Source organism: Lissotriton helveticus, chromosome 11 (assembly GCF_964261635.1).
Source record: "Lissotriton helveticus chromosome 11, aLisHel1.1, whole genome shotgun sequence".
Classification (NCBI taxonomy): Eukaryota; Metazoa; Chordata; class Amphibia; order Caudata; family Salamandridae; genus Lissotriton; species Lissotriton helveticus.
Genome location: NC_136072.1, coordinates 295,602,364 through 295,674,452, shown reverse-complemented (window position 1 = coordinate 295,674,452; position 72,089 = coordinate 295,602,364).

Here is a 72,089-nt window from a genome sequence, read left to right as displayed (position 1 = left end):
ATTTGAACAGTCTAACCCAAACTGCCAAGCTAGGTCCTCCCTGGACTGGAAACAAGCATTCTGGGACTGGTTTCGGGGTATCACCCCTCATCAGCCAGACTAGCTTGAATCCAGTGGTATAGCAAGCAAGGGATGCATGTCTAGGCATACCCTTATACACTTAGGGCGCACATAGCAACTTCACAAAATAACATGATAGACAGAGTATTGGAATATTTTAAACACTCACCTACAGTCACAGACCTGGATTTAATCCATTGTTATTATCCCTGTTATGTCACTCTTGTTTGGACCCAGCCATATGCAAACCAGTTTTGAACCTTCTCCCATGGGAGCAGTCGAACCGAAACTGCCATGCTAGATCCTCCCTGGACTGGAAACAAACATTCTGGAACTGGGTTCAGGGTATCACCCCTCATCAGCCAGACTAGCTTGAATCCAGTGGTACAGCAAGCAAAGGATGCATGTCTAGGCATACCCTTATACACTTAGGGCGCACATAGCAACTTCACAAAATAATATGATAGACAAAGTGTTGGAACTTATCAAACACTCACATACAGTAACAGACCTGGGTTTAATCCATTGTTATTATCCATGGCACGTCACCCCAGTTTGGACCCAGCCATATGCAAATCAGTCTTGAACCTGCTCCCATGGGAACAGTCCAACCCAACCTGCCAAGCTAGGTCCTCCCTGGACTGGAAACAAACATTCTGGGACTGGTTTCTGGATATCATACCTCTTTGGCCAGACTAGCTTGAATCCAGTGGTACAGCAAGCAAGGGATGCATGTCTAGGCATACCCTTATACACTTAGGGCACACATAGCAACTTCACAAAATAACATGATAGACAAAGTGTTGGAATGTTTTAAACACTCACCTACAGTCACAGACCTGGGTTTAATCCATTGTTATCATCCCTGGTATGTCTCCCCAGTTTGGACCCAGCCATATGCAAGTCAGTATTGAACCTGCTGCCGTGGGAACAGTGTAACCCAAACTGCCAAGCTAGGTCCTCCCTGGACTGGAAACAAGCCTTATGGGACTGGTTTTGGGGTATCACCCCTCATCAGCCAGACTAGCTTGAATCCAGTGGTACAGCAAGAAAGGGATGCATGTCTAGGCATACCCTTATTCACTTAGGGCACTCATAGCAACTTCACAAAATAACATGGTAGACAGAGTGTTGGAACATTTTAAACACTCACCTACAGTCACAGACCTGGGTTTTATCCATTGTTATCATCCTTGGTATGTCACCCCAGTCATATGCAAGTCAGTGTTGCACCTGCTGCCCTGGGAACAGTCCAACCCAAACTGCCAAGCTAGGTCCTCCCTGGACTGGAAATAAGTATTCTGAGACTGGTTTCGGTGTATCACCCCATATCAGCCAGACTAGCTTGAATCCAGTGTTACAGCAAGAAATGGATGCATGACTAGGCATACCCTTATACACTTACGGAGCACATAGCAACTTCACAAAATAACATGATAGACAGAGTGTTGGAACATTTCAAACACTCACATACAGTCACAGACCTGGGTTTAATCCATTGTTATAATCCCTGGTACGTCACCCCTGTTTGGACCCAGACATATGCAAACCTGTTTTGAACCTTCTCCCATGCGAACAGTCCGTACCAAACTGTCATGGTAGATCCTCCCTGGACTTGAAACAACCATTCTGGGACTGGTTTTGGGGTATCACCCCTCATCAGCCAGACTAGCTTGAATCCAGTGGTACAGCAAGAAAGGGATGCATGTCTAGGCATACCTTTATACACTTAAGGCGCACATAGCAACTTCACAAAATAACATGATAGACAGAGTGTTGGAACATTTTAAACACTCACCTACAGTCACAGACCTGGATTTAATCCATTGTTATTATCCCTGTTACGTCACTCTTGTTTGGACCCAGCCATATGCAAACCAGTTTTGAACCTTCTCCCATGGGAGCAGTCGAACCGAAACTGCCATGCTAGATCCTCCCTGGACTGGAAACAAACATTCTGGAACTGGGTTCAGGGTATCACCCCTCATCAGCTAGACTAGCTTGAATCCAGTGGTACAGCAAGCAAGGGATGCATGTCTAGGCATACCCTTATACACTTAGGGCGCACATAGCAACTTCACAAAATAACATGATAGACAAAGTGTTGGAATTTATCAAACACTCACATACAGTAACAGACCAGGGTTTAATCCATTGTTATTATCCATGGTACGTCACCCCAGTTTGGACCCAGCCATATGCAAATCAGTCTTGAACCTGCTCCCATGGGAACAGTCCAACCCAAACTGCCAAGCTAGGTCCTCCCTGGACTGGAAACAAACATTCTGGGACTGGTTTCTGGATATCATACCTCTTCGGCCAGACTAGCTTGAATCCAGTGGTACAGCAAGCAAGGGATGCATGTCTAGGCATACCCTTATACACTTAGGGCACACAAAGCAACTTCACAAAATAACATGATAGACAAAGTGTTGGAACGTTTCAAACACTCACCGACAGTCACAGACCTGGGATTAATCCACTGTTATCTTACCTGGTACGTAACTCCAGTTTGGACCCTGCCAAATGCAAATCAGTCTTGAACCTGCTACCATGGGAAAAGTCCAACCCAAACTGCCAAGCTAGGTCCTCCCTGGACTGGAAACAAGCATTCTGGGACTGGTTTCTGGATATCACCCCTCTTCAGCCAGACTAGCTTGAATCCAATGGTACAGCAAGCAAGGGATGCATGTCTAGGCATACCCTTATACACTTAGGGCACACAAAGCAACTTCACAAAATAACATGATAGACAAAGTGTTGGAATGTTTTAAACACTCACCTACAGTCACAGACCTGGGTGTAATCCATTGTTATCATCCCTGGTATGTCACCCCAGTTTGGACCCAGCTATATGCAAGTCAGTATTGAACCTGCTGCCATGGGACCAGTCTAACGCAAACTGCCAAGATATGGTTCTCCCTGGACTGGAAACAAGCATTCTGGGACTAGTTTTGGGTTATCACCCATCATTAGCCAGACTAGCTTGAATCCAGTGGTACAGCAAGAAAGGGATGCATGTCTAGGCATACCCTTATTCACTTAGGGCACACATAGCAACTTCACAAAATAACATAATAGACAGAGTGTTGGAACATTTTAAACACTCACCTACAGTCACAGACCTGGGTTTTATCCATTGTTATCATCCTTGGGATATCACCCCAGTCATATGCAAGTCAGTCTTGCACCTGCTGCCCTGGGAACAGTCCAACCCAAACTGTCAAGCTAGGTCCTCCCTGGACTGGAAATAAGCATTCTGGGGCTGGTTTCGGGGTATCACCCCTCATCAGCCAGACTAGCTTGAATCCAGAGGTACAGCAAGCAAGGGATGCATGTCTAGGCATACCCTTATACACTTAGGGCGCACATAGCAACTTCACAAAATAACATGATAGATAGAGTGTTGGAACATTTCAAACACTCACCTACAGTCACAGACCTGGATTTAATCCATTGTTAATATCCCTGTTACGTCACCCCTGTTTGGACCCAGCCATATGCAAACCAGTTTTGAACCTTCTCCCATGGGAGCAGTCGAACCCAAACTGCCATGCTAGATCCTCCCTGGACTGGAAACAAACATACTGGGACTGGGTTCAGGGTATCACCCCTCATCAGCCAGACTAGCTTGAATCCAGTGGTACAGCAAGAAAGGGATGCATGTCTAGGCATACCCTTATTCACTTAGGGCGCACATAGCAACTTCACAAAATAACATAAAAGACAGAGTGTTGGAACGTTTCAAACACTCACCTACAGTCACAGACCTGGGATTAATCCATTGTTATTTTCCCTGGTAAGTCACTCCAGTTTGGACCCAGCCATATGCAAGTCAGTATTGAACCTGCCACCATTTGAACAGTCTAACCCAAACTGCCAAGCTAGGTCCTCCGTGGACAGGAAACAAGCATTCTGGGACTGGTTTTGGGGTATCACCCCTCATCAGCCAGACTAGCTTGAATCCAGTGGTACAGCAAGCAAGGGATGCATGTCTAGGCATACCCTTATACACTTAGGGCGCACATAGCAACTTCACAAAATAACATGATAGACAGAGTGTTGCAATATTTTAAACACTCACCTACAGTCACAGACCTGGGTTTAATCCATTGTTATCATCCCAGGTATGTCACCCCAGTTTGGACCAGGCAATATGCAAGTCAGTATTGAACCTACTACCATGGGAACAGTCTAACCCAAACTGCCAAGCTAGGTCCTCCCTGAACTGGGAACAAGCATTCTGGGACTGGTTTCGGGGTATCACCCCTCATCAGCCAGACTAGCTTGAATCCAGTTGTACAGCAAAGAAAGGGATGCATGTCTAGGCATACCCTTATTCATTTAGGGCACACATAGCAACTTCACAAAATAACATGATAGACAGAGTTTTGGAACGTTTTAAACACTCACCTACAGACACAGTCCTGGGTTCTATCCATTGTTATCATCCTTTGTATGTCACCCCAGTCATATGCAAGTCATTCTTGCACTGCTGCCCTGGGAACAGTCCAACCCAAACTGCCAAGCTAGGTCCTCCCTGGACTGGAAATAAGCATTCTGGGGATGGTTTCGGGGTATCACCCCTCATCATCCAGACTAGCTTGAATCCAGTGGTACAGCAAGCAAGGGATGCATGTCTAGGCATACCCTTATACACTTAGGGCGCACATAGCAACTTCACAAAATAACATGATAGACAGAGTGTTGGATCATTTGAAACACTCACCTACAGTCACAGACTTGGATTTAATCCATTGTTATTATCCCTGTTACGTCACCCGTGTTTGGACCCAGCCATAAACAAACCAGTTTTGAACCTTCTCCCATGGCAGCAGTCCAACCCAAACTGCCATGCTAGATCCTCCCTGGACTGGAAACAAGCATTCTGGGACTGGTTTCGGTGTATCACCCCATATCAGCCAGACTAGCTTGAATCCAGTGTTACAGCAAGAAATGTATGCATGACTAGGCATACCCTTATACACTTACGGCGCACATAGCAACTTCACAAAATAACATGATAGACAGAGTGTTGGAACATTTCAAACACTCACCTACAGTCACAGACCTGGATTTATTCCATTGTTATTATCCCTGTTACGTCACCCCTGTTTGGACCCAGCCATATGCAAACCAGTTTTGAACCTTCTCCCATGGCAGCAGTACAACCCAAACTGCCATGCTAGATCCTCCCTGGACTGGAAACAAACATTCTGGGACTGGTTTTGGGGTTTCACACCTCATCAGCCAGACTAGCTTGAATCCAGTGGTACAGCAAGCAAGGGATGCATGTCTAGGCAAACCCTTATACACTTAGGGCACACATAGCAACTTCACAAAATAACATGATAAACAGAGTGTTGGAATATTTTAAACACTCACCTACAGTCACAGACCTGGATTTTATCCATTGTTATCATCCCAGGTATGTCACCCCAGTTTGGACCAGGCAATATGCAAGTCAGTATTGAACCTACTACCATGGGAACAGTCTAACCCAATCTGCCAAGCTAGGTCCTCCCTGAACTGGGAACAAGCATTCTGGGACTGGTTTCGGGGTATCACCCCATATCAGCCAGACTAGCTTGAATCCAGTTGTACAGCAAAGAAAGGGATGCATGTCTAGGCATACCCTTATTCATTTAGGGCGCACATAGCAACTTCACAAAATAACATGATAGACAGAGTTTTGGAACGTTTTAAACACTCACCTACAGACACAGTCCTGGGTTCTATCCATTGTTATCATCCTTTGTATGTCACCCCAGTCATATGCAAGTCATTCTTGCACTGCTGCCCTGGGAACAGTCCAACCCAAACTGCCAAGCTAGGTCCTCCCTGGACTGGAAATAAGCATTCTGGGGATGGTTTCGGGGTATCACCCCTCATCATCCAGACTAGCTTGAATCCAGTGGTACAGCAAGCAAGGGATGCATGTCTAGGCATACCCTTATACACTTAGGGCGCACATAGCAACTTCACAAAATAACATGATAGACAGAGTGTTGGATCATTTGAAACACTCACCTACAGTCACAAACTTGGATTTAATCCATTGTTATTATCCCTGTTACGTCACCCGTGTTTGGACCCAGCCATAAACAAACCAGTTTTGAACCTTCTCCCATGACAGCAGTCCAACCCAAACTGCCATGCTAGATCCTCCCTGGACTGGAAACAAGCATTCTGGGACTGGTTTCGGTGTATCACCCCATATCAGCCAGAGTAGCTTGAATCCAGTGTTACAGCAAGAAATGTATGCATGACTAGGCATACCCTTATACACTTACGGCGCACATAGCAACTTCAAAAAATAACATGATAGACAGAGTGTTGGAACATTTCAAACACTCACCTACAGTCACAGACCTGGATTTATTCCATTGTTATTATCCCTGTTACGTCACCCCTGTTTGGACCCAGCCATATGCAAACCAGTTTTGAACCTTCTCCCATGGCAGCAGTACAACCCAAACTGCCATGCTAGATCCTCCCTGGACTGGAAACAAACATTCTGGGAGTGGTTTTGGGGTTTCACACCTCATCAGCCAGACTAGCTTGAATCCAGTGGTACAGCAAGCAAGGGATGCATGTCTAGGCAAACCCTTATACACTTAGGGCACACATAGCAACTTCACAAAATAACATGATAGACAGAGTGTTGGAATATTTTAAACACTCACCTACAGTCAAAGACCTGGGTTTAATACATTGTTATCATCCCTGGTATGTCACCCCAGTTGAGACCCAGACATATGCAAGTCAGTATTGAACCTGCTACCAGGGGAACAGTCTAACCCAAACTGCCAGGCTAGATCCTCCCTGGACTGGAAACAAGCATTCTGGGACTGGTTTCGAGGTATCACCCATCATCAGCCAGACTAGCTTGAATCCAGTGGTAGAGCAAGAAAGGGATGCATGCCTAGGCATGCCCTTATTCACGTAGGGCGCACATAGCAACTTCACAAAATAACATGATAGACAGAGTGTTGGAACATTTCAAACACTCACCTACAGACACAGTCCTGGGTTTTATCCATTGTGATCATCCTTGGGATATGACCCCAGTCATATGCAAGTCATTCTTGCACTTGCTGCCCTGGGAACAGTCCAACCCAAACTGCCAAGCTAGGTCCTCCCTGGACTGGAAATAAGCATTCTGGGGCTGGTTTCGGGGTATCACCCCTCATCAGCCAGACTAGCTTGAATCCAGAGGTACAGCAAGCAAGGGATGCATGTCTAGGCATACCCTTATACACTTAGGGCGCACATAGCAACTTCACAAAATAACATGATAGACAGAGTGTTGGAACATTTCAAACACTCACCTACAGTCACAGACCTGGATTTAATCCATTGTTAATATCCCTGTTACGTCACCCCTGTTTGGACCCAGCCATATGCAAACCAGTTTTGAACCTTCTCCCATGGGAGCAGTCAAACCCAAACTGCCATGCTAGATCCTCCCTGGACTGGAAACAAACATACTGGGACTGGGTTCAGGGTATCACCCCTCATCAGCCAGACTAGCTTGAATCCAGTGGTACAGCAAGCAAGGGATGCATGTCTAGGCATACCCTTATACACTTAGGGCGCACATGGCAACTTCACAAAATAACATGATAGACAGAGTGTTGGAACATTTTAAACACTCACCTACAGTCACAGACCTGGGTTTTATCCATTGTTATCATCCTTGCTATGTCACCCCAGTCATATGCAAGTCAGTCTTGCACCTGCTGCCCTGTGAACAGTCCAACCCAAACTGCCAAGCTAGGTCCTCCCTGGACTGGAAATAAGCATTCTGGGACTGGTTTTGGGGTATCACCCCTCATCAGCCAGACTAGCTTGAATCCAGTGGTACAGCAAGCAAGGGATGCATGTCTAGGAATACCCTTATACACATAGGGCGCACATAGCAACTTCACAAAATAACATGATAGACAGAGTGTTGGAACATTTCAAACACTCACATACAGTCACAGACTTGGATTTAATCCATTGTTATTATCCCTGTTACGTCACCCGTGTTTGGACCCAGCCATAAACAAACCAGTTTTGAACCTTCTCCCATGGCAGCAGTCCAACCCAAACTGCCATGCTAGATCCTCCCTGGACTGGAAACAAGCATTCTGGGAATGGTTTCGGTGTATCACCCCATATCAGCCAGACTAGCTTGAATCCAGTGTTACAGCAAGAAATGTATGCATGACTAGGCATACCCTTATACACTTACGGCGCACATAGCAACTTCACAAAATAACATGATAGACAGAGTGTTGGAACATTTCAAACACTCACCTACAGTCACAGACCTGGATTTATTCCATTGTTATTATCCCTGTTACGTCACCCCTGTTTGGACCCAGCCATATGCAAACCAGTTTTGAACCTTCTCCCATGGCAGCAGTACAACCCAAACTGCCATGCTAGATCCTCCCTGGACTGGAAACAAACATTCTGGGACTGGTTTTGGGGTTTCACACCTCATCAGCCAGACTAGCTTGAATCCAGTGGTACAGCAAGCAAGGGATGCATGTCTAGGCAAACCCTTATACACTTAGGGCACACATAGCAACTTCACAAAATAACATGATAAACAGAGTGTTGGAATATTTTAAACACTCACCTACAGTCACAGACCTGGATTTTATCCATTGTTATCATCCCAGGTATGTCACCCCAGTTTGGACCAGGCAATATGCAAGTCAGTATTGAACCTACTACCATGGGAACAGTCTAACCCAATCTGCCAAGCTAGGTCCTCCCTGAACTGGGAACAAGCATTCTGGGACTGGTTTCGGGGTATCACCCCATATCAGCCAGACTAGCTTGAATCCAGTTGTACAGCAAAGAAAGGGATGCATGTCTAGGCATACCCTTATTCATTTAGGGCGCACATAGCAACTTCACAAAATAACATGATAGACAGAGTTTTGGAACGTTTTAAACACTCACCTACAGACACAGTCCTGGGTTCTATCCATTGTTATCATCCTTTGTATGTCACCCCAGTCATATGCAAGTCATTCTTGCACTGCTGCCCTGGGAACAGTCCAACCCAAACTGCCAAGCTAGGTCCTCCCTGGACTGGAAATAAGCATTCTGGGGATGGTTTCGGGGTATCACCCCTCATCATCCAGACTAGCTTGAATCCAGTGGTACAGCAAGCAAGGGATGCATGTCTAGGCATACCCTTATACACTTAGGGCGCACATAGCAACTTCACAAAATAACATGATAGACAGAGTGTTGGATCATTTGAAACACTCACCTACAGTCACAAACTTGGATTTAATCCATTGTTATTATCCCTGTTACGTCACCCGTGTTTGGACCCAGCCATAAACAAACCAGTTTTGAACCTTCTCCCATGACAGCAGTCCAACCCAAACTGCCATGCTAGATCCTCCCTGGACTGGAAACAAGCATTCTGGGACTGGTTTCGGTGTATCACCCCATATCAGCCAGAGTAGCTTGAATCCAGTGTTACAGCAAGAAATGTATGCATGACTAGGCATACCCTTATACACTTACGGCGCACATAGCAACTTCAAAAAATAACATGATAGACAGAGTGTTGGAACATTTCAAACACTCACCTACAGTCACAGACCTGGATTTATTCCATTGTTATTATCCCTGTTACGTCACCCCTGTTTGGACCCAGCCATATGCAAACCAGTTTTGAACCTTCTCCCATGGCAGCAGTACAACCCAAACTGCCATGCTAGATCCTCCCTGGACTGGAAACAAACATTCTGGGACTGGTTTTGGGGTTTCACACCTCATCAGCCAGACTAGCTTGAATCCAGTGGTACAGCAAGCAAGGGATGCATGTCTAGGCAAACCCTTATACACTTAGGGCACACATAGCAACTTCACAAAATAACATGATAGACAGAGTGTTGGAATATTTTAAACACTCACCTACAGTCACAGACCTGGGTTTAATACATTGTTATCATCCCTGGTATGTCACCCCAGTTGAGACCCAGACATATGCAAGTCAGTATTGAACCTGCTACCAGGGGAACAGTCTAACCCAAACTGCCAGGCTAGATCCTCCCTGGACTGGAAACAAGCATTCTGGGACTGGTTTCGAGGTATCACCCATCATCAGCCAGACTAGCTTGAATCCAGTGGTAGAGCAAGAAAGGGATGCATGCCTAGGCATGCCCTTATTCACGTAGGGCGCACATAGCAACTTCACAAAATAACATGATAGACAGAGTGTTGGAACATTTCAAACACTCACCTACAGACAGAGTCCTGGGTTTTATCCATTGTGATCATCCTTGGGATATGACCCCAGTCATATGCAAGTCATTCTTGCACTTGCTGCCCTGGGAACAGTCCAACCCAAACTGCCAAGCTAGGTCCTCCCTGGACTGGAAATAAGCATTCTGGGGCTGGTTTCGGGGTATCACCCCTCATCAGCCAGACTAGCTTGAATCCAGAGGTACAGCAAGCAAGGGATGCATGTCTAGGCATACCCTTATACACTTAGGGCGCACATAGCAACTTCACAAAATAACATGATAGACAGAGTGTTGGAACATTTCAAACACTCACCTACAGTCACAGACCTGGATTTAATCCATTGTTAATATCCCTGTTACGTCACCCCTGTTTGGACCCAGCCATATGCAAACCAGTTTTGAACCTTCTCCCATGGGAGCAGTCAAACCCAAACTGCCATGCTAGATCCTCCCTGGACTGGAAACAAACATACTGGGACTGGGTTCAGGGTATCACCCCTCATCAGCCAGACTAGCTTGAATCCAGTGGTACAGCAAGCAAGGGATGCATGTCTAGGCATACCCTTATACACTTAGGGCGCACATGGCAACTTCACAAAATAACATGATAGACAGAGTGTTGGAACATTTTAAACACTCACCTACAGTCACAGACCTGGGTTTTATCCATTGTTATCATCCTTGCTATGTCACCCCAGTCATATGCAAGTCAGTCTTGCACCTGCTGCCCTGTGAACAGTCCAACCCAAACTGCCAAGCTAGGTCCTCCCTGGACTGGAAATAAGCATTCTGGGACTGGTTTTGGGGTATCACCCCTCATCAGCCAGACTAGCTTGAATCCAGTGGTACAGCAAGCAAGGGATGCATGTCTAGGAATACCCTTATACACATAGGGCGCACATAGCAACTTCACAAAATAACATGATAGACAGAGTGTTGGAACATTTCAAACACTCACATACTGTCACAGACCTGGGTTTAATCCATTGTTATAATCCCTGGTACGTCACCCCTGTTTGGACCCAGCCATATGCAAACCAGTTTTGAACCTTCTCCCATGCGAACAGTCCAAACCAAACTGCCAAGCTAGGTCCTCCGTGGACAGGAAACAAGCATTCTGGGACTGGTTTTGGGGTATCACCCCTCATCAGCCAGACTAGCTTGAATCCAGTGGTACAGCAAGCAAGGGATGCATGTCTAGGCATACCCTTATACACTTACGGCGCACATAGCAACTTCACAAAATAACATGATAGACAGAGTGTTGAAATATTTTAAACACTCACCTACAGTCACAGACCTGGGTTTAATCCATTGTTATCAACCCTTTTATGTCACCCCAGTTTGGACCCAGCAATATACAAGTCAGTATTGAACCGGCTACCATGGGAAAAGTCCAACCCAAACTGCCAAGCTAGGTCATCTGTGGACAGGAAACAAGCATTCTTGGACTGGTTTCGGGGTATCACCCCTCATCAGCCAGACTAGCTTGAATCCAGTGGTACAGCAAACAAGGGATGCATGTCTAGGCATACCCTTATACACTGAGGGCGCACATAGCAACTTCACGAAATAACATGATAGATAGAGTGTTGGATCATTTGAAACACTCACCTACAGTCACAAACTTGGATTTAATCCATTGTTATTATCCCTGTTACGTCACCCGTGTTTGGACCCAGCCATAAACAAACCAGTTTTGAACCTTCTCCCATGACAGCAGTCCAACCCAAACTGCCATGCTAGATCCTCCCTGGACTGGAAACAAGCATTCTGGGACTGGTTTCGGTGTATCACCCCATATCAGCCAGAGTAGCTTGAATCCAGTGTTACAGCAAGAAATGTATGCATGACTAGGCATACCCTTATACACTTACGGCGCACATAGCAACTTCAAAAAATAACATGATAGACAGAGTGTTGGAACATTTCAAACACTCACCTACAGTCACAGACCTGGATTTATTCCATTGTTATTATCCCTGTTACGTCACCCCTGTTTGGACCCAGCCATATGCAAACCAGTTTTGAACCTTCTCCCATGGCAGCAGTACAACCCAAACTGCCATGCTAGATCCTCCCTGGACTGGAAACAAACATTCTGGGACTGGTTTTGGGGTTTCACACCTCATCAGCCAGACTAGCTTGAATCCAGTGGTACAGCAAGCAAGGGATGCATGTCTAGGCAAACCCTTATACACTTAGGGCACACATAGCAACTTCACAAAATAACATGATAGACAGAGTGTTGGAATATTTTAAACACTCACCTACAGTCACAGACATGGGTTTAATACATTGTTATCATCCCTGGTATGTCACCCCAGTTGAGACCCAGACATATGCAAGTCAGTATTGAACCTGCTACCAGGGGAACAGTCTAACCCAAACTGCCAGGCTAGATCCTCCCTGGACTGGAAACAAGCATTCTGGGACTGGTTTCGAGGTATCACTCATCATCAGCCAGACTAGCTTGAATCCAGTGGTAGAGCAAGAAAGGGATGCATGCCTAGGCATGCCCTTATTCACGTAGGGCGCACATAGCAACTTCACAAAATAACATGATAGACAGAGTGTTGGAACATTTCAAACACTCACCTACAGACAGAGTCCTGGGTTTTATCCATTGTGATCATCCTTGGGATATGACCCCAGTCATATGCAAGTCATTCTTGCACTTGCTGCCCTGGGAACAGTCCAACCCAAACTGCCAAGCTAGGTCCTCCCTGGACTGGAAATAAGCATTCTGGGGCTGGTTTCGGGGTATCACCCCTCATCAGCCAGACTAGCTTGAATCCAGAGGTACAGCAAGCAAGGGATGCATGTCTAGGCATACCCTTATACACTTAGGGCGCACATAGCAACTTCACAAAATAACATGATAGACAGAGTGTTGGAACATTTCAAACACTCACCTACAGTCACAGACCTGGATTTAATCCATTGTTAATATCCCTGTTACGTCACCCCTGTTTGGACCCAGCCATATGCAAACCAGTTTTGAACCTTCTCCCATGGGAGCAGTCAAACCCAAACTGCCATGCTAGATCCTCCCTGGACTGGAAACAAACATACTGGGACTGGGTTCAGGGTATCACCCCTCATCAGCCAGACTAGCTTGAATCCAGTGGTACAGCAAGCAAGGGATGCATGTCTAGGCATACCCTTATACACTTAGGGCGCACATGGCAACTTCACAAAATAACATGATAGACAGAGTGTTGGAACATTTTAAACACTCACCTACAGTCACAGACCTGGGTTTTATCCATTGTTATCATCCTTGCTATGTCACCCCAGTCATATGCAAGTCAGTCTTGCACCTGCTGCCCTGTGAACAGTCCAACCCAAACTGCCAAGCTAGGTCCTCCCTGGACTGGAAATAAGCATTCTGGGACTGGTTTTGGGGTATCACCCCTCATCAGCCAGACTAGCTTGAATCCAGTGTTACAGCAAGCAAGGGATGCATGTCTAGGAATACCCTTATACACATAGGGCGCACATAGCAACTTCACAAAATAACATGATAGACAGAGTGTTGGAACATTTCAAACACTCACATACAGTCACAGACCTGGGTTTAATCCATTGTTATAATCCCTGGTACGTCACCCCTGTTTGGACCCAGCCATATGCAAACCAGTTTTGAACCTTCTCCCATGCGAACAGTCCAAACCAAACTGCCAAGCTAGGTCCTCCGTGGACAGGAAACAAGCATTCTGGGACTGGTTTTGGGGTATCACCCCTCATCAGCCAGACTAGCTTGAATCCAGTGGTACAGCAAGCAAGGGATGCATGTCTAGGCATACCCTTATACACTTACGGCGCACATAGCAACTTCACAAAATAACATGATAGACAGAGTGTTGAAATATTTTAAACACTCACCTACAGTCACAGACCTGGGTTTAATCCATTGTTATCAACCCTTTTATGTCACCCCAGTTTGGACCCAGCAATATACAAGTCAGTATTGAACCGGCTACCATGGGAAAAGTCCAACCCAAACTGCCAAGCTAGGTCATCTGTGGACAGGAAACAAGCATTCTTGGACTGGTTTCGGGGTATCACCCCTCATCAGCCAGACTAGCTTGAATCCAGTGGTACAGCAAACAAGGGATGCATGTCTAGGCATACCCTTATACACTGAGGGCGCACATAGCAACTTCACGAAATAACATGATAGATAGAGTGTTGGAACGTTTCAAACACTCACCTACAGTCACAGACCTGGGATTAATCCATTGTTATTTTCCGTGGTACGTCACTCCAGTTTGGACCCAGCCACTTGTAAATTAGTCTTGAACCTGCTACCATGGGAAAAGTCCAACCCAAACTCCCAAGCTAGGTCATCTGCGGGCAGGAAACAAGCAATCTTGGACTGGTTTCAGGGTATCACCCCTCATCAGCCAGACTAGCTTGACTCCAGTGGTACAGCAAACAAGGGATGCATGTCTAGGCATACCCTTATACACTTAGGGTGCACATAGCAACTTCACAAAATAACATGATAGACAGCGTTTTGGAATGTTTTAAACTCTCACCTACAGTCACAGACCTGGGTTTAATCCATTGTTATCATCCCTGGTATGTCACCCCAGTTTGGACCCAGCCATATGGAAGTCAGTATTGAACCTGCTGCCATGGGAACAGTCTAAATAAAACTGCCAAGCTAGGTAATCCCTGGACTGTAAACAAGCATTCTGGGACTGGTTTCGGGGTACCAGCCCTCATCAGCCAGACTAGCTTGAATCCAGTGGTACAGCAAGAAAGGGATGCATGTCTAGGCATACCCTTATTCACTTAGGGCGCACATAGCAACTTCACAAAATAACATGATAGACAGAGTGTTGGAACGTTTTAAACACTCACCTACAGACACAGTCCTGGGTTTTATCCATTGTTATCATCCTTTGTATGTCACCCCAGTCATATGCAAGTCATTCTTGTACCTGCTGCCCTGGGAACAGTCCAACCCAAACTGCCAAGCTAGGTCCTCCCTGGACTGGAAATAAGCATTATGGGGATGGTTTCGGGGTATCACCCCTCATCAGCCAGACTAGCTTGAATCCAGTGGTACAGCAAGCAAGGGATGCATGTCTAGGCATACCCTTATACTCTTAGGGCGCACATAGCAACTTCACAAAATAACATGATAGACAGAGTGTTTGATCATTTCAAACACTCACCTACAGTCACAGACTTGGATTTAATCCATTGTTATTATCCCTGTTACGTCAACCCTGTTTGGACCCAGCCATATGCAAACCAGTTTTGCACCTTCTCCCATGGCAGCAGTCTAACCCATACTTCCAAGCTAGGTCCTCCCTGGACTGGAAACAAGCATTCTGGGACTGGTTTCGGGGTATCACCCCTCATCAGCCAGACTAGCTTGAATCCAGTGGTACAGCAAGCAAGGGATGCATGTCTAGGCATACCCTTATACACTTAGGGCGCACATAGCAACTTCACAAAATAATATGATAGACAGAGTGTTGGAATATTTTAAACACTCACCTACAGTCACAGACCAGGGTTTAATCCATTGTTATCATCCCTGGTATGTCACCCCAGTTTGGACCCAGCCATATGCAAGTCAGTATTGAACCTGCTACCATGGGAACAGTCTAACCCATACTGCCAAGCTAGGTCCTCCCTGGACTGGAAACAAGCATTCTGGGACTGGTTTCGGGGTATCACCCCTCATCAGCCAGACTAGCTTGAATCCAGTTGTACAGCAAGAAAGGGATGCATGTCTAGGCATACCCTTATTCACATAGGGCGCACATAGTAACTTCACAAAATAACATGATAGAGTGTTGGAACATTTCAAACACTCACCTACAGTCACAGACTTGGATTTAATCCATTGTTATTATCCCTGTTACGTCACCCCTGTTTGGACCCAGCCATATGCAAACCAGTTTTGAACCTTCTCCCATGGCAGCAATCCAACCCAAACTGCCATGCTAGATCCTCCCTGGACTGGAAACAAACATCCTGGGACTGGTTTTGGGGTATCACACCTCATCAGCCAGACTAGCTTGAATCTAGTGGTACAGCAAGAAAGGGATGCATGTCTAGGCATACCCTTATTCACATAGGGCGCACATAGCAACTTCACCAAATAACATGATAGACAGAGTATTAGAATGTTTTAAACACTCACCTACAGACACAGTCCTGGGTTTTATCCATTGTTATCATCCTTTGTATGTCACCCCAGTCATATGCAAGTCATTCTTGCACCTGCTGCCCTGTGAACAGTCCAACCCAAACTGCCAAGCTAGGTCCTCCCTGGAGTGGAAATAAGCATTCTGGGTATGGTTTCGGGGTATCACCCCTCATCAGCCAGACTAGCTTGAATCCAGTGGTACAGCAAGCAAGGGATGCATGTCTAGGCATACCCTTATACACTTAGGGCGCACATAGCAACTTCACAAAATAACATGATAGACAGAGTGTTGGAACATTTCAAACACTCACCTACAGTCACAGACTTGGATTTAATCCATTGTTATTATCCCTGTTACGTCACCCCTGTTTGGACCCAGCCATATGCAAACCAGTTTTGAACCTTCTCCCATGGCAGCAGTCCAACCCAAACTGCCATGCTAGATCCTCCCTGGACTGGAAACAAACATCCTGGGACTGGTTTTGGGGTATCACACCTCATCAGCCAGACTAGCTTGAATCCAGTGGTACAGCAAGAACGGGATGCATGTCTAGGCATACCCTTATTCACATAGGGCGCACATAGCATCTTCACAAAATAATATGATAGACAGAGTGTTGGAACATTTCAAACACTCACCTACAGTCACAGACTTGGATTTAATCCATTGTTATTATCCCTGTTACGTCACCCCTGTTTGGACCCAGCCAAATGCAAACCAGTTTTGAACCTTCTCCCATGGCAGCAGTCCAACCCAAACTGCCATGCTAGAACCTCCCTGGACTGGAAACAAACATCCTGGGACTGGTTTTGGGGTATCACACCTCATCAGCCAGACTAGCTTGAATCCAGTGGTACAGCAAGAAAGGGATGCATGTCTAGGCATACCCTTATTCACATAGGGCGCATATAGCAACTTCACAAAATAACATGATAGAGTGTTGGAACATTTCAAACACTCACCTACAGTCACAGACTTGGATTTAATCCATTGTTATTATCCCTGTTACGTCACCCCTGTTTGGACCCAGCCATATGCAAACCAGTTTTGAACCTTCTCCCATGGCAGCAGTCCAACCCAAACTGCCATGCTAGATCCTCCCTGGACTGGAAACAAACATCCTGGGACTGGTTTTGGGGTATCGTACCTCATCAGCCAGACTAGCTTGAATCCAGTGGTACAGCAAGAAAGGGATGCATGTCTAGGCATACCCTTATTCACATAGGGCGCACATAGCAACTTCACAAAATAACATGATAGACAGAGTATTAGAATGTTTTAAACACTCACCTACAGACACAGTCCTGGGTTTTATCCATTGTTATCATCCTTTGTATGTCACCCCAGTCATATGCAAGTCATTCTTGCACCTGCTGCCCTGGGAACAGTCCAACCCAAACTGCCAAGCTAGGTCCTCCCTGGACTGGAAATAAGCATTCTGGGGATGGTTTCGGGGTATCACCCCTCATCAGCCAGACTAGCTTGAATCCAGTGGTACAGCAAGCAAGGGATGCATGTCTAGGCATACCCTTATACACTTAGGGCACACATAGCAACTTCACAAAATAACATGATAGACAGAGTGTTGGAACGTTTCAAACACTCACCTACAGTCACAGACTTGGATTGAATCCATTGTTATTATCCCTGTTACGTCACCCCTGTTTGGACCCAGCCATATGCAAACCAGTTTTGAACCTTCTCCTATGGCAGCAGTCCAACCCAAACTGCCATGCTAGATCCTCCCTGGACTGGAAACAAACATCCTGGGACTGGTTTTGGGGTATCACACCTCATCAGCCAGACTAGCTTGAATCCAGTGGTACAGCAAGAAAGGGATGCATGTCTAGGCATACCCTTATTCACATAGGGCGCACATAGCAACTTAACAAAATAACATGATAGACAGAGTATTAGAATGTTTTAAACACTCACCTACAGACACAGTCCTGGGTTTTATCCATTGTTATCATCCTTTGTATGTCACCCCAGTCATATGCAAGTCATTCTTGCACCTGCTGCCCTGGGAACAGTCCAACCCAAACTGCCAAGCTAGGTCCTCCCTGGAGTGGAAATAAGCATTCTGGGTATGGTTTCGGGGTATCACCCCTCATCAGCCAGACTAGCTTGAATCCAGTGGTACAGCAAGCAAGGGATGCATGTCTAGGCATACCCTTATACACTAAGGGCGCACATAGCAACTTCACAAAATAACATGATAGACAGAGTGTTGGAATGTTTCAAACACTCACCTACAGTCACAGACTTGGATTTAATCCATTGTTATTATCCCTGTTACGTCACCCCTGTTTGGACCCAGCCATATGCAAACCAGTTTTGAACCTTCTCCCATGGCAGCAGTCCAACCCAAACTGCCATGATAGATCCTCCCTTGACTGGAAACAAACATCCTGGGACTGGTTTTGGGGTATCACACCTCATCAGCCAGACTAGCTTGAATCCAGTGGTACAGCAAGAAAGGGATGCATGTCTAGGCTTACCCTTATTCAAATAGGGCGCACATAGCAACTTCACAAAATAACATGATAGAGTGTTGGAACATTTCAAACACTCACCTACAGTCACAGACTTGGATTTAATCCATTGTTATTATCCCTGTTACGTCACCCCTGTTTGGACCCAGCCATATGCAAACCAGTTTTGAACCTTCTCCCATGGCAGCAGTCCAACCCAAACTGCCATGCTAGATCCTCCCTGGACTGGAAACAAACATCCTGGGACTGGTTTTTGGGTATCACACCTCATCAGCCAGACTAGCTTGAATCCAGTGGTACAGCAAGAAAGGGATGCATGTCTAGGCATACCCTTATTCACATAGGGCGCACATAGCAACTTCACAAAATAACATGATAGACAGAGTATTAGAATGTTTTAAACACTCACCTACAGACACAGTCCTGGGTTTTATCCATTGTTATCATCCTTTGTATGTCACCCCAGTCATATGCAAGTCATTCTTGCCCCTGCTGCCCTGGGAACAGTCCAACCCAAACTGCCAAGCTAGGTCCTCCCTGGAGTGGAAATAAGCATTCTGGGTATGGTTTCGGGGTATCACCCCTCATCAGCCAGACTAGCTTGAATCCAGTGGTACAGCAAGCAAGGGATGCATGTCTAGGCATACCCTTATACACTTAGGGCGCACATAGCAACTTCACAAAATAACATGATAGACAGAGTGTTGGAACATTTCAAACACTCACCTACAGTCACAGACTTGGATTTAATCCATTGTTATTATCCCTGTTACGTCACCCCTGTTTGGACCCAGCCATATGCAAACCAGTTTTGAACCTTCTCCCATGGCAGCAGTCCAACCCAAACTGCCATGCTAGATCCTCCCTGGACTGGAAACAAACATCCTGGGACTGGTTTTGGGGTATCACGCCTCATCAGCCAGACTAGCTTGAATCCAGTGGTACAGCAAGAACGGGATGCATGTCTAGGCATACCCTTATTCACATAGGGCGCACATAGCAACTTCAAAAAATAACATGATAGACAGAGTGTTGGAACATTTCAAACACTCACCTACAGTCACAGACTTGGATTTAATCCATTGTTATTATCCCTGTTACGTCACCCCTGTTTGGACCCAGCCATATGCAAACCAGTTTTGAACCTTCTCCCATGGCAGCAGTCCAACCCAAACTGCCATGCTAGATCCTCCCTGGACTGGAAACAAACATCCTGGGACTGGTTTTGGGGTATCACACCTCATCAGCCAGACTAGCTTGAATCCAGTGGTACAGCAAGAAAGGGATGCATGTCTAGGCATACCCTTATTCACATAGGGCGCACATAGCAACTTCACAAAATAACATGATAGACAGAGTATTAGAATGTTTTAAACACTCACCTACAGACACAGTCCCTGGTTTTATCCATTGTTATCATCCTTTGTATGTCACCCCAGTCATATGCAAGTCATTCTTGCACCTGCTGCCCTGGGAACAGTCCAACCCAAACTGCCAAGCTAGATCTTTCCTGGACTGGAAATAAGCATTCTGGGGATGGTTTCGGGGTATCACCCCTCCTCAGCCAGACTAGCTTGAATCCAGTGGTACAGCAAGCAAGGGATGCATGTCTAGGCATACCCTTATACATTTAGGGCGCACATAGCAACTTCACAAAATAACATGATAGACAGAGTGTTGGAACGTTTCAAACACTCACCTACAGTCACAGACTTGGATTTAATCCATTGTTATTATCCCTGTTACGTCACCCCTGTTTGGACCCAGCCATATGCAAACCAGTTTTGAACCTTCTCCCATGGCAGCAGTCCAACCCAAACTGCCATGCTAGATCCTCCCTGGACTGGAAACAAACATCCTGGGACTGGTTTTGGGGTATCACACCTCATCAGCCAGACTAGCTTGAATCCAGTGGTACAGCAAGAAAGGGATGCGTGTCTAGGCATACCCTTATTCACATAGGGCGCACATAGCAACTTCACAAAATAACATAATAGACAGAGTATTAGAATGTTTTAAACACTCACCTACAGACACAGTCCTGGGTTTTATCCATTGTTATCATCCTTTGTATGTCACCCCAGTCATATGCAAGTCATTCTTGCACCTGCTGCCCTGGGAACAGTCCAACCCAAACTGCCAAGCTAGGTCCTCCCTGGAGTTGAAATAAGCATTCTGGGTATGGTTTCGGGGTATCACCCCTCATCAGCCAGACTAGCTTGAATCCAGTGGTACAGCAAGCAAGGGATGCATGTCTAGGCATACCCTTATACACTTAGGGCGCACATAGCAACTTCACAAAATAACATGATAGACAAAGTGTTGGAACATTTCAAACATTCACCTACAGTCACAGACTTGGATTTAATCCATTGTTATTATCCCTGTTACGTCACCCCTGTTTGGACCCAGCCATATGCAAACCAGTTTTGAACCTTCTCCCATGGCAGCAGTCCAACCCAAACTGCCATGCTAGAACCTCCCTGGACTGGAAACAAACATCCTGGGACTGGTTTTGGGGTATCACACCTCATCAGCCAGACTAGCTTGAATCCAGTGGTACAGCAAGAAAGGGATGCATGTCTAGGCATACCCTTATACACTTAGGGCGCACATAGCAACTTCACAAAATAACATGATAGACAGAGTGTTGGAACATTTCAAACACTCACCTACAGTCACAGACTTGGATTTAATCCATTGTTATTATCCCTGTTACGTCACCCCTGTTTGGACCCAGCCATATGCAAACCAGTTTTGAACCTTCTCCCATGGCAGCAGTCCAACCCAAACTGCCATGCTAGATCCTCCCTGGACTGGAAACAAACATCCTGGGACTGGTTTTGGGGTATCACACCTCATCAGCCAGACTAGCTTGAATCCAGTGGTACAGCAAGAACGGGATGCATGTCTAGGCATACCCTTATTCACATAGGGCGCACATAGCAACTTCACAAAATAACATGATAGACAGAGTGTTGGAACATTTCAAACACTCACCTACAGTCACAGACTTGGATTTAATCCATTGTTATTATCCCTGTTACGTCACCCCTGTTTGGACCCAGCCAAATGCAAACCAGTTTTGAACCTTCTCCCATGGCAGCAGTCCAACCCAAACTGCCATGCTAGAACCTCCCTGGACTGGAAACAAACATCCTGGGACTGGTTTTGGGGTATCACACCTCATCAGCCAGACTAGCTTGAATCCAGTGGTACAGCAAGAAAGGGATGCATGTCTAGGCATACCCTTATTCACATAGGGCGCATATAGCAACTTCACAAAATAACATGATAGAGTGTTGGAACATTTCAAACACTCACCTACAGTCACAGACTTGGATTTAATCCATTGTTATTATCCCTGTTACGTCACCCCTGTTTGGACCCAGCCATATGCAAACCAGTTTTGAACCTTCTCCCATGGCAGCAGTCCAACCCAAACTGCCATGCTAGATCCTCCCTGGACTGGAAACAAACATCCTGGGACTGGTTTTGGGGTATCGTACCTCATCAGCCAGACTAGCTTGAATCCAGTGGTACAGCAAGAAAGGGATGCATGTCTAGGCATACCCTTATTCACATAGGGCGCACATAGCAACTTCACAAAATAACATGATAGACAGAGTATTAGAATGTTTTAAACACTCACCTACAGACACAGTCCTGGGTTTTATCCATTGTTATCATCCTTTGTATGTCACCCCAGTCATATGCAAGTCATTCTTGCACCTGCTGCCCTGGGAACAGTCCAACCCAAACTGCCAAGCTAGGTCCTCCCTGGACTGGAAATAAGCATTCTGGGGATGGTTTCGGGGTATCACCCCTCATCAGCCAGACTAGCTTGAATCCAGTGGTACAGCAAGCAAGGGATGCATGTCTAGGCATACCCTTATACACTTAGGGCACACATAGCAACTTCACAAAATAACATGATAGACAGAGTGTTGGAACGTTTCAAACACTCACCTACAGTCACAGACTTGGATTGAATCCATTGTTATTATCCCTGTTACGTCACCCCTGTTTGGACCCAGCCATATGCAAACCAGTTTTGAACCTTCTCCTATGGCAGCAGTCCAACCCAAACTGCCATGCTAGATCCTCCCTGGACTGGAAACAAACATCCTGGGACTGGTTTTGGGGTATCACACCTCATCAGCCAGACTAGCTTGAATCCAGTGGTACAGCAAGAAAGGGATGCATGTCTAGGCATACCCTTATTCACATAGGGCGCACATAGCAACTTAACAAAATAACATGATAGACAGAGTATTAGAATGTTTTAAACACTCACCTACAGACACAGTCCTGGGTTTTATCCATTGTTATCATCCTTTGTATGTCACCCCAGTCATATGCAAGTCATTCTTGCACCTGCTGCCCTGGGAACAGTCCAACCCAAACTGCCAAGCTAGGTCCTCCCAGGAGTGGAAATAAGCATTCTGGGTATGGTTTCGGGGTATCACCCCTCATCAGCCAGACTAGCTTGAATCCAGTGGTACAGCAAGCAAGGGATGCATGTCTAGGCATACCCTTATACACTTAGGGCGCACATAGCAACTTCACAAAATAACATGATAGACAGAGTGTTGGAATGTTTCAAACACTCACCTACAGTCACAGACTGGGATCTAATCCATTGTTATTATCCCTGTTACGTCACCCCTGTTTGGACCCAGCCATATGCAAACCAGTTTTAAACCTTCTCCCATGGCAGCAGTCCAACCCAAACTGCCATGATAGATCCTCCCTGGACTGGAAACAAACATCCTGGGACTGGTTTTGGGGTATCACACCTCATCAGCCAGACTAGCTTGAATCCAGTGGTACAGCAAGAAAGGGATGCATGTCTAGGCTTACCCTTATTCAAATAGGGCGCACATAGCAACTTCACAAAATAACATGATAGAGTGTTGGAACATTTCAAACACTCACCTACAGTCACAGACTTGGATTTAATCCATTGTTATTATCCCTGTTACGTCACCCCTGTTTGGACCCAGCCATATGCAAACCAGTTTTGAACCTTCTCCCATGGCAGCAGTCCAACCCAAACTGCCATGCTAGATCCTCCCTGGACTGGAAACAAACATCCTGGGACTGGTTTTGGGGTATCGTACCTCATCAGCCAGACTAGCTTGAATCCAGTGGTACAGCAAGAAAGGGATGCATGTCTAGGCATACCCTTATTCACATAGGGCGCACATAGCAACTTCACAAAATAACATGATAGACAGAGTATTAGAATGTTTTAAACACTCACCTACAGACACAGTCCTGGGTTTTATCCATTGTTATCATCCTTTGTATGTCACCCCAGTCATATGCAAGTCATTCTTGCACCTGCTGCCCTGGGAACAGTCCAACCCAAACTGCCAAGCTAGGTCCTCCCTGGACTGGAAATAAGCATTCTGGGGATGGTTTCGGGGTATCACCCCTCATCAGCCAGACTAGCTTGAATCCAGTGGTACAGCAAGCAAGGGATGCATGTCTAGGCATACCCTTATACACTTAGGGCACACATAGCAACTTCACAAAATAACATGATAGACAGAGTGTTGGAACGTTTCAAACACTCACCTACAGTCACAGACTTGGATTGAATCCATTGTTATTATCCCTGTTACGTCACCCCTGTTTGGACCCAGCCATATGCAAACCAGTTTTGAACCTTCTCCTATGGCAGCAGTCCAACCCAAACTGCCATGCTAGATCCTCCCTGGACTGGAAACAAACATCCTGGGACTGGTTTTGGGGTATCACACCTCATCAGCCAGACTAGCTTGAATCCAGTGGTACAGCAAGAAAGGGATGCATGTCTAGGCATACCCTTATTCACATAGGGCGCACATAGCAACTTAACAAAATAACATGATAGACAGAGTATTAGAATGTTTTAAACACTCACCTACAGACACAGTCCTGGGTTTTATCCATTGTTATCATCCTTTGTATGTCACCCCAGTCATATGCAAGTAATTCTTGCACCTGCTGCCCTGGGAACAGTCCAACCCAAACTGCCAAGCTAGGTCCTCCCAGGAGTGGAAATAAGCATTCTGGGCATGGTTTCGGGGTATCACCCCTCATCAGCCAGACTAGCTTGAATCCAGTGGTACAGCAAGCAAGGGATGCATGTCTAGGCATACCCTTATACACTTAGGGCGCACATAGCAACTTCACAAAATAACATGATAGACAGAGTGTTGGAATGTTTCAAACACTCACCTACAGTCACAGACTTGGATCTAATCCATTGTTATTATCCCTGTTACGTCACCCCTGTTTGGACCCAGCCATATGCAAACCAGTTTTGAACCTTCTCCCATGGCAGCAGTCCAACCCAAACTGTCATGCTAGATCCTCCCTGGACTGGAAACAAACATCCTGGGACTGGTTTTTGGGTATCACACCTCATCAGCCAGACTAGCTTGAATCCAGTGGTACAGCAAGAAAGGGATGCATGTCTAGGCATACCCTTATTCACATAGGGCGCACATAGCAACTTCACAAAATAACATGATAGACAGAGTATTAGAATGTTTTAAACACTCACCTACAGACACAGTCCTGGGTTTTATCCATTGTTATCATCCTTTGTATGTCACCCCAGTCATATGCAAGTCATTCTTGCCCCTGCTGCCCTGGGAACAGTCCAACCCAAACTGCCAAGCTAGGTCCTCCCTGGAGTGGAAATAAGCATTCTGGGTATGGTTTCGGGGTATCACCCCTCATCAGCCAGACTAGCTTGAATCCAGTGGTACAGCAAGCAAGGGATGCATGTCTAGGCATACCCTTATACACTTAGGGCGCACATAGCAACTTCACAAAATAACATTATAGACAGAGTGTTGGAACATTTCAAACACTCACCTACAGTCACAGACTTGGATTTAATCCATTGTTATTATCCCTGTTACGTCACCCCTGTTTGGACCCAGCCATATGCAAACCAGTTTTGAACCTTCTCCCATGGCAGCAGTCCAACCCAAACTGCCATGCTAGATCCTCCCTGGACTGGAAACAAACATCCTGGGACTGGTTTTGGGGTATCACACCTCATCAGCCAGACTAGCTTGAATCCAGTGGTACAGCAAGAACGGGATGCATGTCTAGGCATACCCTTATTCACATAGGGCGCACATAGCAACTTCAAAAAATAACATGATAGACAGAGTGTTGGAACATTTCAAACACTCACCTACAGTCACAGCCTTGGATTTAATCCATTGTTATTATCCCTGTTACGTCACCCCTGTTTGGACCCAGCCATATGCAAACCAGTTTTGAACCTTCTCCCATGGCAGCAGTCCAACCCAAACTGCCATGCTAGATCCTCCCTGGACTGGAAACAAACATCCTGGGACTGGTTTTGGGGTATCACACCTCATCAGCCAGACTAGCTTGAATCCAGTGGTACAGCAAGAAAGGGATGCCTGTCTAGGCATACCCTTATTCACATAGGGCGCACATAGCAACTTCACAAAATAACATGATAGACAGAGTATTAGAATGTTTTAAACACTCACCTACAGACACAGTCCTGGGTTTTATCCATTGTTATCATCCTTTGTATGTCACCCCAGTCATATGCAAGTCATTCTTGCACCTGCTGCCCTGGGAACAGTCCAACCCAAACTGCCAAGCTAGGTCTTCCCTGGACTGGAAATAAGCATTCTGGGGATGGTTTCGGGGTATCACCCCTCCTCAGCCAGACTAGCTTGAATCCAGTGGTACAGCAAGCAAGGGATGCATGTCTAGGCATACCCTTATACACTTAGGGCGCACATAGCAACTTCACAAAATAACATGATAGACAGAGTGTTGGAACGTTTCAAACACTCACCTACAGTCACAGACTTGGATTTAATCCATTGTTATTATCCCTGTTATGTCACCCCTGTTTGGACCCAGCCATTTGCAAACCAGTTTTGAACCTTCTCCCATGGCAGCAGTCCAACTCAAACTGCCATGCTAGATCCTCCCTGGACTGGAAACAAACATCCTGGGACTGGTTTTGGGGTATCACACCTCATCAGCCAGACTAGCTTGAATCCAGTGGTACAGCAAGAAAGGGATGCATGTCTAGGCATACCCTTATTCACATAGGGCGCACATAGCAACTTCACAAAATAACATGATAGACAGAGTATTAGAATGTTTTAAACACTCACCTACAGACACAGTCCTGGGTTTTATCCATTGTTATCATCCTTTGTATGTCACCCCAGTCATATGCAAGTCATTCTTGCACCTGCTGCCCTGGGAACAGTCCAACCCAAACTGCCAAGCTAGGTCCTCCCTGGAGTGGAAATAAGCATTCTGGGTATGGTTTCGGGGTATCACCCCTCATCAGCCAGACTAGCTTGAATCCAGTGGTACAGCAAGCAAGGGATGCATGTCTAGGCATACCCTTATACACTAAGGGCGCACATAGCAACTTCACAAAATAACATGATAGACAGAGTGTTGGAATGTTTCAAACACTCACCTACAGTCACAGACTTGGATTTAATCCATTGTTATTATCCCTGTTACGTCACCCCTGTTTGGACCCAGCCATATGCAAACCAGTTTTGAACCTTCTCCCATGGCAGCAGTCCAACCCAAACTGCCATGATAGATCCTCCCTGGACTGGAAACAAACATCCTGGGACTGGTTTTGGGGTATCACACCGCATCAGCCAGACTAGCTTGAATCCAGTGGTACAGCAAGAAAGGGATGCATGTCTAGGCTTACCCTTATTCAAATAGGGCGCACATAGCAACTTCACAAAATAACATGATAGAGTGTTGGAACATTTCAAACACTCACCTACAGTCACAGACTTGGATTTAATCCATTGTTATTATCCCTGTTACGTCACCCCTGTTTGGACCCAGCCATATGCAAACCAGTTTTGAACCTTCTCCCATGGCAGCAGTCCAACCCAAACTGCCATGCTAGATCCTCCCTGGACTGGAAACAAACATCCTGGGACTGGTTTTTGGGTATCACACCTCATCAGCCAGACTAGCTTGAATCCAGTGGTACAGCAAGAAAGGGATGCATGTCTAGGCATACCCTTATTCACATAGGGCGCACATAGCAACTTCACAAAATAACATGATAGACAGAGTATTAGAATGTTTTAAACACTCACCTACAGACACAGTCCTGGGTTTTATCCATTGTTATCATCCTTTGTATGTCACCCCAGTCATATGCAAGTCATTCTTGCCCCTGCTGCCCTGGGAACAGTCCAACCCAAACTGCCAAGCTAGGTCCTCCCTGGAGTGGAAATAAGCATTCTGGGTATGGTTTCGGGGTATCACACCTCATCAGCCAGACTAGCTTGAATCCAGTGGTACAGCAAGCAAGGGATGCATGTCTAGGCATACCCTTATACACTTAGGGCGCACATAGCAACTTCACAAAATAACATGATAGACAGAGTGTTGGAACATTTCAAACACTCACCTACAGTCACAGACTTGGATTTAATCCATTGTTATTATCCCTGTTACGTCACCCCTGTTTGGACCCAGCCATATGCAAACCAGTTTTGAACCTTCTCCCATGGCAGCAGTCCAACCCAAACTGCCATGCTAGATCCTCCCTGGACTGGAAACAAACATCCTGGGACTGGTTTTGGGGTATCACGCCTCATCAGCCAGACTAGCTTGAATCCAGTGGTACAGCAAGAACGGGATGCATGTCTAGGCATACCCTTATTCACATAGGGCGCACATAGCAACTTCAAAAAATAACATGATAGACAGAGTGTTGGAACATTTCAAACACTCACCTACAGTCACAGACTTGGATTTAATCCATTGTTATTATCCCTGTTACGTCACCCCTGTTTGGACCCAGCCATATGCAAACCAGTTTTGAACCTTCTCCCATGGCAGCAGTCCAACCCAAACTGCCATGCTAGATCCTCCCTGGACTGGAAACAAACATCCTGGGACTGGTTTTGGGGTATCACACCTCATCAGCCAGACTAGCTTGAATCCAGTGGTACAGCAAGAAAGGGATGCATGTCTAGGCATACCCTTATTCACATAGGGCGCACATAGCAACTTCACAAAATAACATGATAGACAGAGTATTAGAATGTTTTAAACACTCACCTACAGACACAGTCCTGGGTTTTATCCATTGTTATCATCCTTTGTATGTCACCCCAGTCATATGCAAGTCATTCTTGCACCTGCTGCCCTGGGAACAGTCCAACCCAAACTGCCAAGCTAGGTCTTCCCTGGACTGGAAATAAGCATTCTGGGGATGGTTTCGGGGTATCACCCCTCCTCAGCCAGACTAGCTTGAATCCAGTGGTACAGCAAGCAAGGGATGCATGTCTAGGCATACCCTTATACATTTAGGGCGCACATAGCAACTTCACAAAATAACATGATAGACAGAGTGTTGGAACGTTTCAAACACTCACCTACAGTCACAGACTTGGATTTAATCCATTGTTATTATCCCTGTTACGTCACCCCTGTTTGGACCCAGCCATATGCAAACCAGTTTTGAACCTTCTCCCATGGCAGCAGTCCAACCCAAACTGCCATGCTAGATCCTCCCTGGACTGGAAACAAACATCCTGGGACTGGTTTTGGGGTATCACACCTCATCAGCCAGACTAGCTTGAATCCAGTGGTACAGCAAGAAAGGGATGCGTGTCTAGGCATACCCTTATTCACATAGGGCGCACATAGCAACTTCACAAAATAACATGATAGACAGAGTATTAGAATGTTTTAAACACTCACCTACAGACACAGTCCTGGGTTTTATCCATTGTTATCATCCTTTGTATGTCACCCCAGTCATATGCAAGTCATTCTTGCACCTGCTGCCCTGGGAACAGTCCAACCCAAACTGCCAAGCTAGGTCCTCCCTGGAGTGGAAATAAGCATTCTGGGTATGGTTTCGGGGTATCACCCCTCATCAGCCAGACTAGCTTGAATCCAGTGGTACAGCAAGCAAGGGATGCATGTCTAGGCATACCCTTATACACTTAGGGCGCACATAGCAACTTCACAAAATAACATGATAGACAGAGTGTTGGAACATTTCAAACATTCACCTACAGTCACAGACTTGGATTTAATCCATTGTTATTATCCCTGTTACGTCACCCCTGTTTGGACCCAGCCATATGCAAACCAGTTTTGAACCTTCTCCCATGGCAGCAGTCCAACCCAAACTGCCATGCTAGAACCTCCCTGGACTGGAAACAAACATCCTGGGACTGGTTTTGGGGTATCACACCTCATCAGCCAGACTAGCTTGAATCCAGTGGTACAGCAAGAAAGGGATGCATGTCTAGGCATACCCTTATACACTTAGGGCGCACATAGCAACTTCACAAAATAACATGATAGACAGAGTGTTGGAACATTTCAAACACTCACCTACAGTCACAGACTTGGATTTAATCCATTGTTATTATCCCTGTTACGTCACCCCTGTTTGGACCCAGCCAAATGCAAACCAGTTTTGAACCTTCTCCCATGGCAGCAGTCCAACCCAAACTGCCATGCTAGAACCTCCCTGGACTGGAAACAAACATCCTGGGACTGGTTTTGGGGTATCACACCTCATCAGCCAGACTAGCTTGAATCCAGTGGTACAGCAAGAAAGGGATGCATGTCTAGGCATACCCTTATTCACATAGGGCGCATATAGCAACTTCACAAAATAACATGATAGAGTGTTGGAACATTTCAAACACTCACCTACAGTCACAGACTTGGATTTAATCCATTGTTATTATCCCTGTTACGTCACCCCTGTTTGGACCCAGCCATATGCAAACCAGTTTTGAACCTTCTCCCATGGCAGCAGTCCAACCCAAACTGCCATGCTAGATCCTCCCTGGACTGGAAACAAACATCCTGGGACTGGTTTTGGGGTATCGTACCTCATCAGCCAGACTAGCTTGAATCCAGTGGTACAGCAAGAAAGGGATGCATGTCTAGGCATACCCTTATTCACATAGGGCGCACATAGCAACTTCACAAAATAACATGATAGACAGAGTATTAGAATGTTTTAAACACTCACCTACAGACACAGTCCTGGGTTTTATCCATTGTTATCATCCTTTGTATGTCACCCCAGTCATATGCAAGTCATTCTTGCACCTGCTGCCCTGGGAACAGTCCAACCCAAACTGCCAAGCTAGGTCCTCCCTGGACTGGAAATAAGCATTCTGGGGATGGTTTCGGGGTATCACCCCTCATCAGCCAGACTAGCTTGAATCCAGTGGTACAGCAAGCAAGGGATGCATGTCTAGGCATACCCTTATACACTTAGGGCACACATAGCAACTTCACAAAATAACATGATAGACAGAGTGTTGGAACGTTTCAAACACTCACCTACAGTCACAGACTTGGATTGAATCCATTGTTATTATCCCTGTTACGTCACCCCTGTTTGGACCCAGCCATATGCAAACCAGTTTTGAACCTTCTCCTATGGCAGCAGTCCAACCCAAACTGCCATGCTAGATCCTCCCTGGACTGGAAACAAACATCCTGGGACTGGTTTTGGGGTATCACACCTCATCAGCCAGACTAGCTTGAATCCAGTGGTACAGCAAGAAAGGGATGCATGTCTAGGCATACCCTTATTCACATAGGGCGCACATAGCAACTTAACAAAATAACATGATAGACAGAGTATTAGAATGTTTTAAACACTCACCTACAGACACAGTCCTGGGTTTTATCCATTGTTATCATCCTTTGTATGTCACCCCAGTCATATGCAAGTCATTCTTGCACCTGCTGCCCTGGGAACAGTCCAACCCAAACTGCCAAGCTAGGTCCTCCCAGGAGTGGAAATAAGCATTCTGGGTATGGTTTCGGGGTATCACCCCTCATCAGCCAGACTAGCTTGAATCCAGTGGTACAGCAAGCAAGGGATGCATGTCTAGGCATACCCTTATACACTTAGGGCGCACATAGCAACTTCACAAAATAACATGATAGACAGAGTGTTGGAATGTTTCAAACACTCACCTACAGTCACAGACTTGGATTTAATCAATTGTTATTATCCCTGTTACGTCACCCCTGTTTGGACCCAGCCATATGCAAACCAGTTTTGAACCTTCTCCCATGGCAGCAGTCCAACCCAAACTGCCATGATAGATCCTCCCTGGACTGGAAACAAACATCCTGGGACTGGTTTTGGGGTATCACACCTCATCAGCCAGACTAGCTTGAATCCAGTGGTACAGCAAGAAAGGGATGCATGTCTAGGCTTACCCTTATTCAAATAGGGCGCACATAGCAACTTCACAAAATAACATGATAGAGTGTTGGAACATTTCAAACACTCACCTACAGTCACAGACTTGGATTTAATCCATTGTTATTATCCCTGTTACGTCACCCCTGTTTGGACCCAGCCATATGCAAACCAGTTTTGAACCTTCTCCCATGGCAGCAGTCCAACCCAAACTGCCATGCTAGATCCTCCCTGGACTGGAAACAAACATCCTGGGACTGGTTTTTGGGTATCACACCTCATCAGCCAGACTAGCTTGAATCCAGTGGTACAGCAAGAAAGGGATGCATGTCTAGGCATACCCTTATTCACATAGGGCGCACATAGCAACTTCACAAAATAACATGATAGACAGAGTATTAGAATGTTTTAAACACTCACCTACAGACACAGTCCTGGGTTTTATCCATTGTTATCATCCTTTGTATGTCACCCCAGTCATATGCAAGTCATTCTTGCCCCTGCTGCCCTGGGAACAGTCCAACCCAAACTGCCAAGCTAGGTCCTCCGTGGAGTGGAAATAAGCATTCTGGGTATGGTTTCGGGGTATCACCCCTCATCAGCCAGACTAGCTTGAATCCAGTGGTACAGCAAGCAAGGGATGCATGTCTAGGCATACCCTTATACACTTAGGGCGCACACAGCAACTTCACAAAATAACATTATAGACAGAGTGTTGGAACATTTCAAACACTCACCTACAGTCACAGACTTGGATTTAATCCATTGTTATTATCCCTGTTACGTCACCCCTGTTTGGACCCAGCCATATGCAAACCAGTTTTGAACCTTCTCCCATGGCAGCAGTCCAACCCAAACTGCCATGCTAGATCCTCCCTGGACTGGAAACAAACATCCTGGGACTGGTTTTGGGGTATCACACCTCATCAGCCAGACTAGCTTGAATCCAGTGGTACAGCAAGAACGGGATGCATGTCTAGGCATACCCTTATTCACATAGGGCGCACATAGCAACTTCAAAAAATAACATGATAGACAGAGTGTTGGAACATTTCAAACACTCACCTACAGTCACAGACTTGGATTTAATCCATTGTTATTATCCCTGTTACGTCACCCCTGTTTGGACCCAGCCATATGCAAACCAGTTTTGAACCTTCTCCCATGGCAGCAGTCCAACCCAAACTGCCATGCTAGATCCTCCCTGGACTGGAAACAAACATCCTGGGACTGGTTTTGGGGTATCACACCTCATCAGCCAGACTAGCTTGAATCCAGTGGTACAGCAAGAAAGGGATGCCTGTCTAGGCATACCCTTATTCACATAGGGTGCACATAGCAACTTCACAAAATAACATGATAGACAGAGTATTAGAATGTTTTAAACACTCACCTACAGACACAGTCCTGGGTTTTATCCATTGTTATCATCCTTTGTATGTCACCCCAGTCATATGCAAGTCATTCTTGCACCTGCTGCCCTGGGAACAGTCCAACCCAAACTGCCAAGCTAGGTCTTCCCTGGACTGGAAATAAGCATTCTGGGGATGGTTTCGGGGTATCACCCCTCCTCAGCCAGACTAGCTTGAATCCAGTGGTACAGCAAGCAAGGGATGCATGTCTAGGCATACCCTTATACACTTAGGGCGCACATAGCAACTTCACAAAATAACATGATAGACAGAGTGTTGGAACGTTTCAAACACTCACCTACAGTCACAGACTTGGATTTAATCCATTGTTATTATCCCTGTTACGTCACCCCTGTTTGGACCCAAACATATGCAAACCAGTTTTGAACCTTCTCCCATGGCAGCAGTCCAACCCAAACTGCCATGCTAGATCCTCCCTGGACTGGAAACAAACATCCTGGGACTGGTTTTGGGGTATCACACCTCATCAGCCAGACTAGCTTGAATCCAGTGGTACAGCAAGAAAGGGATGCATGTCTAGGCATACCCTTATTCACATAGGGCGCACATAGCAACTTCACAAAATAACATGATAGACAGAGTATTAGAATGTTTTAAACACTCACCTACAGACACAGTCCTGGGTTTTATCCATTGTTATCATCCTTTGTATGTCACCCCAGTCATATGCAAGTCATTCTTGCACCTGCTGCCCTGGGAACAGTCCAACCCAAACTGCCAAGCTAGGTCCTCCCTGGAGTGGAAATAAGCATTCTGGGTATGGTTTCGGGGTATCACCCCTCATCAGCCAGACTAGCTTGAATCCAGTGGTACAGCAAGCAAGGGATGCATGTCTAGGCATACCCTTATACACTTAGGGCGCACATAGCAACTTCACAAAATAACATGATAGACAGAGTGTTGGAACATTTCAAACATTCACCTACAGTCACAGACTTGGATTTAATCCATTGTTATTATCCCTGTTACGTCACCCCTGTTTGGACCCAGCCATATGCAAACCAGTTTTGAACCTTCTCCCATGGCAGCAGTCCAACCCAAACTGCCATGCTAGAACCTCCCTGGACTGGAAACAAACATCCTGGGACTGGTTTTGGGGTATCACACCTCATCAGCCAGACTAGCTTGAATCCAGTGGTACAGCAAGAAAGGGATGCATGTCTAGGCATACCCTTATTCACATAGGGCGCACATAGCAACTTCACAAAATAACATGATAGAGTGTTGGAACATTTCAAACACTCACCTACAGTCACAGACTTGGATTTAATCCATTGTTATTATCCCTGTTACGTCACCCCTGTTTGGACCCAGCCATATGCAAACCAGTTTTGAACCTTCTCCCATGGCAGCAGCCCAACCCAAACTGCCATGCTAGATCCTCCCTGGACTGGAAACAAACATCCTGGGACTGGTTTAGGGGTATCACACCTCATCAGCCAGACTAGCTTGAATCCAGTGGTACAGCAAGAAAGGGATGCATGTCTAGGCATACCCTTATTCACAAAGGGCGCACATAGCAACTTCACAAAATAACATGATAGACAGAGTATTAGAATGTTTTAAACACTCACCTACAGACACAGTCCTGGGTTTTATCCATTGTTATCATCCTTTGTATGTCACCCCAGTCATATGCAAGTCATTCTTGCACCTGCTGCCCTGGGAACAGTCCAACCCAAACTGCCAAGCTAGGTCCTCCCTGGACTGTAAATAAGCATTCTGGGGATGGTTTCGGGGTATCACCCCTCATCAGCCAGACTAGCTTGAATCCAGTGGTACAACAAGCAAGGGATGCATGTCTAGGCATACCCTTATACACTTAGGGCGCACATAGCAACTTCACAAAATAACATGATAGACAGAGTGTTGGAACGTTTCAAACACTCACCTACAGTCACAGACTTGGATTTAATCCATTGTTATTATCCCTGTTGCGTCACCCCTGTTTGGACCCAGCCATATGCAAACCAGTTTTGAACCTTCTCCCATGGCAGCAGTCCAACCCAAACTGCCATGCTAGATCCTCCCTGGACTGGAAACAAACTTCCTGGGACTGGTTTTGGGGTATCACACCTCATCAGCCAGACTAGCTTGAATCCAGTGGTACAGCAAGAAAGGGATGCATGTCTAGGCATACCCTTATTCACATAGGGCGCACATAGCAACTTCACAAAATAACATGATAGACAGAGTATTAGAATGTTTTAAACACTCACCTACAGACACAGTCCTGGGTTTTATCCATTGTTATCATCCTTTGTATGTCACCCCAATCATATGCAAGTCATTCTTGCACCTGCTGCCCTGGGAACAGTCCAACCCAAACTGCCAAGCTAGGTCCTCCCTGGAGTGGAAATAAGCATTCTGGGTATGGTTTCGGGGTATCACCCCTCATCAGCCAGACTAGCTTGAATCCAGTGGTACAGCAAGCAAGGGATGCATGTCTAGGCATACCCTTATACACTTAGGGCGCACATAGCAACTTCACAAAATAACATGATAGACAGAGTGTTGGAACATTTCAAACACTCACCTACAGTCACAGACTTGGATTTAATCCATTGTTATTATCCCTGTTACGTCACCCCTGTTTGGACCCAGCCATATGCAAACCAGTTTTGAACCTTCTCCCATGGCAGCAGTCCAACCCAAACTGCCATGCTAGATCCTCCCTGGACTGGAAACAAACATCCTGGGACTGGTTTTGGGGTATCACACCTCATCAGCCAGACTAGCTTGAATCCAGTGGTACAGCAAGAACGGGATGCATGTCTAGGCATACCCTTATTCACTTAGGGCGCACATAGCAACTTCAAAAAATAACATGATAGACAGAGTGTTGGAACATTTCAAACACTCACCTACAGTCACAGACTTGGATTTAATCCATTGTTATTATCCCTGTTACGTCGCCCCTGTTTGGACCCAGCCATATGCAAACCAGTTTTGAACCTTCTCCCATGACAGCAGTCCAACCCAAACTGCCATGCTAGATCCTCCCTGGACTGGAAACAAACATCCTGGGACTGGTTTTGGGGTATCACACCTCATCAGCCAGACTAGCTTGAATCCAGTGTTACAGCAAGAAAGGGATGCATGTCTAGGCATACCCTTATTCACATAGGGCGCACATAGCAACTTCACAAAATAACATGATAGACAGAGTATTAGAATGTTTTAAACACTCACCTACAGACACAGTCCTGGGTTTTATCCATTGTTATCATCCTTTGTATGTCACCCCAGTCATATGCAAGTCATTCTTGCACCTGCTGCCCTGGGAACAGTCCAACCCAAACTCCCAAGCTAGGTCCTCCCTGGAGTGGAAATAAGCATTCTGGGTATGGTTTCCGGGTATCACCCCTCATCAGCCAGACTAGCTTGAATCCAGTGGTACAGCAAGCAAGGGATGCATGTCTAGGCATACCCTTATACACTTAGGGCGCACATAGCAACTTCACAAAATAACATGATAGACAGAGTGTTGGAACATTTCAAACACTCACCTACAGTCACAGACTTGGATTTAATCCATTGTTATTATCCCTGTTACGTCACCCCTGTTTGGACCTAGCCATATGCAAACCAGTTTTGAACCTTCTCCCATGGCAGCAGTCCAACCCAAACTGCCATGCTAGATCCTCCCTGGACTGGAAACAAACATCCTGGGACTGGTTTTGGGGTATCACACCTCATCAGCCAGACTAGCTTGAATCCAGTGGTACAGCAAGAAAGGGATGCATGTCTAGGCATACCCTTATTCACATAGGGCGCACATAGCAACTTCACAAATAACATGATAGACAGAGTATTAGAATGTTTTAAACACTCACCTACAGACACTGTCCTGGGTTTTATCCATTGTTATCATCCTTTGTATGTCACCCCAGTCATATGCAAGTCATTCTTGCACCTGCTGCCCTGGGAACAGTCCAACCCAAACTGCCAAGCTAGGTCCTCCCTGGAGTGGAAATAAGCATTCTGGGTATGGTTTCGGGGTATCACCCCTCATCAGCCAGACTAGCTTGAATCCAGTGGTACAGCAAGCAAGGGATGCATGTCTAGGCATACCCTTATACACTTAGGGCGCACATAGCAACTTCACAAAATCACATGATAGACAGAGTGTTGGAACATTTCAAACACTCACCTACAGTCACAGACTTGGATTTAATCCATTGTTATTATCCCTGTTACGTCACCCCTGTTTGGACCCAGCCATATGCAAACCAGTTTTGAACCTTCTCCCATGGCAGCAGTCCAACCCAAACTGCCATGCTAGATCCTCCCTAGACTGGAAACAAACATCCTGGGACTGGTTTTGGGGTATCACACCTCATCAGCCAGACTAGCTTGAATCCAGTGGTACAGCAAGAACGGGATGCATGTCTAGGCATACCCTTATTCACATAGGGCGCACATAGCAACTTCAAAAAATAACATGATAGACAGAGTGTTGGAACATTTCAAACACTCACCTACAGTCACAGACTTGGATTTAATCCATTGTTATTATCCCTGTTACGTCACCCCTGTTTGGACCCAGCCATATGCAAACCAGTTTTGAACCTTGTCCCATGGCAGCAGTCCAACCCAAGCTGCCATGCTAGATCCTCCCTGGACTGGAAACAAACATCCTGGGACTGGTTTTGGGGTATCACACCTCATCAGCCAGACTAGCTTGAATCCAGTGGTACAGCAAGAAAGGGATGCATGTCTAGGTATACCCTTATTCACATAGGGCGCACATAGCAACTTCACAAAATAACATGATAGAGTATTAGAATGTTTCAAACACTCACCTACAGACACAGTCCTGGGTTTTATCCATTGTTATCATCCTTTGTATGTCACCCCAGTCATATGCAAGTCATTCTTGCACCTGCTGCCCTGGGAACAGTCCACCCAAACTGCCAAGCTAGGTCCTCCCTGGCCTGGAAATAAGCATTCTGGGGATGGTTTCGGGGTATCACCCCTCATCAGCCAGACTAGCTTGAATCCAGTGGTACAGCAAGCAAGGGATGCATGTCTAGGCATACCCTTATACACTTAGGGCGCACATAGCAACTTCACAAAATAACATGATAGACAGAGTGTTGGAACATTTTAAACACTCACCTACAGTCACAGATCTGGGTTTTATCCATTGTTATCATCCTTGGTATGTTACCCCAGTCATATGCAAATCAGTCTTGCACCTGCTGCCCTGTGAACAGTTCAACCCAAACTGCCAAGCTAGGTCCTCCCTGGACTGGAATTAAGCATTCTGGGACTGGTTTCGGGGTATCACCCCTCATCAGCCAGACTAGCTTGAATCCAGTGGTACAGCAAGCAAGGGATGCATGTCTAGGCATACCCTTATACACATTGGGCGCACGTAGCAACTTCACAAAGTAACATGATAGACAGAGTGTTGGAACATTTCAAACACTCACATACATTCACAGACCTGGGTTTAATCCATTGTTATAATCCCTGGTACGTCACCCCTGTTTGGACCCAGCCATATGCAAACCAGTTTTGAACCTTCTCCCATGCGAACAGTCCAAACCAAACTGTCATGGTAGATCCTCCCTGGACTGGAAACAAGCATTCTGGGACTGGTTGTGGGGTATCACCCCTCATCAGCCAGACTAGCTTGAATCCAGTGGTACAGCAAGAAAGGAATGCATGTCTAGGCATACCCGTATACACTTAGGGCGCACATAGCAACTTCACAAAATAACATGATAGACAGAGTGTTGGAACGTTTCAAACACTCACCTACAGTCACAGACCTGGGATTAATCCATTGTTATTTTCCCTGGTAAGTCACTCCAGTTTGGACCCAGCCATATGCACATCAGTCTTGAACCTGCTACCATGGGAAAAGTCTAACCCAAACTGCCAAGCTAGGTTCTCCGTGGACAGGAAACAAGCATTCTGGGACTGGTTTTGGGGTATCACCCCTCATCAGCCAGACTAGCTTGAATCCAGTGGTACAGCAAGCAAGGGATGAATGTCTAGGCATACCCTTATACACTTAGGGCGCACATAGCATCTTCACAAAATAACATGATAGACAGAGTGTTGGAACGTTTCAAACACTCACCTACAGTCACAGACCTGGGTTTAATCCATTGTTATCATCCCTGGTATGTCACCCTAGTTTGGACCCAGCCATATGCAAAACAGTTTTGAACCTTCTCTCATGTGAACAGTCCAAACCAAACTGCCATGCGCGCCCTCCCTGGACTGGAAACAAGCATTCTGGGACTGGTTTCTGTGTATCACCCCATATCAGCCAGACTAGCTTGAATCCAGTGTTACAGCAAGAAATGGATGCATGACTAGGCATACCCTTATACACTTACGGCGCACATAGCAACTTCACAAAATAACATGATAGACAGAGTGTTGGAACATTTCAAACACTCACCTACAGTCACAGACCTGGATTTAATCCATTGTTATTATCCCTGTTACGTCACCCCTGTTTGGACCCAGCCATATGCAAAGCAGTTTTGAACCTTCTCCCATGGCAGCAGTCCAACCCAAACTGCCATGCTAGATCCTCCCTGGACTGGAAACAAACATTCTGGGACTGGGTTCAGGATATCACCCCTCATTAGCCAGACAAGCTTGAATCCAGTGGTACAGCAAGCAAGGGATGCATGTCTAGGCATACCCTTATACACTTAGGGGGCACATAGCAACTTCACAAAATAACATGATAGACAGAGTGTTGGAACGTTTCAAACACTCACCTACAGTCACAGACCTGAGATTAATCCATTGTTATTTTCCCTGGTAAGTCACTCCAGTTTGGACCCAGCCATATGCAAATCAGTCTTGAACCAGCTACCATGGGAAAAGTCCAACCCAAACTGCCAAGCTAGGTCCTCCGTGGACAGAAAACAAGCATTCTGGGACTGGTTTTGGGGTATCACCTCTTATCAGCCAGACTAGCTTGAATCCAGTGGTACAGCAAGCAAGGGATGCATGTCTAGGCATACCCTTATTCACTTAGGGCGCACATAGCAACTTCACAAAATCACATGATAGACAGATTGTTAGAACGTTTTAAACACTCACCTACAGACACAGTCCTGGGTTTTATCCATTGTTATCATCCTTTGTATGTCACCCCAGTCATATGCAAGTCATTCTTGCACCTGCTGCCCTGGGAACAGTCCAACCCAAACTGCCAAGCTAGGTCCTCCCTGGACTGGAAATAAGCATTCTGGGGATGGTTTCGGGGTATCACCCCTCATCAGCCAGACTAGCTTGAATCCAGTGGTACAGCAAGCAAGGGATGCATGTCTAGGCATACCCTTATACACTTAGGGCGCACATAGCAACTTCACAAAATAACATGATAGACAGAGTGTTGGAACATTTCAAACACTCACCTACAGTCACAGACTTGGATTTAATCCATTGTTATTATCCCTGTTACGTCACCCCTGTTTGGACCCAGCCATATGCAAATCAGTCTTGAACCTGCTCCCATGGGAACAGTCCAACCCAAACTGCCAAGCTAGGTCCTCCCTGGACTGGAAACAAGCATTCTGGGACTGGTTTTGGGGTATCACACCTCATCAGCCAGACTAGCTTGAATCCAGTGGTACAGCATGCAAGGGATGCATTCTAGGAATACCCTTATACACATAGGGCGCACATAGCAACTTCACAAAATAACATGATAGACAGAGTGTTGGAATGTTTCAAACACTCACCTACAGTCACAGACCTGGGTTTTATCCATTGTTATCATCCTTGCTATGTCACCCCAGACATATGCAAGTCAGTCTTGCACCTGCTGCCCTGTGAACAGTCCAACCCAAACTGCCAAGCTAGGTCCTCCCTGGACTGGAAATAAGCATTCTGGGACTGTTTTCGGGGTACCACCCCTCATCAGCCAGACTAGCTTGAATCCAGTGGTACAGCAAGCAAGGGATGCATTCTAGGAATACCCTTATACACATAGGGCGCACATAGCAACTTCACAAAATAACATGATAGACAGAGTGTTGGAACATTTCAAACACTCACATACAGTCACAGACCTGGGTTTAATCCATTGTTATAATCCCTGGTATGTCACCCCTGTTTGGACCCAGCCATATGCAAACCAGTTTTGAACCTTCTCCCATGCGAACAGTCTAAACCAAACTGTCATGGTAGATCCTCCCTGGACTGGAAACAAGCATTCTGGGACTGGTTTTGGGGTATCACCCCTCATCAGCCAGACTAGCTTGAATCCAGTGGTTCAGCAAGAAAGGGATGCATGTCTAGACATACTCTTATACACTTAGGGCGCACTTAGCAACTTCACAAAATAACATGATAGACAGAGTGTTGGAATGTTTCAAACACTCACCTACAGTCACAGACCTGGGATTAATCCATTGTTATTTTCCCTGGTAAGTCACTCCAGTTTGGACCCAGCCATATGCAAATCAGTCTTGAACCTGCTACCATGGGAAAAGTCCAACCCAAACTGCCAAGCTATGTCCTCCGTGGACAGGAAACAAGCATTTTGGGACTGGTTTCGGGGTATCACCCCTCATCAGCCAGACTAGCTTGATCCAGTGGTACAGCAAGCAAGGGATGCATGTCTAGGAATACCCTTATACACATAGGGCGCACATAGCCACTTCACAAAATAACATGATAGACAGAGTGTTGGAACATTTCAAACACTCACATACAGTCACAGACCTGGGTTTAATCCATTGTTATAATCCCTGGTACGTCACCCCTGTTTGGACCCAGCCATATGCAAACCAGTTTTGAACCTTCTCCCATGCGAACAGTCCAAACCAAACTGTCATGGTAGATCCTCCCTGGACTGGAAACAAGCATTCTGGGACTGGTTTTGGGGTATCACCCCTCATCAGCCAGACTAGTTTGAATCCAGTGGTACAGCAAGCAAGGGATGCATGTCTAGGCATACCCTTATACACTTAGGGCGCACATAGCAACTTCACAAAATAACATGATAGACAGAGTGTTGGAATATTTTAAACACTCACCTACAGTCACAGACCTGGGTTTAATCCATTGTTATCATCCCAGGTATGTCACCCCAGTTTGGACCCAGCAATATGCAAGTCAGTATTGAACCTGCTACCATGGGAACAGTCTAACCCAAACTGCCAAGCTAGGTCCTCCCTGGACTGGGAACAAGCATTCTGGGACTGGTTTCGGGGTATCACCCCTCATCAGCCAGACTAGCTTGAATCCAGTGGCACAGCAAGGAAAGGGATGCATGTCTAGGCATACCCTTATTCACTTAGGGCGCACATAGCAACTTCACAAAATAAAATGATAGACAGAGTGTTGGAACATTTTAAACACTCACCTACAGTCACAGACCTGGGTTTTATCCATTGTTATCATCCTTGGTATGTCATACCAGTCATATGCAAGTCAGTCTTGCACCTGCTGCCTGTTAGAAGCGGCTGTCTCTAGTTGGCAGAGGTATACACTTCTGACAAATAGGGACACACCTTTTCTAGTCAGGGCAAGGGGATCACACACTTAGATAACCCCTGCTCACCCCCTTGGTAGCTTGGCAAAGCAGACAGGCTTATCTCAGAGGCAGTGCGTTAAGCATTTATGACCACATACAGTAATAAAGTGAATACACTACAAATGGACACGACACAGTAGTATCATAAAAATAAGGATTTTTATATAAGGCTTAGCACAAGACCAAATAACGACAAAAACATACCACAATCTTAATAAATACTCTTGGAAGGAAAAATAATAGTTCAAGTACGGTTTCTTCTTAGCACAAAGTCTTTAGTATCAAAAGCAACTCTTCTTCTTTAAAACACAGTTCTTGGCAACAATGTAACCCACACGGGAGTCACACGACGTCGAGGCAAAGTTAATCCAAAGGTTCGGCGTCGACCGCGAGGAGCGCTACGTCGAGCCCGGAGTCGCACAGACCCCCACAACACAGTACCTTGGAAAAGTGAAGCACTCGATGATCAGCGGCGTCGAGATGTCCGGCGTCGCGTCTTCGGCTCGATCGGGCCTCGGAGTCGGGGCGATCTGCAGCGGCGTCGACCGAAGTCAAGCGGGAGCAGCGCTCACGAGGTGAAGCAGGATACTCGTTGCAAGAGTGAGCAGCGCTCACGGCGTCGAGGGGGCTCGAAGTCGATGCGATCAGCAGCGGTGCCGACACAAGGTCACTTGGAGCTGGAGCCGAACTCACTACTCACTGGCGTTGTTGCTGGCGTCGATCGGGCCCGGCGGCCGGCGTCGAGGAAGCGGGACACTGGAGCCGTTACTCACGATGTCGAGCTGGATTCGGCGGCGTCCGTCGGCGTCGAGATTGCTGGATTCTTTCAGGGGTGCTGGATTCACAAGTTCCAGCAAACAGCACTTTAAGCAGATGAAGTCCTTTAGCCCTGTGACTTCAACAGGAGACTGGCACTCTTCCAGCCCTTGGAGATTTTCTTAGCAAAGATTGAGAGTACACACACAGTTCCTCTCTCCTGGTTGCTTGGCAAAAATAAAGAAGCAATGCAGGATTCCCCCAACAAACAGCACTCTGGCAGAAGGGGTAGGCAGTCCTTAGATCAGCAGGCTTCTTGTCCTTGGTTCAGGTTTCCTTGTCAGAAGTGATCTAAATTCTTGGTTCAGGGGTCCTTCTCTTATACCCCTTTTTGACTTTGATCCCTTTGTCCATGCAGGGGAATTTCCCCCCACTCTTGGGTTTGTTGTGGGTGTTGCCAGGCCGAAGCACCTGGCCTATTCACTGTGCAGGGCAGAGTCTTCAGCCGCCCAGCAGGAGCGGAGCCAGCATTGTCACTGGCAGGGGCAGGGCCATCAGTTGCCCGGCAGGAGGTGGGCCAGGAAAGTCCCAGGCAGGCACAGAGTCATCAGCCGCCCGGCAGGGGGGCGGAGCCAGCATTGTATCAGGCAGGGCAGGCTATCAGGAGCTACTCTTCCCCTACTCTCAATGCAAATGCCCCATTCATCCCACACTGACTCATTCAGACCTCTGGAGCCACCCAGCTCCTGTCACACGCACACCAGAACCAGCAGAGACCGGTAGACAGTTAGACAAGAAAATAGCTACTTTCTAAAAGTGCTATTTTCAAACACAGAGTCCAAAAACCATCCACACAAACGGATGCGTTATTAAACCCTGAGTTCAGGGATACCAAACTCGACATTGCACCATGCTCCCCGAGCCCGCTAGGATTATAGCATTAATAATCCTGGCAGCCCATTCTAACTTATGGAGAGCAGGTTACCTTACAATAGTGAAAAACGAATATGGCTGTAATTCACTATTAGGACATGCCAACCTTGTCAGGCTTGTCCTACCTTATGCTTACAATGCACCCTGCCCGTGGGCCTACCATAGGGGTGACTAACATGAAGTTAAGGGAAGGTTTAGGGACTGGCAAGTAGGTGTACTTACACAGTCTGCGTGACAGTACCAGACTGCACGTGGTCTAGCAATGGTAGACCTTCAGACATACTTTTACTAGGCCGCTCTTGTGGGTGGCACAACACGTGCTGCAAGCCCACGAGCAGCATTTGTATTTACAAGCCCTGGCACTCCTGGTGCACGCTACTAGGGACTGATAGTAAACCAAATAAGCCAAACATGGAATTCAATCAATACGGCAATTTCACATAGGGAGCACTTGCACTGTGGCACTGATCAGCAGTGGCACAGTGCCCAAAGCATTTACCAGCAAAAACATCGTAAACAGAGGAGGCAAACAGAAAAAATGGAGGAGAGACTCATGCCAATGATGCCAGGTCTAACACGTGTCCCCTCCAGCTGAAATGTGGGGAGAACTACCCTTACCCTAGGGAGTCCTCATCACTAAGGCGGAAAAATCTGGACAGACCATCAGCATTGGCGTGATCTGTGCCAGGACGGTGTTCCACCGTGAAGTCCATCCCCTGTAGGGAAATGGACCACCTCAACAGCTTTGGATTCTCACCCCTCATCTGCATAAACCATCTGAGGGGCCTGTGGTCTGTCTGAACCCGGAAGTGAGTCCCAAACAGGTAGGGTCTTAGCTTCTTCAGCGCCCAGACCACAGGAAATGCTTCTCTTTCTATCGCACTCCACCTCTGTTCCCTGGGAAGTAACCTCCTACTTATGAAGGCTACAGGTAAGTCTCGGCCCTCTTCATTCACCTGAGCTAGAACAGCCCCCACGCCATGCTCTGAAGCGTCCGTCTGGACAACAAATTCTTTAGAAAAGTCGGGTGCCTGGAGTATGGGTGCTGTGCACATTGCAGTTTTCAGGGTGTCAAAGGCCGTCTGACAGGCGTCAGTCCAGATCACAAGTCGTGGCTGCTTCCTGGAAGTCAGCGAAGTCAAGGGGTGCACAATGTTACCATAATCCTTGACGAACCTCCTGTAATAACCCGTGAGACCCAAGAAGGCTCTCACCTGAGTCTGGGTTTTGGGCGGTGCCCATGCCAGGATGGTATCAATCTTGGGTTGCAGGGGGGCCACCTTGCCGCTCCCTACTTGGTGCCCCAAGTACACCACTGAACCCTGCCCAATCTGGCACTTACTGGCTTTGATTGTGAGGCCTGCTCTGCGCAGGGCCAACAACACTTCCTGGAGGTGGTGCAAGTGTTCCTCCCAGCTGGCGCTGAACACTGCGATGTCGTCCAGGTAGGCGGCACTGAAATCCTCCAGTCCAGCCAAGACCTGGTTGACCAACCTCTGGAAGGTGGCAGGGGCATTCTTCATCCCAAAGGGCATAACCCGGAACTGGTAGTGCCCATCTGGTGTGGAGAATGCTGACCTCTCTTTTGCCCCATCAGTCAAGGCGATCTGCCAGTACCCAGACGTTAGATCAAACGTACTAAGGTACCGGGCAGCCCCCAACCGATCTATGAGCTCATCAGCTCTGGGGATGGGGTGCGCATCAGTCTTGGTGACTGAATTGAGTCCTCGGTAATCCACACAGAACCGAAGTTCCGGTGAAGCACCAGGCGCTGCAGCCTTTGGGACCAAGACCACTGGGCTGGCCCAAGGACTGCTAGAGGACTCAACCACCCCTAAGGCAAACATTTTGGAGACCTCCTCCTTGATGTATGCTCTGACCTTGTCAGCCACTCTGTAAGCCTTGTGCTTCACAGGAGTGCTGTCCCCGGTGTCCACATCATGGACACACCACTGAGTGACACCAGGAATCAAGGAAAACAGATCAGGGAATTGTCCCAACAATTGGCGACAATCCTGCTGCTGTTCAGGGGTCAGTGTGTCAGAGAGGACAACACCATCCACTGACCCATCTTGCTCTTTTGCAGACAGGAGGTCAGGAAGAGGCTCACTCTCCTCCTCCATTCCAGCATCTGTAGCTAGGAGCATGCCCACTTCGGACCTTTCTAAGTGGGGCTTTAAACGGTTGACATGCAGGACCCGCAAGGGGTTCCTGGGAGATTCCAAGTCCACCATGTAGGTGACATCGCTCTTTTTCTCCACAACCTTAAATGGTCCAGTCCACCTGTCCTTGAGCGCACAATGTTCCACAGGGGACATAACCCAAACTTTCTGTCCAGGCTGAAGCTCTACCAGAGTGGCCTTCTGGTCGTACCACCGCTTCATCTCCTCCTGGCTGGCCTCCAGATTTGCCTGAGCAAGATCTCTGAAGCACCTAGTCTGGTTCCTAAAGGCCAGCATGTAACTGTATACATCCTGGGGAGGTTTCCTGGGAGATTGCTCCCAGCCTTCTTTGACCAGACTCAAAGGTCCTCTTACCGGGTGACCATACAAGAGCTCAAAGGGGCTGAACCCTAGAGACTTCTGTGGCACCTCACGGTAAGCAAACAACAGGCATGGCAAGAGGATGTCCCATTTATGCCTCGTTGGTTCTTCAAGACCCATAATCATGCCTTTAAGGGTACGGTTGAATCTTTCAATCAACCCATTACCTTGAGGGTGGTAAGGAGTGGTGAACTTGTAGGTTACCCCACACTCCTTCCACAAAGACTTCATATAGTTGGAAATGAAGTTGGTGCCCCGGTCTGACACCACCTCTCTGGGGAACCCCATTCTGGAGAAAACACCCATCAGTGCCCGTCCCACCACGGGGGCCGTCACTGTTCTGAGAGGGATGGCTTCCGGGTACCGTGTGGCATGGTCCACCAAAACCAGGATAAACCTGTTGCCCATGGCTGTCTTGGGGTCCAGGGGCCCAACAATGTCAATCCCCACCCGGTCAAAGGGGGTACTGACCACGGGAAAAGGTTGGAGGGGAGCCTTCTGCTTCCGCCCGCTTTTCCCACTTGCCTGACAAGTTTGACAGGTCTTGCAATGGATATCTGTATCCCTTCTCATCTGAGGCCAATACAAATGGGTGACAAGCCTGTCATAGGTCTTGTCCTGCCCCAGATGTCCAGCTAAAGGAACGTCATGAGCCAAACCCAGTAGGAAGGCTCTGAAGCGCTGGGGTACCACCAGCACACGGGCTGACCCAGGCTCAGCAGCCTTAGGCTCGCTATACAGGAGGTCGTTCTCCCAGTAAACAAAATGTGACCCTGACTGATCACCTGAGGTTTGGGCTGAGGCCTGCCGCCTCATACCCACAAGAGAAGGGCACACTTTCTGTTCTGCACAGAATTCCTCCCTGGAGGGACCACCATCCTGCTGCCAATGGGTTAGCTCGGGCTGGTCTCCCAGTTCAGCAACTTGTTCACCTGTGGGTTCCAGGGCATGCCCCTCAAGGCCTGCCTCCTCCTGGACCACGGGAACTACGGGGGACGGTTTTCCGCGCCCCCTGCCTCTTCTCTTCACAGTTGGGTCCTGGGCCATACTTTCAGGCTCCGGGACCCCATCAACACCCTTACTTGCTGTCATGGATCGAGTGGTTGCACACACCCACTCTGGCACACCCAACATTTTCAAATGTGTCTCCCTCTCCACCTTAGCCCAAGGGGAGTCTTCTAAATCATTGCCCAGGAGACAATCAACAGGCATGGCGGGCCTTACAGCAACTTGAAGAGTACCTGAAACACCCCCCCATTCAAAGGAAACTTGAGCTACCTCACACTCTCTCTGGGAGTTGTCAGTAGCTATCACAGGGTAGAATGCGTGGGGAACAACCTGCTCTCTGGACACCAAGTGACACTTGACAGCTGTCACACTCGCTCCATTAATGGTCACCCACTGCCTATATTTCTTAGTGTTACTAGGCAGAGGGGGTGGAGGGACCAATTCCATGTCTCCTAGAGAGACCAGGGACATCTCTGCGGGACCCTCCCCACCATGGGCAACCATCTCCTCCCCTCCCAGGGCTACACTCGCCAACTGACGGTGGGCGGCACGTGGTGGTGCACTGGGTGGTGCACTAGAGTTCTTCAAGGGACACTGGGGATCATAAAACCGGTGTCCCACCTGCTTACAAGCGAAGCAGGTCATTGGGCCCCTACGAACAGGTCTACCTGTCAGGGCCTCTGATTTCTTCTCTGGGGGAGGCTGGGAACCCTTCCCTTGGTTCCCTTGGGGATTACTTTGGGGCCCTTTCTGGAACTCCCTCTGTTTACCCTTGTCCCCCCCACTCTTCTGCTGGGGACCCTGCCCACCTTTGGCTGAGTCTCCCACTGGACCCTTGTGGACCCTGGTACTGACCCAGCGGTCCGCCTCCTCAGCAAGTTTTCTAGGGTTAGATATCTTGCTATCAATAAGGTGCTGGCGCAGCTCTGGAAAACAGTTATTAGACAAGTGCTCCCAAGCAAACAAATCATAAAGAGCATCATAACTTTCCACTTTGCTGCCCTTTACCCAACCATCCATGGCTCTGCAAAAAAATGACACATATTCAACCCACGTAGTACCAGGCAACTTCTTACATTCTCTAAAGGCCTGTCTGTACTTTTCTGGGGTTAGGCCATACCTTAACATTAAAGCATCCTTCATATGAGCATAAGACATCCTATCCTCAACAGGCATGCCTAACAGGGTATCTCTTCCCTCATTCACAAAGCGACCCCACAACCCCGCTCCCCAATCCTTCTCAGGGACACGGTGGGCCAACAATGCTAACTCATATGCTTTAAACCATTGACCAATATCCTCATTCTTCTGAAAATCTTTGATCACATCTTTGGGAAAATAAAACCTACTTTCTGCAGGCACAGATGGGATGCTGCCACCAGAGGGATTCAATTCTAATTCTTTAGCTTTGAGCTCCAACTCCCTCATCCTGGTATCACGCTCAAAAGCTAACTTCTCCCTTTCAAACTCTAACCTTTTGATCTCCATATCAGCTTCTCTCCTGCCTCTTGCATTCTCTATTTCCAACTGCCCATCTATCTTAAGTTTTGCCATCTCCATGTTGTATGCTCGCTCCTTCGCCCTTTCTTCTCTTTCTTCAGGAGAAAGACCTTTGGAGGAAACACTGCTGCCAGGAGAGGATGCGGGCCCATTCACTGGCACCTCCTCCTCCCCTTCCCCTGTCGGTACCACCACCGGATCAGAGGAATCTCTGGCCTCTAACCAGGCCTGCAATGCTTTGAGATAATCTGGCCTCCTTGAAATGCCTGGTGTAGGAACTTGCAACTGCTTGCAAAAGGATTTCAGCTTCTTTAACGGGTAGTCGTTCATCTTACTCCTATCAAATTCCTCCACAACAACAGGTGTAGTGCCTCCAGCATTACTCATGGTCAAAACTGGCAGTTTCAAAAATCAAGCTCCAGGAAATTTGGAGAACAAAAATAGAATATCCAACCAAGTAGATTGTGAATGCGCTATGGTCTGCTTTCACTATGTAGCGTACACTAATCACTGCACATGGGTCATAAATGCAAAGTTCAAATCCTCACCGCTGACCCACCAATGTTAGAAGCGGCTGTCTCTAGTTGGCAGAGGTATACACTTAGGGACACACCTTTTCTAGTCAGGGCAAGGGGATCACACACTTAGATAACCCCTGCTCACCCCCTTGGTAGCTTGGCAAAGCAGACAGGCTTATCTCAGAGGCAGTGCGTTAAGCATTTATGACCACATACAGTAATAAAGTGAATACACTACAAATGGACACGACACAGTAGTATTATAAAAATAAGGATTTTTATATAAGGCTTAGCACAAGACCAAATAACGACAAAAATATACCACAATCTTAATAAATACTCTTGGAAGGAAAAATAATAGTTCAAGTACGGTTTCTTCTTAGCACAAAGTCTTTAGTATCAAAAGCAACTCTTCTTCTTTAAAACACAGTTCTTGGCAACAATGTAACCCACACGGGAGTCACACGACGTCGAGGCAAAGTTAATCCAAAGGTTCGGCGTCGACCGCGAGGAGCGCTACGTCGAGCCCGGAGTCGCACAGACCCCCACAACACAGTACCTTGGAAAAGTGAAGCACTCGATGATCAGCGGCGTCGAGATGTCCGGCGTCGCGTCTTCGGCGTCGATCGGGCCTCGGAGTCGGGGCGATCTGCAGCGGCGTCGACCGAAGTCAGGCGGGAGCAGCGCTCACAAGGTGAAGCAGGATACGACGTCGTCGATGTCGATGTTGCAAGAGTGAGCAGCGCTGACGGCGTCGAGGGGGCTCGAAGTCGATGCGATCAGCAGCGGTGCCGACACGAGGTCACTTGGAGCTGGAGCCGAACTCACTACTCACTGGCGTTGTTGCTGGCGTCGATCGGGCCCGGCGGCCGGCGTCGAGGAAGCGGGACACTGGAGCCGTTACTCACGATGTCGAGCTGGATTCGGCGGCGTCCGTCGGCGTCGAGATTGCTGGATTCTTTCAGGGGTGCTGGATTCACAAGTTCCAGCAAACAGCACTTTAAGCAGATGAAGTCCTTCAGCCCTGTGACTTCAACAGGAGACTGGCACTCTTCCAGCCCTTGGAGATTTTCTTAGCAAAGATTGAGAGTACACACACAGTTCCTCTCTCCTGGTTCCTTGGCAAAAATAAAGAAGCAATGCAGGATTCCCCCAACAAACAGCACTCTGGCAGAAGGGGTAGGCAGTCCTTAGATCAGCAGGCTTCTTGTCCTTGGTTCAGGTTTCCTTGTCAGAAGTGATCTAAATTCTTGGTTCAGGGGTCCTTCTCTTATACCCCTTTTTGGCTTTGATCCCTTTGTCCATGCAGGGGAATTTCCCCCCCTCTTGGGTTTGTTGTGGGTGTTGCCAGGCCGAAGCACCTGGCCTATTCACTGTGCAGGGCAGAGTCTTCAGCCGCCCAGCAGGAGCGGAGCCAGCATTGTCACTGGCAGGGGCAGGGCCATCAGTTGCCCGGCAGGAGGTGGGCCAGGAAAGTCCCAGGCAGGCACAGAGTCATCAGCCGCCCGGCAGGGGGGCGGAGCCAGCATTGTATCAGGCAGGGCAGGCTATCAGGAGCTACTCTTCCCCTACTCTCAATGCAAATGCCCCACTCATCCCACACTGACTCATTCAGACCTCTGGAGCCACCCAGCTCCTGTCACACGCACACCAGAACCAGCAGAGACCGGTAGACAGTTAGACAAAAAAATAGCTACTTTCTAAAAGTGCTATTTTCAAACACAGAGTCCAAAAACCATCCACACAAACGGATGCGTTATTAAACCCTGAGTTCAGGGATACCAAACTCGACATTGCACCATGCTCCCCGAGCCCGCTAGGATTATAGCATTAATAATCCTGGCAGCCCATTCTAACTTATGGAGAGCAGGTTACCTTACAATAGTGAAAAACGAATATGGCTGTAATTCACTATTAGGACATGCCAACCTTGTCAGGCTTGTCCTACCTTATGCTTACAATGCACCCTGCCCGTGGGCCTACCATAGGGGTGACTAACATGAAGTTAAGGGAAGGTTTAGGGACTGGCAAGTAGGTGTACTTGCACAGTCTGCGTGACAGTACCAGACTGCACGTGGTCTAGCAATGGTAGACCTTCAGACATACTTTTACTAGGCCGCTCTTGTGGGTGGCACAACACGTGCTGCAAGCCCACGAGCAGCATTTGTATTTACAAGCCCTGGCACTCCTGGTGCACGCTACTAGGGACTGATAGTAAACCAATTAAGCCAAACATGGAATTCAATCAATACAGCAATTTCACATAGGGAGCACTTGCACTGTGGTAAGCATGGGCGTAAAATCCGCTCCGCTCGCGGATTTTTCGGATTTTCGGCAAATCCGCAATCCGCGAACGCTCGCGAATTTGTCGAAAATCCGTGAATCCGCTCGCGGCGGATTTTTTGCTTGGTTGCGGCGCGCGGCGTGGTGCACGGCGTTCACTTTCCGTGATATTAGCGTTTGCCGAGTTGTTTTTCTTTGCGAGTGACGCGCCATTTTAGATCTTGCTGCGTGTTCCCGCGGGAGTTTGTCGCCCGCGAATACGTACTCGCGGCTTGCCACCTTGCACAGCACACCTCGCGAGAGTTCGCAATTGCGAACACGTAGTTGCGGCGGAAAGGAACAATCTCGCACTTGCGAAATAGAGATTTTGCAATTTCGCACAAGAAAATCACCAGCAAACAGGATAAACCTTCAGAAAATTATGATTTTTATCAGAATCACTCCTCAGGTTGACATTTGCATGGCCTTTTTTTTTGCAAGGAGTCCATTTTGGGGGGGGGGGAGTAAGGAAGTGCCCCACAGTCTCCAACTTCCTGTTCCTGTCCAGCAGGCTCCTCCCAGTGCTTTGTCCATCTCCTGGTCACTTTCATTTGGATCTGGAGCTGGAAGGATTACTTTTTGTGGGTGCTGCTGGATATTTGGATTTGAGGCCTTTTTGACTGTCTTTGGATCACTTTTGGATTAGAAATCAACTTTCACAAGTAAGTTTGTTTGGGGCATTACAGTTGCTGCAAGTACAATTTTTGAACTTTTTCAGAAAATTAAATAAATTATATTGTGGGTAGCCACAGTATCCAGTAGGACCAGGGTTGGTTATGGGTGCATGATACAACTGTTTTGTTGAATTTAAACACCATTGAGGCCATGGATGGGCTGGGATTGTGCAGATTTTATTGTTTTTTGTCGTTTTTTTGGGCCTGCTGGTGTGGCCCTTTGCCCAGGGGTGGTGAGTGTTGCATGGGCCTAGTCTTTCTGTGGGGTGTCTTCTTGAATTTAAACATAATTGAGGCCATGGATGGGCTGGGATTGTGCTTATTTTATTGTTTTTTGTCGTTTTTGGGGGGCTGCTGGTGTGGCCTTTTGCTTGCCCAGGGGTGGTGGTGGTGCATGGACTGAGTGTGCCTGTGGTGTGGTCTCACTCTCTTTGATGTAAACATCATGGATGGCATTGGATTGTGGTGATTTCTGGCTGTTTTTCTGTTTTTTGGGGGTGTACTGTTGATGTGGACTGGCCATGTGGGTGGTGGTGGTGGCCATCTTGAGTGCTGGCTGGTACAGGCAACATGTGCTTGGGGTGTAAGGGGGCCATTTTGAGGAGAGGCAGTGTCTGAGGCCTGCACTTATTTTGCCTACTTTTCATCCCTTATGCCCAGGGGTAGTGAGTGTTGCATGGGCCTAGTGTTTCTGAGGGGTGTCTTCTTGAATTTAAACACCATTGAGGCCATGGATGGGCTGGGATTGTGCAGATTTTATTGTTTTTTGTCGTTTTTTTGGGCCTGCTGGTGTGGCCCTTTGCCCAGGGGTGGTGAGTGTTGCATGGGCCTAGTCTTTCTGTGGGGTGTCTTCTTGAATTTAAACATAATTGAGGCCATGGATGGGCTGGGATTGTGCTTATTTTATTGTTTTTTGTCGTTTTTGGGGGGCTGCTGGTGTGGCCTTTTGCTTGCCCAGGGGTGGTGGTGGTGCATGGACTGAGTGTGCCTGTGGTGTGGTCTCACTCTCTTTGATGTAAACATCATGGATGGCATTGGATTGTGGTGATTTCTGGCTGTTTTTCTGGTTTTTGGGGGTGTACTGTTGATGTGGACTGGCCATGTGGGTGGTGGTGGTGGCCATCTTGAGTGCTGGCTGGTACAGGCAACATGTGCTTGGGGTGTAAGGGGGCCATTTTGAGGAGAGGCAGTGTCTGAGGCCTGCACTTATTTTGCCTACTTTTCATCCCTTATGCCCAGGGGTAGTGAGTGTTGCATGGGCCTAGTGTTTCTGAGGGGTGTCTTCTTGAATTTAAACACCATTGAGGCCATGGATGGGCTGGGATTGTGCAGATTTTATTGTTTTTTGTCGTTTTTTTGGGCCTGCTGGTGTGGCCCTTTGCCCAGGGGTGGTGAGTGTTGCATGGGCCTAGTCTTTCTGTGGGGTGTCTTCTTGAATTTAAACATAATTGAGGCCATGGATGGGCTGGGATTGTGCTTATTTTATTGTTTTTTGTCGTTTTTGGGGGGCTGCTGGTGTGGCCTTTTGCTTGCCCAGGGGTGGTGGTGGTGCATGGACTGAGTGTGCCTGTGGTGTGGTCTCACTCTCTTTGATGTAAACATCATGGATGGCATTGGATTGTGGTGATTTCTGGCTGTTTTTCTGTTTTTTGGGGGTGTACTGTTGATGTGGACTGGCCATGTGGGTGGTGGTGGTGGCCATCTTGAGTGCTGGCTGGTACAGGCAACATGTGCTTGGGGTGTAAGGGGGCCATTTTGAGGAGAGGCAGTGTCTGAGGCCTGCACTTATTTTGCCTATTTTTCATCCCTTATGCCCAGGGGTAGTGAGTGTTGCATGGGCCTAGTGTTTCTGAGGGGTGTCTTCTTGAATTTAAACTCTATTGAGGCCATGGATGGGCTGGGATTGTGCAGATTTTATTGTTTTTTGTCGTTTTTTTGGGCCTGCTGGTGTGGCCCTTTGCCCAGGGGTGGTGGTGAGAGTTGCATGGGCCTAGTCTTTCTGTGTGGTGTCTTCTTGAATTTAAACATAATTGAGGCCATGGATGGGCTGGGATTGTGCTTATTTTATTGTTTTTTGTCGTTTTTGGGGGGCTGCTGGTGTGGCCTTTTGCTTGCCCAGGGGTGGTGGTGGTGCATGGACTGAGTGTGCCTGTGGTGTGGTCTCACTCTCTTTGATGTAAACATCATGGATGGCATTGGATTGTGGTGATTTCTGGCTGTTTTTCTGTTTTTTGGGGGTGTACTGTTGATGTGGACTGGCCATGTGGGTGGTGGTGGTGGCCATCTTGAGTGCTGGCTGGTACAGGCAACATGTGCTTGGGGTGTAAGGGGGCCATTTTGAGGAGAGGCAGTGTCTGAGGCCTGCACTTATTTTGCCTACTTTTCATCCCTTATGCCCAGGGGTAGTGAGTGTTGCATGGGCCTAGTGTTTCTGAGGGGTGTCTTCTTGAATTTAAACACCATTGAGGCCATGGATGGGCTGGGATTGTGCAGATTTTATTGTTTTTTGTCATTTTTTTGGGCCTGCTGGTGTGGCCCTTTGCCCAGGGGTGGTGAGTGTTGCATGGGCCTAGTCTTTCTGTGGGGTGTCTTCTTGAATTTAAACATAATTGAGGCCATGGATGGGCTGGGATTGTGCTTATTTTATTGTTTTTTGTCGTTTTTGGGGGGCTGCTGGTGTGGCCTTTTGCTTGCCCAGGGGTGGTGGTGGTGCATGGACTGAGTGTGCCTGTGGTGTGGTCTCACTCTCTTTGATGTAAACATCATGGATGGCATTGGATTGTGGTGATTTCTGGCTGTTTTTCTGTTTTTTGGGGGTGTACTGTTGATGTGGACTGGCCATGTGGGTGGTGGTGGTGGCCATCTTGAGTGCTGGCTGGTACAGGCAACATGTGCTTGGGGTGTAAGGGGGCCATTTTGGGGAGAGGCAGTGTCTGAGGCCTGCACTTATTTTGCCTACTTTTCATCCCTTATGCCCAGGGGTAGTGAGTGTTGCATGGGCCTAGTGTTTCTGAGGGGTGTCTTCTTGAATTTAAACACCATTGAGGCCATGGATGGGCTGGGATTGTGCAGATTTTATTGTTTTTTGTCGTTTTTTTGGGCCTGCTGGTGTGGCCCTTTGCCCAGGGGTGGTGAGTGTTGCATGGGCCTAGTCTTTCTGTGGGGTGTCTTCTTGAATTTAAACATAATTGAGGCCATGGATGGGCTGGGATTGTGCTTATTTTATTGTTTTTTGTCGTTTTTGGGGGGCTGCTGGTGTGGCCTTTTGCTTGCCCAGGGGTGGTGGTGGTGCATGGACTGAGTGTGCCTGTGGTGTGGTCTCACTCTCTTTGATGTAAACATCATGGATGGCATTGGATTGTGGTGATTTCTGGCTGTTTTTCTGTTTTTTGGGGGTGTACTGTTGATGTGGACTGGCCATGTGGGTGGTGGTGGTGGCCATCTTGAGTGCTGGCTGGTACAGGCAACATGTGCTTGGGGTGTAAGGGGGCCATTTTGAGGAGAGGCAGTGTCTGAGGCCTGCACTTATTTTGCCTATTTTTCATCCCTTATGCCCAGGGGTAGTGAGTGTTGCATGGGCCTAGTGTTTCTGAGGGGTGTCTTCTTGAATTTAAACTCTATTGAGGCCATGGATGGGCTGGGATTGTGCAGATTTTATTGTTTTTTGTCGTTTTTTTGGGCCTGCTGGTGTGGCCCTTTGCCCAGGGGTGGTGGTGAGAGTTGCATGGGCCTAGTCTTTCTGTGTGGTGTCTTCTTGAATTTAAACATAATTGAGGCCATGGATGGGCTGGGATTGTGCTTATTTTATTGTTTTTTGTCGTTTTTGGGGGGCTGCTGGTGTGGCCTTTTGCTTGCCCAGGGGTGGTGGTGGTGCATGGACTGAGTGTGCCTGTGGTGTGGTCTCACTCTCTTTGATGTAAACATCATGGATGGCAGTGGATTGTGGTGATTTCTGGCTGTTTTTCTGTTTTTTGGGGGTGTACTGTTGATGTGGACTGGCCATGTGGGTGGTGGTGGTGGCCATCTTGAGTGCTGGCTGGTACAGGCAACATGTGCTTGGGGTGTAAGGGGGCCATTTTGAGGAGAGGCAGTGTCTGAGGCCTGCACTTATTTTGCCTATTTTTCATCCCTTATGCCCAGGGGTAGTGAGTGTTGCATGGGCCTAGTGTTTCTGAGGGGTGTCTTCTTGAATTTAAACTCTATTGAGGCCATGGATGGGCTGGGATTGTGCAGATTTTATTGTTTTTTGTCGTTTTTTTGGGCCTGCTGGTGTGGCCCTTTGCCCAGGGGTGGTGGTGAGAGTTGCATGGGCCTAGTCTTTCTGTGTGGTGTCTTCTTGAATTTAAACATAATTGAGGCCATGGATGGGCTGGGATTGTGCTTATTTTATTGTTTTTTGTCGTTTTTGGGGGGCTGCTGGTGTGGCCTTTTGCTTGCCCAGGGGTGGTGGTGGTGCATGGACTGAGTGTGCCTGTGGTGTGGTCTCACTCTCTTTGATGTAAACATCATGGATGGCATTGGATTGTGGTGATTTCTGGCTGTTTTTCTGTTTTTTGGGGGTGTACTGTTGATGTGGACTGGCCATGTGGGTGGTGGTGGTGGCCATCTTGAGTGCTGGCTGGTACAGGCAACATGTGCTTGGGGTGTAAGTGGGCCATTTTGAGGAGAGGCAGTGTCTGAGGCCTGCACTTATTTTGCCTACTTTTCATCCATTATGCCCAGGGGTAGTGAGTGTTGCATACTTGCATGTCCGTAGTCTTTCTGTGGGGTGTCTTCAATGTAAACATCAAGGAGGGCATGGGATTGTGCTCATTTTTCTGTGTTTTGTCGATTTTTTGGGGTGTATAACTGAACTGATGTTCCTCTGTCTTCCATTGCTTTTAGGTGCACAAGAAGACTCAAGAGAACCACCAGTGCCAGGAAGAAGTCCTGCAGCGGTGTGTGCAGCATAACGTCACGCGACGTCACGTCTGGACACAGAACCCTCTGCAACTCGTGCAACTGCTGCCTGCTGACCTGCTCTGAAGAGGATGGCCCCAAAAAAAGTAACCCGTAGCTCCTCTAGCAAGAAAGGTGCCAGTAAGGAGCAGAAGAAGCAAGTTACCAAGGAGACTGGTGTGCCGCCCGCCCCTTTTTTTGGGAGTAAAAAAAAAAGTATGCCTGCAGCAGCAGCAGCGGGATCTGCTGGGGACCAAGCTGGCAGCAGCACCCCCGCTCCATTGGGCTCAGTGCCACCACCACCACCACGCCAACTTAAGTCCAAGCCCTTGAGTGCTGCAGAGGCAGCCAGTATAGTTGTTCAATCACCATCGACCAGTGATGTTGGCTCATCGCAAGAAAGCAGCAGCAATGTCCCTCAATCAACACAGGTTGTTGTAGCTCATCTGACGAGTGTTGAACAACCACAGCCGCAACAACAATCACATGTGCAAGTACAAGCCCAAGTACATGTGGAAGGAGAGGCAGCGCAAGGAGATGCGCAAGCAGAGGTGCATGGAGGGTCACAAGTGCCCACAATAGTTGTTCCTCCCGAAGTAGGGGCACATCAGGAAATCGACAATCAAGGCGAGGTATCATTTGAGGAAGCCACTCCTCCTGCTGATCCTTCATTGTCTTCCACAACCCTAGCAAGGAAGAGATCAAGGGTGGTGTCTACATCCTCTTCAAGCACACCTCCTTCTGATGATACGGATCAAACTTGGGAACCAGCACCACAGCCGTCTGAGAGTGAGGCACACCATGATCCAACAAAGGTACTTAAGCGTAAAAGGAAGCTCGTCCAAAGTCTCAGACTTATGGAGTGTGATGAGGCTCAACAAGAAGTGGCGGATACTGCTGCTGATGAAGACTCTGCCAACGACGACCCAGTCATCATAAAGGTCACTGCAGCCCCAGCGGGCATGCAGCAAACAGACATTTTGACCCTAGCCCGAAGAGCTGCTGCGCGTGATGATGATGATGATGATGTTGTCGATGAGGAGGCAGTGGAAACACCACAATCATTGGAGTTAAGTAGTACACCAACTCGTCCCGCTTCCATATTTCTTTCTGGCAAGAAGAGACCTGCGTCAACCTCGACCTTAATTAGTGGCGGTGAAAGTGGAAAACGTACAAAAGTTGGGCAATCCAGATCCTCCACTTCATCTGGCATTAGCTTCATGACCACCACCACCAGTATCGCCGCCTCCTCCAGGTCCCACAGACACTTCAAGTCCCCAGTTTGGGACTTCTTTACTGTTTGTCCCAAAAATCCAAAGTTTGCCATTTGTACCCTTTGTAAGCTTGCAGTTAGTCGTGGTAAGTCAGGTACCAACTATGGTACCGGCGGCCAGAGTGGTCATCTTGAGAGAAAGCACGCTGTCCAATGGTTTGCGCACCTAGCTGCGATCAAGAAAGGCCAAAATCAAGGAAACGTTGATGTTTCATCTGATGTTGACGAGCAGGAAGAAGACGTGTCAAACACTTCCCTTACACCCAGTACCCCTGTCAGCAGCACACCCAATGTGAGGCACACTAAGAGTGTTGGAGCGAGTGAGACACCAACGCACAAAAGTTCACCAGCGAGCAAAATTGGGTCAACGAAGTCATTATCAGCCCGTAAATGCTTGGTCCAGGCCAACATTAGAACAATGCTTACTTCAGACGTGCCATATGAACGCAACCACCCACTGACGCGTCTGTATAACACTAAGCTGGCTAAAATGCTAGCTGTGGACCTTCTACCTTTTTCTTTTGTAGAAGCGGTAGGTTTTCTTGAATTAGTTGCAACGCTCTGCCCTAAATGGAAGGTTCCGAGCCGGTTCTATTTTGCCAGAGTTGCGGTTCCAGCACTACATGAAGATGTGCTGCAGGCGATTGGGGCAGCTTTGCAGAAGAGTGCTGTTCACACAATACATCTGACAACAGACATGTGGACCAGTGGCCCAGGCGATGATTACATGTGCATCACTGCACACTGGGTCTCTTTTTCAGGTGTTATAGCAAAGCTAAACGCAGGTGTTGACCCGGACCAAGTTTTCAAAGCTGCTCGGAAACATGCAACACTAGCCATGTTTGCCTTGGAGAAAAGTCACACAGCAGAAAACCTTTTGGAAGAGTTTAACAAAAAGGTCTTGACAATGCTATCCCCCCTAAAACGCAAGATTGGTTATGTTTCCACGGATAATGGCGCCAATGTAGTTAAGGCCATGTTCATGGGTGACCATGTTAGAGTGCCGTGTTTGGCGCACTGTATCAACCTGGTAGTTCAAAAATTCTTGAGTGATAAAGAGAGTCCAGCGTTCGAGGTAATGGCCACCTGCCGCAAAATGTGCAACCATTTCAGCCATTCTTTTAAGGCCCGGAAGCATCTGCGGAGACTGCTACTTCAACGTGGAATGCCAGTGAAAGCACTCATCCAGGAGGTGGCAACACGTTGGAACTCAACCTTCTACATGCTTGAGCGTCTGCATGAGCAGTATACGGTACTCGATCACTATTTCTTGACAGAGGCTACATCTCAGAAGGAGGACCTGCGGATGAGTAAGGCGCAATGGGCCATATTTAAAAGCCTGACAGACATGCTTCTTCCTTTTGAGTTCTTCACGCGTGCAGTCAGCCAGGAGGACTGTAATTTGGGAAAAGCTATCCCATTGTTGTGCATACTGGAGCACCAACTGATGGCGGTTTCTTCTGAGTTTGAAAAAGATGAAAAAAAAAAAAAACATTTCATTTTGTCTGAGAAATTATTACATCGCCTACGTGGTGATGAACGTCTTAAAAACATCAACTCAGATCAGCATTACATTTGTGCTACTATTCTGGATCCACGCTACAAAAAGGCGCTGGCAGACAACGCATTCTTTCCTTTCGCTGATGCAGATGTTCAAAAGTACAAACATTGGTTAGCCTGGTCAGCCAAGAGGTTTGAAAAAGAACGGCAGGTTATTGAAGGAGAAGCCAGTACATCAGCATCAGCATCAGCAGGCCATCCGCAGTCACAAGAATCCACTTCTGCACCTGTGGCTGGGGCACAAGTGACCTCTCAGCCGTTAAAGACACCGGCAACTGGATCATCTGCACCACACACAATGACAACACTAACAGTGGCTGGGGAGGAGGATTGGCTAAGTTTGATGGGGTATGGTTCTCGAAAAAATGTCACAGGCACAGCTAAAAGTAAGCAAAGTGGAGGAACAGTTGATGACCTTGAGTCGATGGTGCAGGACTATCTGAATGACTCAACAGTGGTCTTTCTTAATGAGGAGCCATTGCAGTATTGGCATGGCAAAAAACAATTGTGGCCACAGCTCTACAACCTGGCTATAAACTATTTGTCTTGCCCACTCGCAAGTGTGTCTTCTGAACGTGTTTTCAGTGCTGCTGGTGGCATTGTAACTGCCAAACGGAGCCGCCTATCGCCCAAAAATGTGGAGCGGCTGACAATGATCAAGATGAATCAGCACCTCATACCACCAGATTACAAAGTGCGAGAAAGCACGCCACATGAAGACGATGAGGACAGCAACGTAGATGAGGGGATTTTTTCTCTGTTCGGTGCCACTGACCTCATCCAGCCTGAATTCGCAGAGTATGATGACGAAATCTTGTTCTTATTCCCTGACACCGAGCCCTGAAAATGAGACAATCAATCAAGAACTTTCTTTTTCGTCCTTATTCACTTTTATTCCTGTGTGCTTTGTGTCTTTCTTTCTTTGTTTTGCACAGTTAATTTAATTCAAACTTTAATCACCTAATCCCAAAAACAAGACCATCATCAGAACTGTCTTCACTTGTTTGCTTATTGATTTGAAGGTGCCGCAGTCTACATTCCTCAGGTTCACAAGTTCTGAAGAACATGCTCCTCTATCCTCCTCCTCCAGACTGCGATTTCCCTCCAAGCAGAGTGCTGGATTACGCACAATGAAGAAAGACTCAGCACTTGTGGGGGTGTTGTACTTCTTTGCGGGTGAGTTGACGGTTTTGGGCCCATTGCTGTGAAGCTCTAATAATGGACAAAAGTGTTTTGGACCAAATATGAGGTGGAAATTTCTTGCCGTTTTTGCTGACTTGCTTGCCTTTGAGGTGCTCTTTGGCGGGGTTCCGGGGGTTTGTGTGTAATTTTTGGTGTCTGTCGAAGCACTGCTGCGACAGTCTAATCTTGATTGCATTTGCTTTTCAGGAAATCCGTGGTGGAAAACAGGAGTTATGATGATTGATGATGATGACCTAGCTGAACAGCGCGGCATTTGGAACGAAGGCCGAGAGATATTGTAAGTATGAGATTTAGCTTTTTCGCTGTTTGGGGGTGTTGTCGGGTGTTTTTTTGCGGGTGGGTTGGCGCCGGCGGGTCTTGCCTGGGGCATTCCTGGGAAGGTCTAATACCGGATACAAGTGTTTTGGACAAAATCCATAAGGAACAGCCTTTTTTTTGCCATTTCTTCAGACATCTTGCTCAATGTAGCGTTTTGGGGGGCTTCCTGCTGTTCGTGGGTGGGTTGCGGCCGGGGTCTCTGTCGAAGCACTGCTGCGACAGTCTAATCTTGATTGCATTTGCTTTTCAGGAAATCCGTGGTGGAAAACAGGAGTTATGATGATTGATGATGACCTAGCTGCACAGCGCGTTACTTTGGACCGAAGGCCGAGAGATATTGTAAGTATGAGATTTAGCTTTTTCGCTGTTTGGGGGTGTTGTCGCGTGTTTTTTTGCGGGTGGGTTGGCGGGTCTTGGCTGGGGCATTCCTGGGAAGGTCTAATGCCGGATAGAAGTGTTTTGGACAAAATCCTTAAGGAAAAACCTTTTTTTTGCCATTTCTTCAGACATCTTGCTCAATGTAGCGTTTTGGGGGGCTTCCTGCTGTTCGTGGGTGGGTTGCGGCCGGGGTCTCTGTCGAAGCACTGCTGCGACAGTCTAATCTTGATTGCATTTGCTTTTCAGGAAATCCGTGGTGGAAAACAGGAGTTATGATGATTGATGATGACCTAGCTGCACAGCGCGTTACTTTGGACCGAAGGCCGAGAGATAAGTATGAGATTTAGCTTTTTCGCTGTTTGGGGGTGTTGTCGCGTGTTTTTTTGCGGGTGGGTTGGCGGGTCTTGGCTGGGGCATTCCTGGGAAGGTCTAATGCCGGATAGAAGTGTTTTGGACAAAATCCTTAAGGAAAAGCCTTTTTTTTGCCATTTCTTCAGACATCTTGCTCAATGTAGCGTTTTGGGGGGCTTCCTGCTGTTCGTGGGTGGGTTGCGGCCGGGGTCTCTGTCGAAGCACTGCTGCGACAGTCTAATCTTGATTGCATTTGCTTTTCAGGAAATCCGTGGTGGAAAACAGGAGTTATGATGATTGATGATGATGACGACCTAGCTGCACAGCGCCGCGTTTGGACCGAAGGCCGAGAGACATTGTAAGTATGAGATTTAGCTTTTTCGCTGTTTGGTGGTGTTGTGTCGCGTGTTTTTTTGCGGGTGGGTTGGCGGGTCTTGCCTGGGGCATTCCTGGGAAGGTCTAATACCGGCTAGAAGTTTGTTGGACAAAATCCATAAGGAAACACCAGTTTTTGCACTTTTTGTAAGTTAGGGTTCGTTAGGGTTAGCCCTAGCAGCAGGATTGCATGTGTTTAGGGGGGTTCTATTGCAACGCGGTTCTGTTGTTGTAGAGCACTGTTGGAGCGATGCTGGCTATGGATACTTTTGCTTGCAGGCAAGTGGTTTGAATACAATCCACGGTCTGTATTTGGGTCTACTGTTACTTTCAAAGTACGTTTTGTAACCATTTTTCTGCTAGGCATCGTTTTTGGAGATATGATTGGGTTCTTCTACATTTTTGCGACTGGCTTTAGTAAGGGTCTTGGTGGGAGCATTGCTGGGAAGGTCAAATTTTGTTCTAAAACACAGTAGTACACCCACCTTGAGGGGAAAGATCCGCTATAATATTTTGGCCATACTTATTGATCCTTAAAAAGGTGACTCAGACAGAGCACGCAATTTCAAAAATATTGTACTGTCTATTAGGGAAATCAAAGTGTCACTTTTTGAACCACACAGCGTACATACCTTTTATTTATTTATCAGTGGTATTGTAATAGCACTTCCTGTTTTCCGTTCAATAATTACAGGCCGGGTTTCAGTCAACATCCGCCAGGCAGGCAGTGGACAGGGTGTCTCTTCTGTCAGTGGTCACCACCACATTGATGGACGAAGCGTCAGCTGGAATGGAGGAGTGCCGCCAATAAGAGGAATTGTTTGCTGCATGCAACTTACTTACCAATTTCAACAGGACAACTCCAACAACATACGCAATACAGATACAGTATCCATTGTTGTCTTTTATTCTATGAGTGTGACTGCATGTGCTTACCTTTACTTTGTAACCAAAGATTGTCTGTAAACTCTGTATCTTCAATTATTGTTTGTCCATGCTCTGCTTTTTTTTTCTTCTCTCAACAAAACCTACCCAAAAAGAAACCCCCATTCCCATCCATTTTACAAACCCTAACCCTCTTCCCCCGGGCTGTGTTGTTTTGCTTGATGTCTGACTAAAATGACATCAATAATTCCACACACTTGCTGGGGAGGATAAGGTGATAGCAGCAACAGGCTGGTGAAGGAATACGAGGATATCTTCTAGACTTACTCAGCTTCAGTACTATATCTTCTAGTAGTAGTAGCCAATGTCAAATAAATTCAACGCAAGTACTAGTTATACTTGCAATGCTTTACCATTTGTTAGGCTACATTATGGCACTGTTCTAGTGTACTGTCACCTGCTATTTTCTCGATCGTACCGTAACCGTTGTAATGCTACAGTAAGGAGTACAAACAAGGTTTCGTTTTCTTTTTTTCCATAGGCATGCAACTGCCACTGTGTCACACCACTAGTAACACCGCAATGAGGAAATGTCACCCGCCCAGGAATGACAACGTTAATCCCCATTTCACCTGGAGCCAGCCCTGGGCCTAGCCCTAATTTCTAACACAAATTACAGGTAAGATAAGCGTTTGGTGGGAGGTAGTATAATGGAGTATTATTTCGGAGTAGACAAGAGATTGACGGTTGTACTACTAAAGTCCTACGACTGTTCAGGAAAACAAAGTTACTGTTACACTCCCGCCCCCCACCCACCAGACTGAAAAGCAGTAAAAAACAGGTATGGTCAGATAAAGTTGAAAAATATATTTATTTATCCCTAACAAAATAATCTCCCTCACCCACCCTAACCCCAACGATTGTCTCTGAAACGTCCCAAAACGATCCCAACTCCCAAATCCCACCCCCCAAAAGTCTATAAAAAAAGGGCAAGGGACACTCCACTACTGGAGGGTGCTGGTGCTGGTGCATGATGCGGCATGGGCATCATACTCCTTGCGGAGGGTGGCAAGCTCGGAGCGGAGGCCCTTAACCAAGGTCTTATACCTCAGGACCTCCTGCTCCAGGTTGGACATGCGGACTCGTAGGCGGCGTTGGCGTTCCTTGCAGCTCCTGTGGGGGGCAGCTGGTATTTCGGGTGCTTGGCGGTGGCGGTCGGCTTTCTTAGCCCGGCTCGGTCCCGCTGGTTTAGTCACGGAGGAGGATGCAGTGGTCACAGTCGAAGATGTTGCCCCGCTCGACTGCGTGTCCTCCTCCTCCTCCAGGGCCACCAGCCGCCGATACTCGGCGACTGTGGCCTCCAGCCTCCGTTGCCGGGCCAATCTAGCCTGCTCCCTCCTTGTTGTTGATTTGGAAGGAGCAACTATATGAAGAAAGAAAGACATAGTCTGTAACCAATGCTCCTTATTAATAACACAAAGTGATTGAGCCGAAAGTTGGGTCACAGAGTACAAGTAGCAAATTGAAAGCACAGTACATAACTATTGAGGACAGTATCTATGTAACCTCCCACTTCTGCATCCTTGCTCTAACAGTAGTGGTAGTTTAATGAACTAATTCTACGACCACTATGGACTTCCATTACAGTCGACTATGACAGTACACCAGTCTTATTCTTCTTCTTCTCTCTTGTTTAGGGAAATGGGTACGTTATCTTATGCAAGCCGGCAGAATGACATGGACACAGCACAGTGAAGTTGCACCCGAGAAAAAAAGTTGCACACCATGATGATGGAGACAGACTTGCGTTACTGTACCGGTCCAGTACATGCAGGTGGTGAAGCTATTACTTTTCTATTACGGGTGGCACTGAGAATACTCTGTTACAAGGGCTACTGCTTAATTAATTTACCTTTCACCCTACAGTGCAAATGAGTACTAGAAAAGGAAACTGAAGAAGCTAACTAATTTGATTATCTATCACTTCACATGGGACGTATTTAATGACAGATGAGATGACTTTAGGTGCTTTGCTTAATATTGAGTGAACACAGTGATACACCCACACATGAATGACGTACTACAAGTAAACTAAAGTTATTAAGAGAGGTACGGAGTGTCCACCGTAATAACCAGATATATGCTGTGAATGCAAACGCAATACAAAGTACTGCTACTATTCATGGTAGTATTGGACACATTTACAATTTCTTTTCCTTGCCTTCCCTGCACTGGGACGGATGTGCGGGTGCGGTGGTACATGCTCTTCAAGGTAACACTTACTTCACCTGGCGACCATCTACTCTCTCTAGATACACATTTGCTATGTAAGAGTCAGAGAATACCATGCTCCAGGCATCCATTCATTCAAAGTATACGCACACATAGAGTTTCTGTTTCACCCACCCAGGCTGCTGTCCTTCCACCCATCCTTGCTTCATCATTGACCCAGCCATGCACCATATTATATTCTTTCCTTCCCAGCCACCTCTGGGTCCAAGCAAACACATATCGTTCTTCTTTGCCAGCCATCATACAAGTTCGCGTCCCACTTACTTACACCCTTCTTTCGCTTTTCGTTCATCCCACCATCACGTTCGTCTAAGAACTTATTGGGATTCTTCTCACCAAAAACTTCACAGCTAAGTCGAAGTACATTTCGAGGAGGCTACTACCTGGTTGATTTGTAATTGTAATACACCCGTGCAGAAAGCACACTATGCAGTCTTCAATCTCAATAAGTAAGGAATATATAGCTTACCTGTTTCCGCCACCACCGTTTGATCCCCCACAGGAACGTCCACCAGCTCTTCTAACGCCGCATCCTCCCCAGAGGCCTCCGAGTCCAAGTCCAACACAGCCACCTCCGCGCTGGCCCCGTCACCAGATGTTACACCTACAAAGTACATTTAAGAAAGTTAGAATACACCACTCACTACTATATAATATTTGGTCTAGGAGAAATGTTAAAAAAACAGAATACAATGTAATAATTTGTGACTGTCTACTCCATAGTAAAAATGTCCCATTTTCCAGGGAAGGCTGTTGTCTTGCTGCACTTTTATGCACAACTGATGAATGCTTGCTTTTGATTTTTAACACGCACCACTTTTTCTCCTAACAGACAGAAGCTTGACTCCTGAGTCCTAAGAACACGACCAGGATCAAGTTCAAAGTAGGTGAGAGTTCGGCTCGACCACAAGAAATGTGTCCAATTAATCGTCAGCACTAACCACTTTTCCGTTTACAGTTAAATAGTTTTATGACAAAGTAGATTTTAATAAATGTGTTTACTTTTAATAAAGCTTTTACACTTAAATAGACTCTGTGGTTTTTGTTCCTCTAGACTAGAGTGGATGAGCTAAAGGTTTTGGAATTTTTGCAAGCATGAGTGCCTCTGACACTTCTTGACTGTGCTGTGACTCCGTACTACTCTCTTGTCCTGCGTACGATAATCTAGAGATCATTGGGGATCTATAATCGGTGACTTCGGGAGCTGAATGACTCTGCCACACTATCTAGTCAGTAAGGAGACAGTGCATAGAGGTATTGCTGAATATAATGGGAGTCCAATGGAATTGCCAAATGTCCAATCTTAGTTAGCTACACAGACAGACTAATAAGAATAGTCTAGTAATACCACAGGGAGTCATATTCGAGGCAGGATAAGAATTTATATCCAGTCTACAAGAAGATCAAAGACGATTTAGAAAAAATCGAATGAGGAACGCTAGGAAAAAATAGGTACTGTTTAGTAAAATGTAAACTTACTGGGGCCAGCAAAGGAGCCCTCGCCTGCCCGATCCTGGCCTGCATCCTCAGCACCCTCCTCCTGTGTCCTCTTGCCCTTGGGGGGAGCTGATGTACAACATGAAAGAAAGAAAAACCATAAAACATGGATGAGATTTTTCAACCAAATCAAACATTTCAAAAGAACAATAACAACATATTTTGGAAAAATAGCAAATAGATAGACAACTATTCCACGGGATCTATCTCATGTGGTATACTACGTTATTCGTATTGCCTGATTTGCGGAACGTTGACTTAGAAAGTTCCTATGTAACTCAATAAACAGACTACTAAAGAGGTTTGCCTAGGCCTGGCACTGCAGGCAGTAGTGCGCAACACGTGACAGACAAAGTCCATCCTGCTTGCAGATCAGTGAATACTCAAACTATCAATCCACCCGCCACCACCGCCACTATTTCTTCTGATAGCCATGTGACTGTCTAAAGGAAGGACACTGGACTTCAGTCTGTTGGGGCTGATTTATAAGTCCCTTGCGGAAGTTGCGGCTGATTTTCCTCCATTGTTGCGTGCCTTTTCTGACGCAGCGGCAGAACAAAAGACTCGCCATGGTGTTGGTGCGGCGTATATATTAAAAAAAAAAACACATATGGGCATATGGGCGATGCATCACGTTGTAAAGCCCTGCGCCATCAGGGGGCGTTCCGGCGCAAGGGAGGGCGTACCTGCGCAGGAACGAATCCTAAAAGTGGCTGAGGGAAATCTACAAGATGTCAATCAGTCATTTTTAGGACAATGATGCATGACTCAAACCCTGCGCGCTTGAAGCCGACGTACGGCTTGATGCAGCATTGGGGAGATAGGGTACCCCAGAGCATTGCTGGAGCTGCGCCATCGTTGGCACGCAACTCCAGCAATGCGCTGCCTTTACGGCACAGATGCGTAAGGCTTCTGTGACGTTTTGGGCCAATGGGTGGTGGTGGCATGGCACACAATTACTGCCGCATCCCTGCTACTTTGCAGGGAATCTGCGCCGGTAATTGAAAATATGACCCTTACTGTCTAGCATTACGCAGTTCTTTTCTTTACAGTACACTGATACATAATTTCTCAGGCCAATGAAATGCTTCTGAACACAACATACAAAACAAAGAAGCATAGTAGCAAGCAAGGCTACTGAGAAGGAGAGCAGTGCACCTGAAAATGAAATGCATAGAAGATTTTGAAATATAATTTACCTCAATGTAATCGGCAGCATTATTGCTCTTGGTAAAGAACAAAGATTTGCAAATAACAGAGCAGGATAAAACAGAGTAGTAAATGTACTACTACAACTACTCACCAAGCCCGGGGACCTCTACGCCGAGCGCGTCCAGCAAGTCCCGCTCCCGGTCCATGACATCGGTCCAGCGGTGGGTGGCCTGGTTATATGTGCGCCGGACCCCAGAGATCTTGTACATGGCCCGGCACACCTTCTCCCACCGCTGGCGGCGCTCCCGGATGCCATAGCCGGTCGCGATCTTGCCGCCTCCCAGGATCGTCTTGGGGAGGCGGCGCTGGACATGGAAGATCAGTGCCGCCACTTCCTCCGCGCTGAAGATCTCCCTCGGGACCACTTGCTCCCCCCTTAAACGCCCGCACGGGAGCCGGGCACGGGGTGCGGGACCCTTCCCCTTCTCAGGGTGCTTCCCGGCTCCCTTTACCATGGTCTGGGCAGAAATAAACTTAAATGATAAAGAAGAAATAGAATAGTGAAGAAGAAAAGAAAAGAGTTTAAAAAAGTAGTTTAAAAGTAAATAAAAGCTGCAGAAAACACAAAAATATAGAGCTAGAAAAATAGAGGGTTAGATAATAAGTAAAATTAGATCAAAAAAACTTCAAACAAGCAAAGGATGGCAGAGATTGAGAGAGGATACAGAAAGCATGCCCAGAACCATAGCAATGAATGAGAAACAAGATGGCCGCGCCAGTTCACGACCGCGTGGGTAAGTTCGCGCGAGATTTTCCTTGCGAGTACGCGCGAAATTGTACTCGCGAGCAGCACACTTTGCGAGATTACACATAGCGGGCGGAAACGGAATTACGTCACGCCAACAAGATGGCCGCGCCCGTGTACGACCGATAGGGTAACTTGGCAAACGAATAGCTAGAAGCGCCTCGCGAACACGCGCAAGATCATGCGAACATACACGTCGCAACAAAAACAATTTTGTATTCGCACGTATTCGCGGCTTCCGAAATCGATCTCGCACGGATTCGCGCCCCAAATAACGCGCGAAATTGCAAAAAAAACGATTTTAGCTAAAATGAAAGCAATGAGCAGGTGCAAAAGTTCAAACTTAACATTAGTAACATTCAAGGTAGTGCTTCCTGATGGGCCCCTCCAGAGTTTGCAACAATTCTATGACCCTGCTATGACCCAAACAGCAGGCTCATAGAATAGCACCATAAAGGTCCTGTAAAAAAAAAATTTCACTGCAACAAAAAGCAAATTACAGATAAGGAAGGAAGCAGGTGCCAGCCAGACTGGAACTTTCAAAATTACTGACACATTAATGAAACACAAATTAATTGATGGCAGTTGAAGAAGGGCAGGTGTGCTAGCTTTTTTCAACCACCATAATCTACAGTAATAAATAAACCTAATAGGTGCCTGTGAGGATGTACTAGAGGGTGGCATGGGTGTCCCAGAGGGTGGCAGTGGTGAAACAGAGGGTGCTGTGAACCTGTGATGATAAACCAGACGTAGAAACAACATAGTCGCGGCCGTTGCAAGCCGAAAAGTAAGTTCGCAATTGCGAACTTGTCCCAAAATCGGCGCGAACACGCGCCAACACAAAAAACGGAAAAATCCGCAAGTCCGCTAGAGTTCGCGGATCTTCGCGGATTGCGAATCCGTAAATACGCAAGTTCGCGGATTGCCAATCCGCAAAATCCGCCCATGCTTACACTGTGGCACTGATCAGCAGTGGCACAGTGCCCAAAGCATTTACCAGCAAAAACATCGTAAACAGAGGAGGCAAACAGAAAAAATGGAGGAGAGACTCATGCCAATGATGCCAGGTCTAACACTGTCCTATGAACAGTCCAACCCAAACTGCCAAGGTAGGTCCTCCCTGGACTAGAAATAAGCATTCTGGGACTGGTTTCGGGGTATCACCCCTCATCAGCCAGACTAGCTTGAATCCAGTGGTACAGCAAGCAAGGAATGCATGTCTAGGCATACCCTTATACACATAGGGCGCACATAGCAACTTCACAAAATAACATGATAGACTGAGTGTTGGAACATTTCAAACACTCACATACAGTCACAGACCTGGGATTATTCCATTGTTATTTTCCCTGGTAAGTCACTCCAGTTTGGACCCAGCCATATGCAAATCAGTCTTGAACCTGCTACCATGGGAAAAGTCCAAACCAAACTGCCAAGCTAGGTGCTCCGTGGACAGGAAACAAGCATTCTGGGACTGGTTTTGGGGTATCACCCCTCATCAGCCAGACTAGCTTGAATCCAGTGGTACAGCAAGCAAGGGATGCATGTCTAGGCATACCCTTATACACTTAGGGCGCACATAGCAGCTTCACAAAATAACATGATAG